At 43.1% G+C, this 54,500-nt stretch overlaps 3 protein-coding genes across 5 annotated transcripts; all 3 read right to left on the minus strand.

Annotated features, from left to right (window-relative positions):
• Window positions 1-11,939: 11,939 nt before the first annotated feature.
• uap1l1 (UDP-N-acetylglucosamine pyrophosphorylase 1, like 1) lies at window positions 11,940-18,804 on the minus strand. The gene is made up of 9 exons (XM_047371842.1): window positions 17,808-18,804; window positions 16,391-16,595; window positions 14,608-14,783; window positions 14,365-14,537; window positions 13,559-13,752; window positions 13,291-13,431; window positions 12,994-13,179; window positions 12,333-12,399; window positions 11,940-12,243 (listed from the first exon to the last, which is right to left on the minus strand). The coding sequence occupies exons 1-9, from the start codon at window positions 18,094-18,096 to the stop codon at window positions 12,157-12,159; spliced, it is 1,518 nt and encodes a 505-aa protein (XP_047227798.1). The 5' UTR covers window positions 18,097-18,804; the 3' UTR covers window positions 11,940-12,156.
• Window positions 18,805-19,433: 629 nt separating this feature from the next.
• On the minus strand, window positions 19,434-39,011 carry slc25a25b (solute carrier family 25 member 25b). Of its 3 annotated transcripts, none has more exons than XM_047371832.1 (11): window positions 37,149-39,011; window positions 31,098-31,224; window positions 30,842-30,929; window positions 29,359-29,394; window positions 28,989-29,100; window positions 28,691-28,849; window positions 28,463-28,615; window positions 28,277-28,384; window positions 25,973-26,140; window positions 25,739-25,889; window positions 19,434-23,186 (listed from the first exon to the last, which is right to left on the minus strand). In XM_047371832.1, exons 1-11 carry the CDS (start codon window positions 37,467-37,469, stop codon window positions 23,002-23,004), a joined length of 1,608 nt encoding a protein of 535 aa, XP_047227788.1. In that variant the 5' UTR covers window positions 37,470-39,011; the 3' UTR covers window positions 19,434-23,001. The 3 variants fall into 3 exon arrangements, with proteins under 3 accessions (XP_047227788.1, XP_047227790.1, XP_047227789.1); XM_047371834.1 differs by lacking the exon at window positions 37,149-39,011 and adding an exon at window positions 32,085-33,269; XM_047371833.1 differs by lacking the exon at window positions 29,359-29,394 and having other exon boundaries at window positions 37,149-39,007.
• A 99-nt stretch (window positions 39,012-39,110) lies between these two features.
• On the minus strand, window positions 39,111-51,330 carry LOC124872142 (SWI/SNF-related matrix-associated actin-dependent regulator of chromatin subfamily B member 1-like). Its single transcript, XM_047371859.1, has 9 exons — window positions 51,176-51,330; window positions 49,985-50,096; window positions 49,028-49,136; window positions 48,352-48,489; window positions 42,458-42,585; window positions 42,214-42,380; window positions 41,947-42,137; window positions 41,736-41,867; window positions 39,111-40,040 (listed from the first exon to the last, which is right to left on the minus strand). The coding sequence occupies exons 1-9, from the start codon at window positions 51,263-51,265 to the stop codon at window positions 40,001-40,003; spliced, it is 1,107 nt and encodes a 368-aa protein (XP_047227815.1). The 5' UTR covers window positions 51,266-51,330; the 3' UTR covers window positions 39,111-40,000.
• Between the last annotated feature and the right edge of the window lie 3,170 nt (window positions 51,331-54,500).

A 54,500-nucleotide genomic window follows, 5' to 3' on the forward strand; every position in this document is an offset into this window, starting at 1 on the left:
ATAATGGACTTGTGTCTGTTCTGGTTCTGTTAGATCTCAGTGCTGCATTTTATCCAGTCGACCATAATATTCTCTTAGAAAGGCTGGAATATGCTGTAGGGATCAGGGGAACAGCGCTAGGCTGGTTTAAATCTTATTTGTCTGACAGATTCTAGTTTGTTCATGTAAATGATAAATCATCTTTAAACTCCAGGGTTAATTGTGGAGTACCACAGGGTTCAGTACTTGAGCCAATTCTCTTTACTATATATATGCTTCCAATAGGTCAAATTATCAGGCAGCATAGAATAAATTTTCACTGTTACGCCGATGATAGTCAGCTTTACTTATCCATAAATCCTGATGAACCCAACCAGTTAGATAGACTACAAGCATGTCTTGAAGATATAAAAACTTGGATGACTTTATATTTTTTGCTTCTCAATTCAATTAAAAGATACTTTATTGATCCCCGAGGGGAAATGAGACAAGACAGAAGTTGTCGTCTTTGGAACGGAGTCTTTAAAAGAGAAACTGCTTAGTCAATCACTTAACCTGGATGGCATTAAATTGACCTCCGGTAATAAAGTAAAAAACCTTGGTGTTATTTTTGACCAGGACATGTCATTTAAATCCCATATTAAACAGGTTTCTAGGATTTCCTTCTTTCACCTCCAGAACATTGCCAAAATTAGAAATATCCTGTCCAGGAGTGACGCTGAAAAACTAATTCATGCATTTGTTACTTCAAGGCTGGACTATTGTAATTCTTTACTATCAGGATTTCCACAAAATGCGGTTAAAAGCCTTCAGCTGATTCAAAATGCTGCAGCAAGAGTTCTGATGAAAATTAAAAAGAGAGATCATATTTCTCCTATTTTAGCTTCCCTTCATTGGCTCCCTGTTAAATCCAGAATAGAATTTAAAATTATCCTCCTCACATATAAAGCCCTTAATGATCTAGCTCCATCATACATCAGAGATCTGATTGGTCCATATGTTCCTAACAGAGCACTTTGTTCTCAGACTGCAGGTTTACTGGTGGTTCCTAGAGTCTCTAGAAGTAGAATGGGAGGCAGATCCTTTAGTTATCAGGCTCCTCTCCTGTGGAACCAGCTCCCAGTTTTAGTCCGTGAGGCAGACACCCTGTCTACTTTTAAGGCTAGGCTTAAAACTTTCCTTTTTGATAAAGCTTATAGTTAGAGCCTTCCTCCCTGTTGGATGGAGTAAGGGGGACTTAGGTTTAGCCTAAACCGGCTCAGTTATGGTTGAGGTGCAAACACACCCTCCATTTCTGGTACCTGTATGACCCCTTCTCTTTTCCAATGATTATAATCAGTCTGACAGAGAGACGTATCCCAATCCTTGTGGTTTTTAGTATAACAATGACCATCAGTGGGACCCTTTGTGGGGTTCCTTGAGACGACATTGTTGTAAATAAGCGCCATTTGACTAAATAATCTGAACTGAAACTATCTCTGTAGTTATGCTGCTATAGGCTTAGGCTGCTGGAGGACATAATGACCACTTTCAACCTCTTCGCTACATTCTCACACTACTCTCCAATTTTGCATTATTTTCTGTTATTTCAGCTTTTAACTTTGTTCTCTCTTTTCTCTTCCTAGAAGCTACACCTGGCCTGACTCTGTGTCTACCTGTAACACCTTTCTGGAGAGGGGCATCGTCCGAGCTTCTGCTGGCAACAACTTAATGCTCACCTTCTACAGATGATCCACATAGCCCTGTCTTTCAGTATTTAACCCTTTCTCTCTCCTAGACATGGCTACTGACTGAGCTTCTACTGTAACTAACTCTATGTGCTCTCTTTCAGACTCTAACCTTGAAAACTGGCTCAGAGTTTATCTGTTCTTTCTTTCTAGATGAAACGACTAAAGGAGCTACATCCATTAACATTTACTTTTCCTTCCCATAGAAAGTACTCCTGGATCAGTGCTTCTTTGTTTCTCTTTGTGTCTCTGCTCTGTTCTCTCAAACCCCCAGTCGGTCGTGGCAGATGGCCGCTCACACTGAGCCTGGTTCTGGTTCTGCTGGAGGTTTCTTCCTGTTAAAAGGGAGTTTTTCCTCTCCACTGTCGCTACATGCATGCTCAGTATGAGGGATTGCTGCAAAGTCAACACCAGTGACTGTCCACTGTCTCTACATGCTCATCCAGGAGGAGTGAATGCTGCAAGTCACTGACTGGATGCAATCTGCTGGGTTTCCTTAGATAGAAAAACTTTTTATCCAATTTGAATAAATAACTGAATCTGACTGAACTGTTCAATGGTTACGATTAATTGGAATGTATTTACCTGACTTTTATGAAGTTTCTTGAGACAACATGTGTTGTGAATTGGCACTATATAAATAAACTGATTTGAAATAAATCTGGTGCCCCAATGTGGCCTTGGCAACTTCTGCTAACTGGCTGTCGATAAAATATCTCCTGGATGTTATATAAACACGACGCTCTTCCCCAGCACTCCCCTACCAGCTGTGTGCTGATAGGACTATGATTGATAAAACTTCCACCTCTCTTCTCAAGGACAATGGTGCTTCTATCAGTGTTGACAGTCTAATTCTTGCAAACACACTTATATATATTCACACCCTCAAAATTCCACCGTACCCTTGCTGAATCTTTACTTATGTGTGTGTTGCTTACACCTGCTGAGGTTTTTTGTACAATTTCAGGCTCTATTCTGCTAAAAATAGAGCCTGAAATATGATTTTTTCCCCCCTCCTATCTTACTTTATCTAAATGTGTGATTTCATTACTTTTCAGAGATTTTTAGATTTCTTAGAAGGATTGTATTACAACTATTTCATACCAGTGAAAGCCAAACATTATTAGTATTTGAAAGCTTGGACTTTCTTCTAGCACAGGATAAATTCCTTACCACAGAGGACTTAATGAGCTAATTACCTTTATTAGAAAGATTGGATTATAATCAGCTCTTACCAGTAAACTCCCAAGGATTATTAATGTCATTTGATTTGTTTTTCTGTGTTTGATTTTCTGTATCCTTGTAATGTTTTTCCTCATGTAAAGTGCTTTGAGTGCCTTGTTGCTGAAAAGCGCTTTATGAATAAACTTGACTTGTCTTGACTAAAGGGCAATGTACAATATAAACAAGTGAATCAAAGGTGGTTGCAAACCATGACCATAAAAGTGATGCGACATTAACATGCAATTTTATTTATGTTTGAAAACCAAGGATTATCTGGAAGAATCTGGAAATGAAGTTATGTTAGTCTTAGAACTACTGAGGTAATAATTGATACATTTAAGTAACCAATCACACTGCAACATCAGACAAAATATTATTTTAATAAAATAATGTTTTAAAGAATTATGTAGATGACTGACTCTCAATGGTGTTTAGTTAGCCAGCTTTGTCTAGTACAATAATATTTAAGAAAATATTTTGAATGAGGACCATCAACCTTTCTGGGTAAATGATCTTTAGTGGTGTTTAATTAGTTATCATGTTTAATAAAATAATATTTAGGGAAATATTATTTCTAGACTGTAAACGAACAACCTTTCTGGGTAAATGATCTTCAGCTGACTCATAAAGTGGGCAAATGTTCTTAGCCATTAGAGGTTGGAGCTAATAAAAGAAGTTACCAGAATTAATCACATACCTTTAAAACACCACTAATAAAAGGGTTGAAATTCATAAGCGTAGACGGCGCATTATGGCAGATCTTCTGTGTTTAAAATCACCCTTTAAATAAAGTCTTTGGAGCTCCATCTGTCCTCAACCATATGAAAAGAGTCACTGTGTTCCTGTAGGCAGACAAAGTTCAACAGTTCAATTTGGTTCAGAGGTTAGTGTTTGGACAGGTGCGAGGCAGGTTTGGGCAGAAACTACATTAATAAAATGTTAATTAAAAACAAAAGAAAAACATTCGTCTCCTATACCGCTTATTCCATAGTGGGTCACGTGGGTGCTGGTGCCTATCTCTAGCAGTCTATGGGCGAGAGGCGGGGTTCACCCTGGACAGATTACACTTCGATGTTGCACTGTGAAAAGGTGTTTGTCTTTTAACTGGTGGCTCGGGTTTTGGCTGACGCCAGTTACCAACCCCTGGTTCTGTTGCAACACTTGGGAACTGACTTTGTTCTTCTTCTTAGGCCTTTTCTCAGTTTGAATGTTCAACACTCTAACTTTGCTTTTTCCTTCTCTTTCTGAATGGACACGATTTCCACACAAGGTGAGCATCACAGAGAATCTCCTGCATGGAGAGATTCTCTGTTATGCAATGCATGGTCACGCCATACTGCAAGCTAACGTGGAGGTTGTGAAGAAACAGTGTGGTCTTCTTCAAGACCTGGAGCATAACATCCCTCAAAGTAAGAGTCAGAGATCAGTTTGGAAGGCTGCTCCTTCCACCCAATTGGACCACTTGCACATGCTGAGTCCGGCACTCGGTCATCTTGGTGGTTGTTCAATGCAGGGTCTGTGGAAGTAAGCTGAACACTTTGACTAAGTTTAGGAAGGAGAGACGCTGTAAGCACTGGATGCCTGTTGTCTGAGTCTGCCTCCTGCTGTGGCTGCTGCAGCTGCTGAGTGAAAATGCAAATCAGGTACCTGAGAGGTGGGGGTCTGTTCCCCCTTTTGGGATGAAGCTCTCTTGAGCTCATCTGCTTTCAGGTCCTTTAACTTTGCTTCAGCTTTCTCCATCCTCTCCTCAGCTTTTGAGAGCTCAAGCTTCACAGCATTCTCTCTTTGAAGGGTCATCTGATGATAAGTCTGTAACTGAAAATATCTTTGAGCTCCCAGTTGTGCTTTCTGCTGATACAAGGTAAGCTGACAAAGAACATCTAAAATCAAGGCATCTCTTAATGAAGTTAACCAACTCCTGAATCCTCTCATCACATGCGGCAAGGTCAAACTGATTTAATATGGAGATAAATGGATGAGATCAGCGACAACAACCTTTTGCAATTCTGTGTATGCAGAGTTCATAATGGATTGTGACTCCATCATTCTGGCAGACACCAAAAAACAAAGTTAAGAGATTACTAAAAGCAACAACAACAACAACAACACACATCAAGCAAATGTATGTCCAGCTATTTATGTATCTTTGACTATACAGGTCCTTCTCAAAATATTAGCATATTGTGATAAAGTTCATTATTTTCCATAATGTAATGATGAAAATGTAACATTCATATATTTTAGATTCATTGCACACTAACTGAAATATTTCAGGTCTTTTATTGTCTTAATACGGATGATTTTGGCATACAGCTCATGAAAACCCAAAATTCCTATCTCACAAAATTAGCATATCATTAAAAGGGTCTCTAAACGAGCTATGAACCTAATCATCTGAATCAACGAGTTAACTCTAAACACCTGCAAAAGATTCCTGAGGCCTTTAAAACTCCCAGCCTGGTTCATCACTCAAAACCCCAATCATGGGTAAGACTGCCGACCTGACTGCTGTCCAGAAGGCCACTATTGACACCCTCAAGCAAGAGGGTAAGACACAGAAAGACATTTCTGAACGAATAGGCTGTTCCCAGAGTGCTGTATCAAGGCACCTCAGTGGGAAGTCTGTGGGAAGGAAAAAGTGTGGCAGAAAACGCTGCACAACGAGAAGAGGTGACCGGACCCTGAGGAAGATTGTGGAGAAGGTCCGATTCCAGACCTTGGGGGACCAGCGGAAGCAGTGGACTGAGTCTGGAGTAGAAACATCCAGAGCCACCGTGCACAGGCGTGTGCAGGAAATGGGCTACAGGTGCCGCATTCCCCAGGTCAAGCCACTTTTGAACCAGAAACAGCGGCAGAAGCGCCTGACCTGGGCTACAGAGAAGCAGCACTGGACTGTTGCTCAGTGGTCCAAAGTACTTTTTTCAGATGAAAGCAAATTCTGCATGTCATTCAGAAATCAAGGTGCCAGAGTCTGGAGGAAGACTGGGGAGAAGGAAATGCCAAAATGCCAGAAGTCCAGTGTCAAGTACCCACAGTCAGTGATGGTCTGGGGTGCCGTGTCAGCTGCTGGTGTTGGTCCACTGTGTTTTATCAAGGGCAGGGTCAATGCAGCTAGCTATCAGGAGATTTTGGAGCACTTCATGCTTCCATCTGCTGAAAAGCTTTATGGAGATGAAGATTTCATTTTTCAGCACGACCTGGCACCTGCTCACAGTGCCAAAACCACTGGTAAATGGTTTACTGACCATGGTATCACTGTGCTCAATTGGCCTGCCAACTCTCCTGACCTGAACCCCATAGAGAATCTGTGGGATATTGTGAAGAGAACGTTGAGAGACTCAAGACCCAACACTCTGGATGAGCTAAAGGCCGCTATCGAAGCATCCTGGGCCTCCATAAGACCTCAGCAGTGTCACAGGCTGATTGCCTCCATGCCACGCCGCATTGAAGCAGTCATTTCTGCCAAAGGATTCCCGACCAAGTATTGAGTGCATAACTGTACATGATTATTTGAAGGTTGACGTTTTTTGTATTAAAAACACTTTTCTTTTATTGGTCGGATGAAATATGCTAATTTTGTGAGATAGGAATTTTGGGTTTTCATGAGCTGTATGCCAAAATCATCCGTATTAAGACAATAAAAGACCTGAAATATTTCAGTTAGTGTGCAATGAATCTAAAATATATGAATGTTAAATTTTCATCATTACATTATGGAAAATAATGAACTTTATCACAATATGCTAATATTTTGAGAAGGACCTGTACATGCATCAACATCTTAGGTCAGATACTAAAATTAAATGCAAAGTTAATTGAGTTTCAAATTGTGGTCTTACACAAAACACAACCTCTGGATACAGATGTGCAGCAAACTGTCTGGACATTGAGCTTAACTGTGAAGTTTAACCAAGTCTCAAGTTACTGCTTACACAGAAGAAACCAGACTGAGTCAGAACATCTCAAATTTTGCCTAAGTAGCTGTCAGGTTTAAACAACCTAAAATACTTATAACATCACAAAAAGAAGAGAAAGACAAAGAATTAGTTATTTCACTCGCAGCGAGGAGAACAGATAGTGATGTGCTTTCAGTTACAAATCTCCTACCGCTCTGAAAACCATCTGTCCAACCCTCTCTTTTTATTATCTTTAGGATGGTCCCTAGTTACAAAGAACGTTACTTTCTAAGGATGGGAAAAACAGCTGCATCGTAAACAGGTCATAAACACCATAATCTTTTAACAACACACTTCCACAGTCTCTCCATCATTTTAAGATCAGTGTCTCTTCTGTTCAGCACAATCAGCCTTCATCTTTTATGACCTCCTCAACTGGACTGCTTCCTTCTCAGCTCTATTTATGACCTTTGCCTGCAGACAAACTCATCACATCCTTTACTCACACAAACATCATGAAAGGTTATAAAATCAAATAGTCAAGTTAAAGAATAGGAGAAAATATAAGATAAATCTATATTCAATTATTCCAACATTTTCTCCCTGTTTATAGAAATATTTGCTCATATTCTCATATCACTTAACAGCCACTTCTTTTAGATTATTTTAACTGTAAGATTATTTTCATGAGTACAAAGACAATTATACTCAGAGGTACTTACTGACATTTAAATCACAGAATCATATAGAAATGGATCTGGGTACAGGTCAGAAAATTGGTCAGTCCAATCCTCATCATCTTCATCATCCTGATGTTTAAATAACAGATAGAGTTGTGTAACTCTATCTTCCATAGGAGAAATAGCTGTGGTGATGAGACGGTTAAGAAGAGAACGAAGGCAGGGAATACAACAGCATCCACACAATGTCAAAATTGCAGCAAACACTGCAAAGGAAATTATTACTGATGATACTAAAATGTTATAGTTCCCAAACACATCCAGCCAGGAGTCCCACATCGAGGCGTCTACTCCAGAATCCTCCTTCATTTTGCCATTTAAAGATCTCAAACCTTCTATGGCTTTAGTGAGGCTGTCATCAGCCAGCATCAGTGTTGTTAGGTATAAATGTGCAACATTTTTCTCCAAAAATAGCACAAACGTCTCCTTTTTCAGCTAACAACATGTCCAAAGCAATTCTATTCTGGAATGTCATCAGGGAAGTTGAAGCCAATCTGTTATGGACAGTTTCAAACCCGCTTTGTGTCCAATTTCCTAGTTTTTTCACATTGTTGTGAATATAGTGAATCCTGTCTACGTTTTTGTTCATCGTACGTATGAGGCAAAACAATGAGATATCTGCTATTTGTCTCTGCGATAATATTGGATGGGGAGAACTGAACCTATTTTTAAACAAAATTGCTACACCTCTAGCCAGACATCAGTGATCAAAGTCTTAACATAGGCTTCAGCCTCCTTAGCTGAAACAAACTCCTTCTCGATGTGGTTGTAGAAGATTTGAAGTCGTGCTGGATGAAAATGACCACAGCGTGCACAATCAATGCCCCAAAGCAGACGCCTGACCTCATTAAAAGCAACCCGAGTGCGAGCTATTTTGGTTGTGTGATCTGTTGGAATAATTGAATAAAGATTTGTCTTATAGTTTCTCCTATTTATTAACTTGACTATTTGATTATATAACTTTTCATAATGTATGTGTGAGAAAGGATGTGATGAGTTTGTCTGCAGGATAATAAATGGAGCTGAACTAGCAGAGAAGGAAGCAGTCCAGTTGAGGAGGTCATAAAGATGAAGGAGGTCATAAAGATGAAGGCACAACTGACCCTACAAGTTGTAGGAGACTGTGGGAAATGTGTTGTTAATGTATAAAGCTGTTTATGACCTGTTTACGATGCAGCTGTTGTTTTCCTCCATCCTTTAGAGAACAATGTTTTTGTAAACTAGGGACCCCCGAAAGATAATAAAAAGAGGAGGCGGACAGATGCTGTTCAGAGCGGTGCGAGATCTGTAACTGAGCAAATCTTGACCGTTTCTCCTCGCCAAGCGAGTAAAAGAAACTAATACTTTGTCTCTCTTTTCTTTTTGTGTTGTTATAAGTATTGTTAGGTTGGTTAAACCTGACATGATCGAGGGAAATCTGGATGGTCATATCCCTGACTTTGATCTGACGAAGCTCCCTGGTGCGGCACAGAATATCGTCGCAGTCGCTGTAATAATGAAATCTGCACACAATGGGTTGAGGGCGATCACCAGGCCTGGGTCTGGGTTGAAGGGTCCGATAAAATCTATCCAGGCTGAACACATCCTTCAGTAAAGAGGCCACAGAAGTGGTAGAAAAGGTGCTGACTCCCTCTGGTACTTCCAAAATCCTAAAGTTATTGCGTCAAGATCTGGATTCTAGATCTTCACACTTATCCTCTAATTTAGTGAGGTTGGTCGTGAGGACAGCGACAGTTGCCTTCAGAACCATGACATCACCAGAACGTACAGAATGAGTGCTTAATTTCCGCGACCATACCTTTTAGCTTTGGTCTAGTGGCATCAGTAGCAACTTTATCATTTTCCAACTGCATTTTCACAACCTTTAGGTTGAGCTTTTTAGTAGATGGGACCTCAGCCAAGGAATCTGGAAGTTCCTTCTTAAAAATATCAGCAATATCTCTCCTCAGCAAGGCTAGCAACTCGAGCTTGGGAAACTCCAGATTCAGACCTGTAAATGACGCTGCACTCTCCACCAGAGGGAGCGACTCACTCAGACCAGGCCGCAACTGTGTCTAAATGGTATGGTGAACCTTAGAGTTCTTTCCAGATATTATACACACTGGGAGGAGTTGATTAAAACAGCCTACAAAGTAAAATAGGAAACAAAAACTATGCACAGTGAAACAAAATAAGTGACCAAAAAAAGTAACATTGAGTGAGATCCGCAGGAGCTCCCAAACTCATGTCCTACTCCATTAAAGCTCAGCAGTGCCCCCATTGATTTGGTAGAATTGTGTCATTTTGTCAAAATTTGTTTTGGTTGGACACAGCATCGGTGCAGGAACTGATACTGACGTACAGACTACTCTTCCAATCTTCAGAATTTACTCAGTAAAGAAGTTAGTAAATTTATTGGAGGCCTTGTTAGCGTGGAGTTCAGATGCTACAAACACCTCAGGGTTTGTTAACCTGTCGACCGTAGCAAACAAAGCACAAGTATTATTAATGTTGTTGTTGATGATTTCAGAGAAGAAAGATAACCTTGCATTCTTCAGTTGTATCTCTTTATAGATGTCATAGCGAACATGGAGTCCAGTCTTTCGCCATCTCCGTTCAGCTTTTCGGCGCTCCTTTCTTTCACTTCTTACTGGTGCAGCATTTCTCCTCGGAGATTTCTTCTTACCAGAAACAACCTACACCTTAATGGGAGCATTGGAATCAAGGATGTCTGAACATTTGTAGTTATCTACCAGCTCATTTACTGAGTTACAGGATAAAGTGGAGATGGAAGTGTAAACTTAGTAAAAGGATTCAGTTGCATTATTCTTAAAAAGTGTTTCCTTATAACATCTCTTTGACTAATTGACAACAAAGTTGTTAGATAGGAAAACATGAGTTACAAAGACGTTGGAAATGTTCAGACTCCTAAGTGATGATTAAGACAGTTTTTTTGTGAAGTTTGCGCCCATATTAAATTTTTTTTCTCAGAAATACAAACTATTTTTAAATAATCATTATGTTAATACTCATGTTTCTCAAATGCGAGGTATAAATCTGGTCTTCCTTTGCTGCTGGTTGAATCCTGGCTGGATCTGTGAGATCTCTGCTTTCAGCAGACATGCTGGTTCTGTGAAGCTGTGTGATGAAAAGCTGAAACTGGGTAGTGACGCCATTTTGTGGAGAACTTTGTGGGGAACTTGGGGGGATGAAAGTAGAAAAAAGAAAGTTAAATTCTTGCCCCAGTACTTTGGGGTTAGGGCTTACGAGTTTAATAAACTTTCATAAATATTGTATGAATCAAATGTAGATTTTAATTTTGTTCTATTTTTTTCCCATTTGATTTTATCATTTTTTTAAATATTTGCAACGTAATGTTTGGAACCAAGACGTTCTGGTGTTTGGGTTCATGGTCTTGGTAAAACCAATTTCAGGGCGTTACCTCTTCCCTGATCCCTGGGTTGCAATAAATACATCAGACACAAAATAAACATCCCCATATCATAATGCCTGCACCACCGTGCTTCACAGTAGTGTGACTTGAATCTAACCTTTGGTCAGTCTGACAAACTGTGTGCAGCTTCTGGACCCCAGAAGAACAATCTTGCCCTAATCAGCATGTTTAATCAGTGTTTTTTGGCTGATTTTATAAAATATATCAGCAGATGTCGATGGGACTTTCTAGGGCTTTTTGATGACAGTCTGACTTCATAGGGACATCTACTTGTTGGAAGTTACCTGTGGATCTTCCTAAATGATTTTACAGCTGATCATTGGCTGACTCTTGGCTATTCTTCGATCCATTTGAATGGTAGCCCAGTTTTCCATTTTCTTCCACATCTTCCTGAATTTAGTTTACATCTTAAAACATTAGAGATCAGTTTAGCTGAGCAGCCTCATTTTCTGCTCTTATTTCTGTTTCCCTCCTTAATCAACTATTTAATCAAAGTCCACTGTTCTTCTGAACGATGTCTGGAACTCCCCATTTTACTCAGGCTTTCAGAGAGGAATACTCTATAACCAGGATGTAAGACATCTACTGCCTTCCTCCTTATAAATAAGAACCGGCATTTGTTGACAGGATGGCCGACCTCTCTGACTGAGCTACACACCAGCTACCAACTCTTAGTTATTCAGTTCCACATGCATACCATGGGTCTGCCGGTTTTCTGTTACTCTAATACTTCAGTTGTCATGAATGAATATTATTTCTATCAAAAACCCTAGGTGATCTAGTTGATGATGTTGGGTGGTTGTTCTGAACACGGCTGTGTTAAGGTAGCTTAAAGATTTTTTGTATTTTGTTGTCAACAATATAAAGAATACATTTTTATTTGTTAATTTCCCTTAATTCTGTGTTATCTTGTGGCTTTCTGTGCATGTTACATATAAAGAACAGTTTGAATAATCTTTATTTGTTGGTGTAAAAAACATTTTATGTCTGATAGCTGATCCCTGATTGGTTAACTCGTTTTATCACAATGAATCATCACATGTGGCAGCCTGATGTTCTCACAGTTCAACACCACACTGGTCTGACTCTTCATCTAACAGGCTTGTTATCTCCGTTGGGCTGATTGTCTTTCAGAACCTTCTCTGATCTGATGAGGTCTACTGAGCCTGCAGTTCCTTAGCCGCTGCTTCATCCAGAATAAAGGGAGTTTTTATGGTTTTCCCTTTCAGCAGCTGCTCCAGACCCTGAAAATATAACATGATTGATTGGATGAGCAGTTAGAAAATATTTATTCCTAATAATTATTCAGGTGTAATGGAATGCTGTTACTCACCTCTCCAAAGTACGACACCCGAGGAGAAATCTCACATTGTACAGGAAGACGGTTCTCTGTTGATGAGCTGTGGTGGAAAAATATTTACAAAAATTTACTAAAAATCTGTTGGACAAGAAACAATTACAGATTTTAAACATCGGTGGTTATTAAACCCAATGATCTGATCACAGTTCACCATCACGCGTCACTCTGACAGCTTCAAATGATAACTTTATGTGAACGTAAGGTCCATGGGCGGTTCTAGACAGGGGCCAACAGGGGCCAGTGGCCCTGTAGAACTGGTCCTGGCCCCTTTACTAAAAACATAATACTAAATCAGTTTCTTATGATGATACGTGCTGGGACAGAAAATGTAACTGATTGCTTCCTTGATCCAATCTTATTTTTTATAGTTAGAGTTGTGCTTTAACAATCAATTACAAATTAGGGTGTTGCAATTTTAGCTTCCGTCGTATTGAGATAGGATCACAGTTTTCATCTGCTAGATCAGGGGTCTGCAACCTGCAGTGAAGTGACTCTGTGGCTCACTTAATATATGAAACGATGAAATAGTGCCTTGTTTTTTTTTTTTTGTTTCATTCTTTTGTTCTGTGGCCCCTTGAAAAAACACTGGCCCCATCCACTAGAACCACCACTGGTAAGGTCAGCATCCTCTGACCTGGGTGGAATCTGGATGCTGTTTCCATGTTCGTCCAGCAGGGTGGCTCCAGCGGCTATCACCCAGTGACAGTGTTGAGCCAACAGAGAGTTTCTGGCTGTGGTTGGAGTGTCTGCAGCCGCTCCATCAGAGTTCTTTAGTGGAGAAAACTCTTCCTGCCTCAGGACCTCAAACGCAACAAAGTTCCTGCAGAAAGACCATCAGAGTTCAGCCGGAGAAACAGTGAGGTAATCCAGATTATCATCATGTATCATCCGTGTAAACACAAAGAAGAGGGTTGGTCAGGATAATCAATACCTGGAGAACGGGAACACGTCAAAAACAAACTTCTCCATCTTTATCCCATTGGGTTTGGTTGGTTTCACCTGGTTCCCACAAGAGTCCACAAACGGGACTTTCTTCAGAGCAACATGTTGCTTCAGCTGTTCCTTAAATTTCCTGAAAGGATAAATGAATTCCCAGGATCAAGAGGTCATCAGATGATCTGCTCATAATCTAGTCATGAACATCCATCCATCTAAAATTCTGCATCTGAGTGAAACTTTTCTCCTAACCAGTTTCTTACTCAGCCACATCGTGCAGGAAGCTCCTAGTGAAGAAGTGGTTGCAGATGTTTCCAGCGTTGTGGACCAGCTCTCCTGCAGGTCCTCGGAGTTGGGCTATCTCCGGTCTGATCTCGCTGTACTCCACCACCTGAGGGACCCCTCCCACCCTGCAAACCACGCCCACCGGCTCATCTGGATGGGCCTTCTCCACCACCTGATGGTGCAACATGAAGCAGTTAGGACTCTGTGGTTAAAATCAATGATGCTCGTTTTGAGTTGAGGTCTGGACAGGAAGTTAGAGTCTCACATTAGACATTTATCTAATGAAATATTATTGTATCATTATAATGAGCAGGAAGCTGATGGCAGGTTTCTGTTCTGGACATCAGAGAATCTGAGCTCTCAGGAAACATCTCTGAAAAATCCTCTGGCTCAGATTTTTAACATTTATTTGGTCGACTCTGAACTTTTAAAACCTTCTCAGGTGAATTCAACTGAGTTGGGTCAGAAATGAAAACTTTTGACTGTCTAACAGACTAATTCCCAGGAAAACAAAGTTGCTGTTAAGGTTAAGGAATGTTTTGGTTTTCACATTTAGAAGTCTGAGTTTATAAAAAAAATAATCTAATTAATTAGAGGTTTGAAATTAATGATCATGTTTGATTAAGTTTTTTAAGGTTTTCCAACTAGGAGAAATGTAACTTAATCTAAATCTTTCTAGACGACTGGTTCGGATTTTCTGAATATGAATTGGACCCATTTGTCTTGGAAGATTTATTTTTGATGAACTGGGCCAGAAACTATAAAACATCTAAATAATGAACACCTTGGCTCCACAGTCGGCTCCTTTTGTCACACAGAAACCAACAAAAACTGGATCGGCCATCTTCACCATGATGTTGTCCACACAGTAAACATGGACATACTCCACTCCTCTCTGCTTCATGTCCTCCAGCACGTTGTTGTCCACCAGCGCCTGGTACAGACCTCCATTACCATCTGAAACAGTGGATACCAGGGTCATGAAGTTTAATCATTTCTTCATATATGTGTCTGCATCCAAACCTACCTGGAGCCATGGCAATCTTCCCTTTTCTCTCAAGGATGACATTCCCATCAAAGGTGACAGCTGGAATCATCCTCTGCTCAAACAGGATGATGTTTGAGGGCTCCAGGCCAAAGTGAGAGTTCTCCTGAAAGAAGGTCTGGGTGGGCTTCAGAGTGAACTCGCTGGTCATGATGTACCTGGACAGGTGGTCACAGAGAGGATGAGGACACACCCTGTTAGACTCAAGGAGACATCCCACCTCCTCAAAGCTGCTGATCACAGGTTTCTGTTAAATCACTGATCAGCTGGGGATCCAAAGCTTTGATCACTTCACATCTCCAGAAGGTTTTATCCATTTCAAACCAAAGTTCTAGAAGACCAGATGGGACCAGATTAAATGAAATCCCAGAGAAAATCTTTGGAAAACTGAAGTCTGTCCTGGAAGAAAGATTTTGGGTTCTGAACTTAAGGTCTTCAGAAAACGTTCCTCCTTTTGGAGCAACAGTTGCTCCAACATCTTTAATTCTCTTAATATTCCTGTAGACCTGCGGGGGTGGGGTGGGGGACGCCGGCCTCGAGTGCTTGCCGCTGGCCGGGGACTTCTTGCCGGGTGAGTTTGTCCCGTCTTGGTGTGGGGGGTCGGGGGCTCCGTTGTGAGCTCGGTGTTCGACGGTGTCTGCCCTCTTGCGCCTGTGGGCGGGGGCTGGGACAGCATTGCGTGGAGCCCTTGCCTTGCTGTCGCGGCACGCTGTGTGGTGGGGGTGAGACGCGACGGGGGTGCTTGGACCGGGGCTGTGTGTGGAGCTTGCGCTGTGTGGGTGTTGCTTCGTCGGCCTTTTGGGGATGAAACTCTCCTGTGGGAGTGTGCACATGTGCTGTGGGGGGTGATTCATGGTGTTGGGGTTCGGGGGCATGTGTTATCTGGGGGGGGCACAGTGGGGGGATTCATATCGGGTTCATTGGGGGTGGAGTGCTCATGGGGTTGGAATCGGAACTCATTGGGGGTTGGGACTATTTTATTCTGTGGCGGCTCTGGTTGGTGGGCTTGTTTGGACCATGTAGGCCCCTCTTTTGGACATAGCCCCATCCACGGATAAGGATGGGGGTGGTTCGGGACTGGGGTCGGTCTGGCCTCTGCTTGGGGTGTGATATGTCACGGGGTCTCAGGTCTCTGGGTCCATGGCTGAATCTGCTCGGGCGTAGATGGCTGCCAGCGGGGCCTGTGAGCTCTTCGCTGCAGCTCCCTGGGGCTTCTTCACTGTGGATGCTGGGTGGTTCCACTGGGATTCTCCCCTGCTCTTCTCTCGGGGGGTTACGGTAGTCCCGGCAGTGGTTTTCCTGGGGTTCCTGTGCCCTGGGGGGCCTTTGGATGTCTGAGGCTTGGATCTCCTCCGTATCTGTCCTGGGTCCAGGAGGCAGGTCTGTGGCTCCTCACACTCACTATATTGAGCCACATTTACCTCTAAATACATCGTGCATTCATAATTATCGTGCACCTTTCGGATGTAACAAAGTTTGTGTTATGAGATGAATATGATATTTCACTAAAAAGGACTCAAATTCAACTCATTTAACTCTTAAATAATAGAAGAAAATAACATTTTATGATGCTAAAATAACACATTTCTAAAATGAAGAATTTAATATTTTTAAAAATATATCAACAGATGTTATTTTCTTGTGGTTGGGAAACAGATTTGTTTTTATTTCTAAGTGAAGGGTAGAAGTTATCAAGGCTAATTAAAAACTGTTTTCTCCTCTCTGTTCTGGATGATGAAAGCAGCTCAGTCTGCTATGATCTCACCAGGGAACGGTGCATTTAGAGCCGCATCTGCTCTCTGCAAGCTCCTGGATTTTTAGGATTTGCTCTGCTTGGATCTGATACAAAGTCTTTCCGCTCGGCAGCCCAACGTTATACATCCCTTTGGGATACTGAACTCCAAGTCGTGTTCCCTGACCTCCAGCCAGGAGCAGAACTGCAACACGATTCCTGGAGATCTGCAGGAATCCTGTTTGGAAAGAGAGGAAAAATGGAGACCAGAGAGGTGGAGTCAGTGGAGTTTGTAGATCAGTTTTATTTATGAATGTATCTTTATAATATAGACCTTGCAGCTGAAACTGTATTTCTTTTCATCTCTATAATCATTTACACTTAAAACTGTGCACTTATATTTATATTATATTGTAGATATGTTTGTACTGTTTAACTTGTACTGTATTGCACCGACTACGCCAAAACAAATTCCTTGTATGTCCAAAAACGTACTTGGCAATAAAGCTTTTCTGATTCTGATTCTGATTCTGATTTGTTCATATGTTTAATATTTCCATGTACTATTGTAAAGTCAATTGTGTATATATGTACATTTAAAAAATATATTCTTTATTTCCACGGTCATATATACAAATATAAATCCTTTATCTGTACAAACCTGGTAATAAAGCTGATTCTGATGTTCTTGTTGGTGGTTCTTTAAGCAGTTTAGTACCTCTGAGACATATGATCCAGAACTAAGTCCTTCTGTTTGGTTTCCAGAATATTTTTCATTAACTAACAAAAAAACAAACCTTCTCATTTGAAATCTTGTAAATGTGTAATATTTCTCTCTCAGCATCACAGTAACACATTGTGAGCTGAACAGGCTGGGAACTGAACCACATCCACCAGAATATTCTTGTTTTCATGTCAACAGAACTTTTCAAGGCTACACATAATGCCACCTCCAGCATCTGGAACAACACTGTTTCAGTTAGTAATTAAAGACCACAGGTGAGATTCCTCAAGGCTCTACTCCAGGCCCTCATTTATCCAACAGCTAAATGGCTCCCCCTAGCTTAGATTGTGCAGTACTACATTTCCAACTATGTGCTCACGTCACACTATTCCTAAACTTCTTACGTTTTTATTAGGAAACAAATCCAGACTGAAAATGACGGATCTCCTCAGAGAAATGATCCCGTTTTCTGAAGCTTTTATGTCGTGGATCCAGATATTAGATTCCAGTTAACGGATCTAGATCTAAACTAAAGGACTGAGAGGTGAAATGAAACAGCACAAACCTGGAGTTTCCTACATAAACACACATTCCTTAGAAAAATCAATAAAAGAAGCAGGGCTGATTTATTATATCGCGATAAAACATGGAGTTATGGATCCCAGATCGAAGTAACCTCGGTGATTCTGCAGGAATTCTGGACCAAGTTCTGGTTCTGATCTGTACCTTCATGTTCCCATCCTGCCAAATTCTCCGGGTCGCTCCTCGTCACGCTGCCCATGCTCTCCGGGGGAACCCGCTCCAGGTTCAGGTTCCGATCCAGGCTGCTGGACGTGGCGGCTTTAGCAGTCTCTGCGGCCGCCTGGCAGTGCTCCTTCAGCCGCTGCAGGTCCAGCTGACCCAGCTCCTGCAGGAACACCTCCTTCTCCTCCTCACTGAGCTCCGGCCAGAACCGCAGGACGTGGGCCTGACCCGAACCGTCCAAAGCGGTCCTGATCTGCTGCAGAGAAGGCATCTTACTTAGCGCTTTTGCTCCTGCAGCTCAGAGACTGAGAGGAAATGACGCCTGAAGGCTGAACAACTCGTGACTGGAGTCAGACATGATTCCAGAACCGGAACCAGAAACCTTCAGAGGAGAAGATGTGATGATTCAGCAGCTCATCAGCTGAGCTGACAACCAACAAAACTGCAGCAGAGACGATTTTAACCACATAAACTCATTCAACTGGTCTCTTTAACTCTAACGTTGCTTTCAGGTCATCTGCGTTCTTGGTTCTGGTTTCACTCAGTTTCCTGGACAGAACTCCATCTGGTCAGCCCAGTTTGATGGCCAACCAAGCACAGTACCACCATGGTAATTGAACCAGGTTTTGGTACCTATAGCAGTGTGGATCCTGCTGGTAAATGAAATCAGCATCTGCGTAAAGCTTGTCAGCAGAAGGAAGCAGGAAGTCCTCTAAAATGTTCTGGTAGATGGCTGAGGTAACTGTATACTTCAAGAAACCCAGTGGACCAGAACCAGCAGATGACATGGCACCCCAGATCATCATCAATTGTGGAGAGTTCACACTGGACTTCAAGCAATGTAGATTCTGGTTCTCTCTCAGACTCTGATGTCCAAATGAAATCCAAATGTTACTTTCAACTGAAAAGAGGACTTTGGACCACTGTCTATGACTGTCTTCTGGACATCTGTCCAGCCAGCTGTCTCCTCCATGGTTGTCTCCTACTGACCCAGACTGAGACCATCTAGAGCTTCAGGAAACCCTTGCAGGTGTTTGGAGTTAATTAAGGTGGGACACCATGATGTTCCAATGTTTCACTTTTTCACAATATTCTAAAGTTCTGAGTCTGTGAGCCAGAATCATCAATTACAGGAAATAAAAGCTAAACATATTTCACTCTATGTGTGACGGATCTATAGAATATATGAGCTTCACTTCCTGACACAAGCAACTGAAATATTAAACCTTTTCATGAGATTCTAGTGTTTTTAGATGAGATGTACCTGTATATGAGGGAGCTCCAGAAACAGGTCTCTGCTCTGTTCATGGTGGTGGAGGAAGCTGTTGGGAGTCAGAATTCTGGCCGGGTTCTAGAGGATTACTTGTTTCATGCTCATCATCTTTAACATCTCTGTTGACATAAAACCATAAGAACATTCAACCTGAGCAGGGATGGAATCTGTATTCCTCTGCGCTGGTCCAGTGGAGAATCTTCAGTCTTTAGGAACCATAATCCAGCAGAACCTGCAGGAAGCAGATCTCATCAGACCTGGACCAGGTCAAGATGGATCAGATCCTGCTCTGCTGTAGATGATCAGATAATAATGAGGACACAGTCAGCTTGGTGTAAGATGCAGCATTTCTTATTTAATATAAAACCAGCTGTTACTGACGTCAGCATCAAACATGAACATCTCCTGAACATGCTTCACTTTCACTTTCAAACCATTTCAGTTCTCCAGCAGCAGGAACATTGGGCCAATCAGGCAGCAGGGGGAGAGCAGTATCTGCAGAGGAACTGAGGAGACCAACATCTGAAGGTTTAAAGTCTCTGCAGACATGAGAAATCCCACTGGAAACATTCCTTCAGATCCTTCTTCCACTCTGAGCTTTTATTTTGAAGGACATTTCTGTGATAAACCAACATTTTCCTGTTCTTTAAAACTCCGAGATTCAAACTGTGACAGACGAACAGAACATGATGAGTGGGAATGTTGAACCCAGATCATCAGCTTTAAAAGAAAGAACAGTAACAGAAAAAACTGAACTGAAGGTTAAACATCATCGCTTCTTCTACCAAACAATAAATACTGAAATAAATAAATAAACCTGCAGTAAATAATCATCTGAGTCCGTTATAGTGTTCAGGAGTGGTCCAGGATCCTTCCAGGATCAGGAATCAGTCCAGGAGTGATCCAGGATCCTTCCAGGATCAGGAATCAGTCCAGGAGTGATCCAGGATCCTTCCAGGATCAGGAATCAGTCCAGGAGTGATCCAGGATCTTTCCAGGATCAGGAATCAGTCCAGGAGTGATCCAGGATCTTTCCAGGATCAGGAATCAGTCCAGGAGTGATCCAGGATCCTTCCAGGATCAGGAATCAGTTCAGGAGTGGTCCAGGATCCTTCCAGGATCAGGAATCAGTCCAGGAGTGATCCAGGATCTTTCCAGGATCAGGAATCAGTCCAGGAGTGATCCAGGATCCTTCCAGGATCAGGAATCAGTTCAGGAGTGGTCCAGGATCCTTCCAGGATCAGGAATCAGTCCAGGAGTGATCCAAGATCTTTCCAGGATCAGGAATCAGTTCAGGAGTGATCCAGGATCCTTCCAGGATCAGGAATCAGTCCAGGAGTGATCCAGGATCCTTCCAGGATCAGGAATCAGTCCAGGAGTGATCCAGGATCCTTCCAGGATCAGGAATCAGTCCAGGAGTGATCCAGGATCCTTCCAGGATCAGGAATCAGTTCAGGAGTGGTCCAGGATCCTTCCAGGATCAGGAATCAGTCCAGGAGTGATCCAAGATCTTTCCAGGATCAGGAATCAGTCCAGGAGTGATCCAGGATCCTTCCAAGATCAGGAATCAGTTCAGGAGTGATCCAGGATCCTTCCAGGATCAGGAATCAGTCCAGGAGTGATCCAGGATCCTTCCAAGATCAGGAATCAGTTCAGGAGTGATCCAGGATCCTTCCAGGATCAGGAATCAGTCCAGGAGTGATCCAGGATCCTTCCAGGATCAGGAATCAGTCCAGGAGTGATCCAGGATCCTTCCAGGATCAGGAATCAGTCCAGGAGTGATCCAGGATCCTTCCAGGATCAGGAATCAGTCCAGGAGTGATCCAGGATCCTTCCAGGATCAGGAATCAGTCCAGGAGTGATCCAGGATCCTTCCAGGATCAGGAATCAGTCCAGGAGTGATCCAGGATCCTTCCAGGATCAGGAATCAGTTCAGGAGTGGTCCAGGATCCTTCCAGGATCAGGAATCAGTCCAGGAGTGATCCAAGATCTTTCCAGGATCAGGAATCAGTCCAGGAGTGATCCAGGATCCTTCCAAGATCAGGAATCAGTTCAGGAGTGATCCAGGATCCTTCCAGGATCAGGAATCAGTCCAGGAGTGATCCAGGATCCTTCCAAGATCAGGAATCAGTTCAGGAGTGATCCAGGATCCTTCCAGGATCAGGAATCAGTCCAGGAGTGATCCAAGATCCTTCCAAGATCAGGAATCAGTTCAGGAGTGATCCAGGATCCTTCCAGGATCAGGAATCAGTCCAGGAGTGATCCAGGATCATTCCAAGATCAGGAATCAGTTCAGGAGTGATCCAGGATCCTTCCAGGATCAGGAATCAGTTCAGGAGTGGTCCAGGATCCTTCCAGGATCAGGAATCAGTTCAGGAGTGGTCCAGGATCTTTCCAGGATCAGGAATCAGTCCAGGAGTGATCCAGGATCATTCCAGGATCAGGAATCAGTCCAGGAGTGATCCAGGATCCTTCCAGGATCAGGAATCAGTCCAGGAGTGATCCAGGATCCTTCCAGGATCAGGAATCAGTCCAGGAGTGATCCCGGATCCTTCCAGGATCAGGAATCAGTTCAGGAGTGGTCCAGGATCCTTCCAGGATCAGGAATCAGTTCAGGAGTGGTCCAGGATCCTTCCAGGATCAGGAATCAGTTCAGGAGTGGTCCAGGATCTTTCCAGGATCAGGAATCAGTCCAGGAGTGATCCAGGATCCTTCCAGGATCAGGAATCAGTCCAGGAGTGATCCAGGATCCTTCCAGGATCAGGAATCAGTCCAGGAGTGATCCAGGATCCTTCCAGGAAATTCTGGCAGAGATCCTGATCTGATGAACTGTCTCAGCTGGAGCTCTTCTCCTAATCTCTAAGGCAGAGTCCAGCTACCCTCCAGAGCTGCATTTGTCCAGGATCTCATTCTTCTGGTCATGATCCACATGCCAAGACCATAGATGAGGGCTGGAATATAGATGGAGCAGTACATCCAGAGCTTCACCATCAGCATCACTGCAGATAAAGATCCATCCTGCCATCACTCCCTTTTCCCAGGTGGGAAACCATCTCCTCAGACCTGGAGGAGCTCAGATGATTGACCTAAACAACTAAAACTGGAATCAAACCTGTTTTTCTCCACATGGTCTGCAGGAGGCGCTAAAGGTCCCTGTTTGTAAAATGGCAAAATAACAAATTAAAACCGGCTGTAAGGAGCTGAAGAAGAGCTTCATCATCAGTAACATCTGCAGACATGATGAAGATCTCTAGCTGCTTGAACTTGGAGCTGCCACTGAAAATATTCCAACTGATCTCAGCTGGATCCGACTCGGGTCACTTTATGAAGAAGATCGAGGCTCTGGGTCAGGAAACCTGCAGCAGGTGGTTTATGTAGAAACTGGACTGGTTTTAGATCCGATATCTGATCAGATCAGGAGGACCTCCTGCTGATCTTCAGGAATGTCTTCCAGCCCCACGCTGACTGGGCTGCTGCAGCTTCTCCTCTGGCAGCCAGCAGGAGCGATGGAGATGTGTCCTCAGCTGGTCTCCGATCCAGTTTGGTTGCCTTGAGATCAGTTAGACCTTCAGGACAAGACCTGTTCCACCAGCAGAATCATGGAGCAGACGCTGCATGATTGTTCTGCTGCAGGTCGGTGGAGAAGCCTTCAGTAATCCACCCTCAGCGGAGCTCCAGTCACATCTTCACAGCCCAGATGATCTGATGACATGAAACCAGTGTCCCAGCAGCAGACTGGTTTCCATGACTCCCAGTAATGTAAACCTGTGTGTGAATTAAGACTCAGAGGCGATAAAGCACTAAAACTAAAAGCAACCAGCGGCTGGGAGCCCGGCGCCTCCTTCAGTCACTGATCGGTTCGGTCCAACATGAAGGAGGAAGCTGTCCGGTTCCTGCGCCTCTTCACCTGGACTGGACCCCCAGCGCGATCTTCAGGTACTCGTACACCACGTAGCTGATGCTGACGGACGGGATGACCTTCATGAAGTTAGGGGCGAGGCCTCGGTAGAGTCCCAGCGCTCCTTCGGTCCGGACGATGTGTCGGAAAAGGCCCGTCATGGTCATCTGAGGTCCGCTGTCCAGAGAAGCTGAAGATACAAAGAGAACAAGAGTGACTGAAGGATCAGGAACCCTGAACTGCATCTGGACCACTCAGAACAGGGGTGTCCAACGTGCGGCCCAGGGGCCATTTGTGGCCCTTAGAATAATATTCTGTGGCTCCCGACTACAGCTGAAGAACGGTCCAAATCTGACCCTCCAGCAAAAGCAGCTGGTGCAGAACTTTCTGTAGCTTTTAGGAAGAGAGGTTCTGAAATGGAAAATTGATTTTTCTTCTACTAGTCATGTTTTTGCTTCCAGTTTAATATCAAAGGAAGTCGGACCACAAACATGCAGCGGTTCTTTGCTCAACTACAAACTTGGGCCGGGCCCATGCATTAAACTGGACCCAATACAGCAGGGCTTTTAGAACAAAGTACTCGTTGCTGCTGGGAGCACCAACAAAATAAAAAAGACCTTTGACCCAAAACGTTGGGACACCTTTAGGACATGTTTCCTTTATGAGAGCGAACATCTGAGACAATTATTTTGGACCTAGAAGAATTTGCTCTTTTCTACGATGTTTCAATAAAACGTACTCGTACTTGTCGTCTTCCGCTTTATCCGGGACCGGGTCGCGGGGGCAGCAGACTCAACAGAGATGCCCAGACGTCCCTCTCCCCAGACACCTCCTCCAGTTCCTCCAGGGGGAGCCCAAGGCGTTCCCAGGCCAGCCGAGAGACATAGTCCCTCCAGCGTGTCCTAGGCCGACCCCTGGGCCTCCTCCCGGTGGGACGTGCCTGGAACACCTCCCGAGGAAGGTGTCCAGGAGGCATCCGGTATAGATGCCCGAGCCACCTCAACTGGCTCCTCTCGATGTGGAGGAGCAGCAGCTCTACTCCGAGCCCCTCCCAGATGGCCGAGCTCCTCACCCTATCTCTAAGGGAGAGCCCGGCCACCCTACGGAGGAAGCTCATTTCAGCCGCTTGTATCCGTGATCTCGTTCTTTCGGTCATGACCCAAAGTTCATGGCCATAGGTGAGGGTAGGAACGTAGACCGACCAGTAAATTGAGAGCTTTGCTTTTCGGCTCAGCTCTCTCTTCACCACAACGGACCGGCACAGCGCCCCCATTACTGTGGCAGCCGCACCGATCCGTCTGTCAATCTCCCGCTCTGTTCTTCCCTCACTGGTGAACAAGACCCCGAGATACTTAAACTCCTCCACTTGAGGCAGGAACTCCCCTCCAACCTGAAGAGGACAAGCCACCCTTTTCTGGTCAAGAACCATGGCCTCGGACTTGGAGGAGCTGAGGGGTTCAAGAACCCCTCATGAGGACTATTAAATCGAGGCACGTGATGTCGCCCGGTACGGAGGAGCCGGGGTCCCACCCTGGAGCCAGGCCTGGCGTCGGGACTCGTCAGGGAGCGCCTGGTGGCTGGGTTGCTCCTCGTGGGACCCGGCTGGGTCAAGCCCGAATGAGAGACGTGAGGCCATCTCCCAGTGGGCCCACCACCTGCAGGGGGAACCGTGAGGGACCGGTGCAAAGAGGATTGGGCGGCGGACTAAGATGGAGAGGGTGTGTTCCAACTACAGGGGGATCACACTCCTCAGCCTCCCTGGTAAGGCCTACGCCAGGGTATTGGAGAGGACAGTCCTGCTGATAGTTGAACCTCGGCTTCAGGAGGAACAGTGTGGTTTTCGTCACGGCCGTGGAACACTGGACCAGCTCTATACCCTCTACAGGGTACTCGAGGGTTCATGGGAGTTTGCCCATCTGGTCCACATGTGTTTTGTGGACCTGGAGAAGGCATTCGACTGTGTCCCTTGTGATGCCCTGTGGGGGGTGCTCCAGGAGTATGGAATCGGGGGCCCTTTACTAGGGGCCATCCGGTCTCTCTACGAGCGGAGCAGGAGTTTGGTCCGCATTGCCGGCACTAAGTCGGACCTGTTCCCGGTGCATGTTGGACTCCAGCAGGGCTGCCCTTTGTCACCGGTCCTGTTCATAGCTTTTATGGACAGGATTTCTAGACGCAGCCAAGGGCCGGAGGGGGTCTGGTTTGGGGACCAGAGGATTTCGTCTCTTCTTTTTGCAGATGACGTGGTCCTGCTGGCCCCCTCTAGCCAAGACCTACAGCATTCACTGGGGCGGTTTGCAGCCGAGTGTGAAGCGGCTGGGATGAAGATCAGCTCAATAAAACGTTTCATCTTTAATTCTTTAAAAGAAAAGAACCAACAATAAAATAATTTTACGTGTTTAAATCTATAGATGTTGCTGCTGTGTGCTCTGAACAGGCCGATTTGGGCCAACAGATGATCTGCCTCTGACAGAGGTCCGGTTTCTGTTCTGGTTGTTTTGGAGCTCAGTGCTGCTCTCAGCACAACTGACCATTATGTCCTTGTACAGAGATTTGGAGGTCCAAACAGGAATGGGTTTGTCCACTATTTTCACCAACATCCCAGTTTAGTCAGTGGGAAATGTTGCAGCTGCCCAGTAATCCCACTGAGCTCCATGTTTCCATGGATCATATCGCAGCCCAGAAACACAAGATTAAACCCACAGAGTAGAAATAAAACTTCATCCAACATGAGCAGAGTCGGACCTTGTGCCTGCATCCGGGTTCGGACCAGAGCCAGTGGGTAGCTCGCCAGTTGTCCGCAGGTGCTGGAGGTGGTCCCACAGGCCAGAAGCACAAAGACTCCAGGATCGGCGCTGTCTGTGGCGAAACGTTGCAGCCAGGAGTTCTTCAAGGTCTAACAAGAGAAACAGAGTGAGAGGAACTAGAAGAACCACCTGAGCAAAGCTTCCTAACTTCCCATCATCCCAGTCCACCCACCTCGTAGACGGCCAGATCGATGCCGGCGTACGGAATGATGCCCAGCATGTTGGGGATGTAACCTTTGTAGAAAGCTGTCATTCCCTCCTTCTGGATGATGTGTTTGGCACAGTCCACGATCCCAGAGTATTGACCCGTCTTCCTGAGGGCCAAGCGGGTCTTCAGAACCTAAGGGGACAGGAAGTGATGTCAGTAACCAGGTAAAGATGAGAGTGAAACATTGTCTGCAGGTACAGAGAACTCATTATTAACATCTTTTTCCTCATATTTCAGCCATTTTCTCCAGTCTTTCTGAAATTGTTCAGTCTAAATCTGCAGGTTGTTTTCCATGTCGTGTCTTTATTTTCCTCCAATCATCGTGTGTTGGTCCATTTGCTTTAAGACATTGTCTAGTAACTGCAGCAGGAGAATTTTGATTAAATGTGGATCCTTGTATATAGCCTGAATAATCACTAGGATCATAAACATCCAGACATTACATTGATCATGAATGTAGCTGTAATTCTCATAGTTTCAATGTGTCACCACCTGGTTTCAGATTCATCCTCCCATCCATTCACCTCTGTAGGCTATATAATACACACACACACTCACACACAGACACACTCACACACTCAGACACACACACTCCTCAAAAAAATAAAGTGAACCCTTAAACAACACAATATAACTCCAAGTAAATGAAACGTCTGTGAAATCAAACTGTCCACTTAGGAAGCAACACTGATTGACAATTAATTTCACATCTTGTTGTTCAAATGAAAAAGACAACAGGAGGAAATCTTTGGTGATTATCAAGACACTCAATAAAGGAGTGGTTCTGCAGGTGGGGACCACAGACCACTTCTCAGTACCGATGCTTTCTGGCTGATGTTTTGGTCACTTTTGAATGTTGGTGGTTCTTTCACACTCGTGGTAGCATGAGACGGACTCTACAACCCACACAAGTGGCTCAGGTGGTGCAGCTCATCCAGGATGGCACATCAATGCCAGCTGTGGCAAGAAGGTTTGCTGTGTCTGTCAGCGTAGTGTCCAGAACCTGGAGGCGCTACCAGGAGACAGGCCAGTACACCAGGAGACATGGAGGAGGCCGTAGGAGGGCAACAATCCAGCAGCAGGACCACTACCTCCACCTTTGTACAAGGAGGAACAGGAGGAGCACTGCCAGAGCCCTGCAAAATGACCTCCAGCAGGCCACAAATGTGCATGTGTCTGCACAAACGGTTAGAAACCGACTCCATGAGGATGGTATGAGGGCCCGATGTCCACAAATGGGGGTTGTGCTCACAGCCCAACACCGTGCAGGACGCTTGGCATTTACCAGAGAACATCAGGATTGGTAAATTCTCCACTGGCGCCCTGTGGTCTTCACAGATGAAAGCAGGTTCACACTGAGAACATGTGACAGACGTGACAGAGTCTGGAGACACTGTTGGAGAGAGATCTGCTGCCTGCAACATCCTTCAGCATGACCGGTTTGGTAGTGGGTCAGTAATGGTGTGAGGTGGCATTTCTTTCCATGTGCTCACCAGAGGTAACCTGACTGCCATTAGGTACCGAGATGAGATCCTCAGACCCCTTGTGAGACCATATGCTGGTGTGGTTGGTCCTGGGTTCCTCCTAATGCAGGACAATGCTAGACCTCATGTGGCTGGAGTGTGTCAGCAGTTCTTGCAAGATGAAGACATTGAAGCTATGGACTGGCCCGCCTGTTCTCCAGACCTGAATCTGATGGAGCACATCTGGAACATCATGTCTCGCTCCATCCACCAACGTCACGTTGCACCACAGACTGTCCAGGAGTTGGTGGATGCTTTAGTCCAGGTCTGGGAGGAGATCCCTCAGGAGACCATCCACCGTCTCTTCAGGAGCATCTCCAGGTGTTGTAGGGAGGTCATACAGGAACGTGGAGGTCACACACAATACTGAGCCTCATTTTGACTTGTTTTAAGGACATTACATCATTTAATTTTGTCTGTGACTCTAAATCCAGGCCTCCATTGGTTCATAAATTTAATTTCCATTGATGATTTTTGTCTGATTTTGTTGTCAGCACATTTAACTTTATACAGAACAAAGTATTTAATGAGAATATTTCATTCTTTCAGATCTAGGATGTTATTTGAGTGTTTCCTTTATTTTTTGGAGCAGTGTGTATATATATATATATATATATACACATACACACATGTATGTATGCCAGAACATGACCGTAACAGAACATTTCTGCATAAAAAGATCATTTTTGATCGGTCTGGTGTACTAGTCCAATGTTGTCTTTAGATAGCGCAGTAAGTTCCTCACCTCCATGGGGTAGATGCTGCTCTGAGCGATTGCTCCAGCCAGAGATCCGGACACGAATCTCTCCGTCATTCCCAGCGTCTCCTGGTTGCTTCCGATGAGTCGTTTAATCTGACAGACAGCAGATCAGATTTCACTCAGCAGGAACAAACTGGGACAGATTTCTGACACTCAGAGTTGGGTTCTGACCTGCTCGTAAGCCATGAACTTGATGGCAGACTCCGGAGCGATTTTGATCACGTTGATCCCGTTTCCTCTCCACAGCGACCTCACCCCGCCCTCTCGGATCATCTGAAGGAACCCACCGGCGATCCGCATGCTGTTGCTTTTAGAGGCGTGAACCTGAGTGGAGACAGGAGCTTTACATCCTGCTATTCATCTGGTCCAACGGTCATCCAGATGTGGGTCGTGTTTTACCTGCATCAGAACTTTAAGCCTGTCGAGCGGTGCCGTGCAGGTCCGGGACACGGCGCCGGCTCCTCCTCCAGCCACCAGGTGTCGCCACCACATGCCTGTTTTCTTCTCCTCAGCAGTGAACTCATCAGGGACGATTATACTCTCACCGACATCCAGGATCTGTGGAGGGAGCAGACCCGTTCAGACAACAAGAACCACGATCCAAAGGTAGAAACTGGACTGAAAGCTGAAGCTGGGAAGGTCTCCTGCAGGTCTAATGAAGCCCACCAGGTTAGAATGAGATGTGTGATTGTGTTACCGTGGAGTGTTTCCAGTACAGGATGATTTCAGGAATGTTGTCCGCCGGATGCAGCAGGTGATAATCTCTCCACTCATCCCAGTCTATGGTCATGGTGCCGTTTTTATCCATGCTGCAGGAGGAAGGAGAACACAGAGGATACGGTTGGTATAGGAAGGTTCCTGCTGACATGCTGGTTTGTTCCCAAAGCTTCCTCCTGCTGAAGCTGCAGCCTGATGGGAACACCATGCTGAAACTCAGACAGCAAAGCTTCAGCTCCCTGATTTATCTGATTGGTGCAAAAATAAGAAGCATAAGAAGCAGAGCAGCTTCTAACTAGAATAAGCAGCAGCAGGAGCTCAGCAGGCAGACCGATGAAGCTGTTACTTACTACAGGACCGGGGTCCAGATAAGCCCAGTCCTTATTCTGGGACAGCTCAAACAAACAGGACACAGATAGAGACAGACAGGCCCAGGGTCAGACAGACAGAACCACAGAGAGACATCACTGCATGGGAATAAACAGAGTGAAACTACAAAGGTCCAACTGCCCCATGATGCAACATGAAACACCTGAACCTCCTTCAAACATGGAGACCTGTCCATCCCTCCTAGTGGGACCTGTTGAAGGACCCAAGGCCTAACCAGGTGAGAGATGCAGAGCGGAGGTGTGAGCTGTAGGGGGCGGGGCCTGCAGCGATCCATTAAAACCCTCTGAGCTGCTGTCACCACTGGTTCTACACTGATGGTTGCACTGGGTCTCAGTCAGTCAGTCATTTTCTACCACTTATTCCATACTGGGTCGCGGGGGAGCTGGTGCCTATCTCCAGCAGTCTATGGGCGAGAGGCGGGGTCACCCTGGACAGATCACCAGTCCATCACAGGGCAACACACAAACAACCAAGCACACACTCATTCATACACCAAAGGGCAATTTAGAGACCAATTAACCTAACAGGCATGTCTTTGGACTGTGGGAGGAAGCCGGAGTACCTGGTGAGAACCCACGCATGCACGGGGAGAACATGCAAACTCCATGCAGAAAGACCCCCGGCTGGGAGTCGAACCCAGGACCTTCTTGCTGCAAGGCAACAGTGCTACCTACTGCCGCCTATTAATTGATGTTGAAGCATAAAAATAATTTTATTTAATAAACGTTTCTCTTTAACAACACATTTTGTTGCGGTAATGAGATAAAAAATGTAAACACAATAAAATAAATCAGAGTTGTTGAATATATATGATTATTTTAATAATCTTTCATTAAAATGTTGATTCTTCCTCTGTTTAAGCAGAACAAATAATTAAACATTAAATTCATTATTTAGTGTTGCAGCACAAATTATTTTATGTGACAGTTACTGGGCGCGGCCAGCACCGCGGTCGATGATCTGATTGGTCTACAGTGAAGCTGCTGCATAGGTTAACCAATCAGATGTTTGGCTCACTTTAAAGCAGCCATAGTTATAATTTAAACGACTGCATGATGGACCGTAGCAGGAACTATTAAATGTGATCTGAATTCATGTTTTTGACATTTATTAAATATTTATTTGTTGGTCTGGGACATTTCTGACTCTTTGATACTCGTCTCCATTCTGTCGAACCCTCCAGGATTTCTGTTTTGGACCAGTTGGTTTTGCTCCTTCTGGCACTTCAGTGGCAACACATGAAACACTCCATGATGGTGCATTTAAGGACCCTCAGTAAATTCCATGGTCCATACTAAATTGAAAATCGAACACTAATTTGTGATTCCCAGAAGTCTTCAGTGCAGTCTGACAATAAGCTTTTATTCCAACATGTATAAAAATACATACACATAGATGGACTTCAGAACCTGTTCTGACTCCTAATGATCAGGTTCTCCTCACCTTCTGAGAATCTCCTCAGCCTGTTCCTCAGAGATATTGATTCCCAGGTCGCGCAGGGACTGCATGATCTCCTGCGAGTCGATCCAGCCTGAAACACATTGAAGAGTCAAAGGTCAGCGCACTTTTCTGATCACTGCTTCAGAAGAGGTTTCACCGACCCAAACTACAGCTGGCTGCTCCCAAACTGTGGAAAACAGAAAACTCTGCTTCATATTTTTATTTTGGATCAGAGTGAGAATCTCATCGTGCTCCTCACCGTCGTTCTTCTTGTCCAGACTCTTGAAGACGAGTCGCAGTTTCTTCTCATGATCTCTGAGGTAATGAACAAACTCTTTAAAGTCCAGCTGTCCATCCAGGTCTTTGTCTCCTGCTTTGACTATTTTCTGAAACGGACACAGAGACAGGAAGGAAAACTGAGGAAAAACATGTGGGACAGACTGGAGTTTTCAGAAGCTTCACGGATAAACTCCGTGACACTAATAACGTCTTTAAGTGACCGAACAAACTCCAGGACCAAGTTTCCAACAGAAAGAACAATTAATATTGAATAAAATCTGTAATAAACCGATTTCCAATACTCCAGGTTTTTCCATACTTTTCCAGAATGCTCAGGACTCCTGAATAAAGTGCTTTGAGATGATTTTGTTGTAATTTGAGGCAGTTTAAATTAAGAGAATGGAAAACTGAACTGCAGTTAGTTTTCCAGAACTTCCAGTCAGAACGGGTCATATCTTTAACCTCAGCTTTGACCCACTGAATCAGAAGCTTTAATCTCAGGATAATCGGAATGAATGATCCTGATGAAGTTGCAGTTTTCCAGGTGAATCTCAGTTGGTTCTGATCCATCTGCTCTGATAGCAGCAGCATCAGGATCAGATCAGCCCAATCAGGCATGATCTGCAGGTGAAGCTGCTCAGTCAGCTCAACGCTCTGTGAAACGGACCCACATCCCCGTGCAGAAGTGATGATGCAGCCCTCATTTCTGTCTGTTTTCCAGCTTCTATTCTGCTCCACTGTTTTACTTCTCTGATGGGCTTATTCCTGCCCTGCTGTGGTCCTCTACCAGGACCGGGCTGTAACTGAGTGGAAAAGCTACCAAACTCCAACGAAAACATCTGAAAACTTTAGAGCCTGGATCCCAGGAGGGAAAACAGGAAGAAACGAGGACTGTACCAGGACACCCTTCCACCCGATCAGAGTCGGCCTGCAGTGGCGCTCCCATCGTCCTCAGGAGTTACTGTACCTGCTGTAAGTCTGGAGGCGCCGCTGTCAGAATTAAGATCCTGGTCTTCTTGGGAGAAGAATCATTTGGAACATTTTCCTCACTGCTGGAATGGTGGGACGTTTTTCTCTGGAGAACGACCTGCAGCATCTCACAGTTCCCAGTGTCCCCAGTCTGTTGGTTCTCGGCAGACTGATTTTTAGCAGGCTTACTGTGAGCCCTGTCGAAGACTGTTCGGCTGAGGAAGGTCAGGAAGTCCTGGAGCATCCTCAAAGCAGTTCCTAGTCCAACAGAAGGAAGGCTGAAGACCAGCTGAAGTTCAGTTTGCCTCAAGTGTCCAGATCAGATCCTCCTGCAGCATCTTTTTCCATTTACAATCCTAAACCTGACAGAATTCCTACTGCAGGCGTCATCAGGAGAAAAGAGACAAAATGTTCCCAGCTGCAACAGAACTCCTTAGTCTCTGCGTTTGTCGTCCCAGAAGCTGCGTTCAGGAATATCTGATCCTGAGGGACGAAGTGATTCAGCATCAGCTGCAAACTGACAGCTTTCAGCAGCAGCCGGTGAAACACAGCACAGTCATCCTCCAGAAAGCTGCATCCTCACTGCAGCCCGGCCCGGCCAATCAGCTCGGCCCACACTGCAGAGTCCCTCTAGGAATCAGCCAATGATGGCTGGGATCACAGCATGGAAATGATCTCATGCCTTTAACGGTGCGTCAGAGGAACAGCAGGGGGAGGGTTGAACTGCAGGGTTTCCCCTCCATCACACCTCCTCTCTGCATGGATCCTCCTGCTGGACCGGGCCGGATTCAGTCCAAGAGAACTGTCAGCATCCCGAAATCTGAACCTCCAAACACTGAAGCTCAGAGAGATTTCAGAGCTGAACAGAGATCCTCCTGCAGGGAGTGAATCAGATGCATGTCTGCAGGAACCATCAGCTCCACAGCAGAGACATGGTTGACACCTTCAGCTCATCTACACCATTCCATTGTAGCTCAGGCAGCATGTTGGTCATGCTGTGGGACCGGGAAGCTGGTCAGAGGTGATGTGAAGATGGATGAAGCTAAATCCAGGACCATCCTGGAAGAAAACCTGAAAGATGCTGCAGAAGACCTGAGACTGGGGTGGAGGTCCAGCTTCTAGCAGGAGAACCACCCTGGACATCCTGCCTGAGATACAATGGATGGTACAGGCCAAAGCAGATTTATGTGTTAGAATGGCCTAGTTAAAGTCCAGACCTACATCCAACTATGAATCTGTGACAAGACTTGATGCTCACAGATGTTCTCTATCCAATCTGACTAAGCTTTATAAGCAGAACCTTCAGTCTGCTGATGTTCAACGTTGGTGGAGATAAACCCCGACGACCTTCAGCTGGACCTGCTGCCAGAGGTGGTTCTACAAAGTTCTGACTCAGGAGGGCTGGATATAAATGCAGGACACCCTTTCTTTGTCTCCACTCTGTGTTTATTTAGATCAAAGATGCTGAAGCAACTAAAGGTTGAGGAGAAAGACTATTTCAAATCACGACGTCTCGTTTTTCTACGTTTCCAAAGATCATGCAGCACTAATTCAACATGAAAGTACTTCTCAGCTCCAGTAATATCTGGGCTGTCATGAAACATGTATCCAGAACCAAACGTTCCTATCATCGCAGGGAAGGTTTTACACCAACAGTTACACCATAAAGCTGTTGGAGCGTCCACGTGTGGCTTGTTTACTAAACAAGACATTCTGGACTAAAGCTGGAACACATGAACCCTCAAGTCTGAGGAGATCAGCTGGATGTGGGTTTCAGGATCTCCTCCATCATTCCAGTCCTCCTCAAACATCCATCAGATTTCTCTCAGATGCAGTAACACGGCTGAGCTCTGACCTGCTGCTGGTCACAGCGACCCGGCTCTGCACGAACCAGAATGTTCTGACAACTTCTGAACCGGTTTGAACAAGTTTTAAACAGGACCTTCAGGTTCCCTGTCAGCCAGTAGATTCTTTCATGACCTGCAGGAGAATATTGACCAACAGTCAGTCACAAGACCTGCTGTCAGTGCAGCAACAGTTCAGCGAGTCACTGTGAGACATCCCGCGGGGGGGGGGGGGGGGAATCTGCAGAAATCCCCACACAGGAACCAGAACCAGGCTGTCAGCAGTTCTCCCTGATAGGCTGGAAATACAACTCCTTCAGAACACCAACACACAGTCTGAGTCCGACTAGGAGCAGAATCAGTGACAATAACCCAGAGGGACTCTGCATTTGTTCAGAGATGTCGAACCTCTCCGCCAGTATGTCTGTCTGGTTCTAAAGGACTTTGTTTTCAAAGCTACGTGTTCAGAACCAGAATTTAAAAACTGGCTCCACCATGAAGACGAGCTGGGCTAAAAACAAATGCAGGTGTATCCCAACCTACCAAGGACAAGACTTGTGGAACGATGTCCTTTGGACAGACGTTTGACGATAATGCACAGCATCAAACTCAGCATATCAGCACAAACACCTCAAACTGTCAAGCACGGTGGTGGAGGGTGATGGTTTGGGCTTGTTCTGCAGCCACAGGACCCGGGATACCTGTCCAACAGCTGAAGTTTGGATCAGACTGGGCCATCAACAGAACCATGATCCCAAACACAGCAGCTAATCTACAACACAACCACTGAAAAAGAAAAAGGATCCTGTAATGCTGCTGCTATGGCCTAATTAAAGTCCAGATTCCAACCTGATTAAAATGCTGTGATTGGACCTTCAGAACGGTTACATTTGTCCAAAATTACACATTACCCACACTCACACACTGCAGTAGCGGCCTCTCATTTCTATAAAACTAAAACTCTGTGGAAGATACAAAATCCTGTGAGTCATTGTATTTTCATCTTGATCTAGAAATATAGAAACTTTAAAACTTTCTAACTTTACTGAGTTAAATGTGTTTGACCAGCCTGTTTACATGTTTACACAGTAATCCACACACCACTAAGCTTAGCTGATTTTATTAATGTTTTTAAATGTAAGCGCTGTCAAAGTTAACAGACCGTATGAACTGTGGAAGAGTTTAAACTTGATGTGAAGGCATAACCCCGCCCCAGACAAATTTTTAAAAATGCCACCAAAGTGGGCGGTGCCAAGAGACACTGAGAGGCGTGGGGATGAGTGGACGGGGTTAAGGGTGTGGCCAGGAAGACGAGGGAAGGCGGCAGGTAGCTTAATTTAACGTTGAAACACAGAAAGTGAGCACCTATATAGTTTTGTCACCTATAGCTCTTTTAAGGTGGAGGACTTTTGACCCCCCTCTTCACCAGACGCTGTGTGGAGCCTAGTGGGCCTGAACCTTATCAGTTCGATCCACAGGCTTAAGGCGCTGACTCAGCGAGGCCTGAAGCGGGCACTGCCAAGGCCGTGGAGGAACAGTTCCAACTCCTGACTCGCTGCGCGGGCATGTGACTTATATACCCGAATGAGGCCCTGTGGCGTAAACATGGACCAAGCTGCACCAATAGGAAAATTCACCTGCAGACACAACTGTTCAACCCAAAGAAGGCAGCACTAAGACGGTGTTAGGACAAAAATTGGAGAATTAAACAAGTTTACATAAAATTTTTAAAATAGCACAATAACCTAAAGATAGCACCAAGGCCCAATTTTATACAGTTTATCTTCAAAAAAAATTGATTTGAGGTTTAGTTCCTCTTTAAACTTGGAAATGACTGAAACAGAACAACCAATAGGAATTGTTTAGCATCTCCAAGATCCTCCTAAAATTCAGGCTCAAACCAACAAGTCCCGCCTTCCTACAAGGCCAGTTTCTGGGGTGAATTTCTCCTCTGGCAATCTGAAGGTGCTTTTCCACCAACAGAACCTTTTACAGGAACCAGGGTCCAATCAGATTACTCCGACACCTAAGTAAAACCCACTATCCTTAGAATAAACACTAATTAAATGAAGTAAATGAAGCATGGATTCCATCTCTGTAATCAAAGTCATGTTTATGGATTTAAGCTATGAATGTTGGAATGTTTTTACAACCATTATGTTCTCACAGATCCTCACGATTAGTTATTTAACTGATTTAAAGTTGGAAAGACACAGAACCACTACAGGCGGCTGTAGTTAATGGGCCTTTCGGAAAAGTCTTTCAGGTCTTCTTTATTAAAAATATGTGTATCATTAAAAACTCCCACTGACTTGGAAGTGTTTTTATTTCAGTTTCAGGGTGTAAACGCTGTGAAAACTCAGGTTCTGATTAAGATCACCAGGTTGTAATCTCCACAAGAGCTCTTTTCTCCTATCCTTTAGCTGCAAAGCCGAGGAAACATGGAAGCCTGTTGTTACAACTGAATCTCTGCATGAGGCTGGGAGTGACTCCACATACGTTATAGAGTGTAATTGATATAATAGAATCATTCATAGCTTTATTGTTGTGGACACTGGACCTCATTTTCTCTGCACACACTCAGAATCAGTTTAGTTCAATTAAAATCTGTTCTAGCTCCATATAATATGAGCAGAACAGTGACTTTATTTGGCTTTTAAACCATAACCGCTATGAAACCCTCTGACATTAATGCTAGATGTTGGTCTCTGTTCCAACAGGAGGAAAAGCCTCTCAGCATCAATATTTACATGAACAGTACAGTTTTGGACCTCAGATTGAAAACACACACCTCTGAGGCCCCGGGGACATGATAGGCTTCAGGAAATTAGGAGGAAACCTTCTGGGTCCCATCGTCAAAATACGCCTTGAATCCGGACTGGTTTCTGCAGTGGAGAATGGTCCCAGAAACCTTCCAGGGTTCCTGTTAAAGGTTCCGGTAGAGAAAAGAATCTGGGGGCGTGGCTGAGGAACAATACGTAACTACGCCATCGGTTCGGTAATATTACACATTTAAAGTCCGGTACTAAAACTAAAATGTTCTGAATCAATCTGGCGTTGCTTTCAAGCAGCTGTTTGATTGAACCGAACAGAACCTGCTGAGCAGGTCCAATACGACCCGCACATCCACTGTAACCTGACCTCCGATCCACTTACAGTACAACTCTTTCTGCTTCAAACAGCACCCTCTGACCCAGAACACGAACCCGTCCTCTTACCCTTAGCTCGTGTTCGGTTCGGTGGACTCCCAGCTTCTTCAGACCGATGGTCAGGTCGTTCACGCAGATCCCTCCGTCCCCGTTCACATCCAGGATCTGGAACAGAACCTTCAGCCGGTGCTCCTGCTCCGGACCTCCGCACATGTCACATGGATGATCCAGGATCTCCGAACCGGGCCGAGAGTCCTGGGAAGCGAGCTGCGGGCTGGCCGAGGGATGTGGCCCACACCCTCCACCCGGGTCCACGCCAGCGTGGGTTTCCGCGGACCGACACTGGCAGAACACACCAGCGAGCAAACGGGTTCCCTGCTGCTGAATCATGAGAGTCCGACAGAACCGGACCGAACCGCTGCAGGAGGAGGAAGATCGGGTTAATGGACGGACGGGACGAACTAGCACCACGTCACATGTCCCCCATCTGCTAAAACAATCGAAGATTAGCTTCTAGAATATTAACCAGAACCGTTCCTCTGATCCGGATCGGCTCCTCAGAAACACCTAGCAGAACCTGTTCGGTTCTGGTCCGATTCTCAGAATTCCTCCTCAGTGGACTGAATCCGATAAAAACGGTCCGTTTGTGGGATTATAATCCGGGCTGTCAGCGCCTCCAGCGGCCGATAAAACACGTTAAAGCGGGTTTAAACAAAGCAGAGGTTCTACCGACAGAAAAATTAACCGAAAATCATCGGAAACTGGTCCAAATTCTGCGGGTTTTTAATGAAAACGGATTTATTTACCGCTAATTGACTGTCTGCTTACTCCGCCAAACCGGCTTCTGTTAGTCTCGCTGTTTATCGCGAGATTACAGCTGAAAGCCATTGGTGGGGGGAATTCCGGCTCCAGACTGGGATCCGATTCATTTGGCTCGGCCTAGCGATTCTTCCGGCTAACAAATAGTTCTTCTTCTAATGTCCTGGCTTTTATATTTCAACCCTGTTTGATAAATATATCAAAACACACACGTGAGAACTTATAAAATATAAAACTGTTCAAAAATACAACATTTACATCAGGTACTGTGGACATGTTACATCTCCACTTTCATGTGTCCACACAAGGCCAGTTACAGAAGCTTCAAATCAACTGCAATGCTCCTGAAATTAAATATTCTAATTAGGAAAGTCAAGCATCCATGATGTCAAAATAAAAAATGTAGCCAACATAAAACACCATGACTGTTACAGAATAAAACGGATTATTTGGACTTCAGATGAATCAGAAAACTGTCCAACCTGTTTCTGAACATCTTTCAACATATAAACACCTTATGAGTTTCTAATGCTAACAGACTGTCATTAAACCTCTAATTTTGAACAAATCCCACTGTTTTTTTTTAACTTGCAACTGGAACACAGTAAAGCTGGTTAGTTTTCACTCCCTGAATCAAGTTTTAGACTTTTAGAAGAATGGAATACACCGGTACTGATTTGGACTTCAGTACTGGTTTAAACTGTTTGGTTTCACAATGGATTAAAATCTTTAAAGCGTTTAGGCAGAATTAATAATGTGTAACTTGGTTTATAATAGATTAGGAGCAGAAAAAAAAAAAGAGTTGGCAAATGGACTCGTTCCTGAGCAGCACATCACTGCTGGGCACAAAAATAAAACGGTTCAAGACAAGAACACACTTCCTGAAGGAACCAGGATCAGTGAACATTTAGTCTGTGAATTCACTGAGAAAATGTGGACTAAAGCTTTCAGTCAAACTCACTGACCTCAGGCAGGGTGGTCCACTGATGAAGGAACCAGCAAGCGTTCAGATAAATGAGGAGCAACATCCCTGCAGTCTGCTAATGTAATGTTTGGCTTTTAAGGACATTTATCACAGCTGATTTCTCTTTATAAAGCAATTCTGGACAAACCTGCTTTAATCCGAGGTTCATCCTTCAGGAAAGTCATCTTCTGTCGCTGCCTGGTTTGTTATTTAGCTACAAAAATAAAGGATGAATTCATCAGGAAATGTTTGTTTCATCTTTGTAAGAGATTTTTATTGTTTTTATATAAAAACAGTCACTATAAAGGTCAAACAAACTACAAAAGAAGTGACAAAATGAAAGTGATTCTCCAGGAAATGTGGCACATGAACATTATCTTCTCATTATGAAAGCATCTGCTGTTCCTCTCAGACCAATCAGCAGCTGCAGCACCATGAAAACAGAACCTCCTGCTCCAGAAACCAAACACAAGTCTGAATGCACCCTGACACCGTAAGGGTTCAGAACCAAATTAAATGCAGCCACAAGAACCAGGCTCATGAACAGCTCCTGCAACACGTTAAGCATGAACATTCAGGGTTTTTGCTGATCTGACATGAGATGCTGAGAGGTGAGAGCAGCTGGGAACTTTTTCAACACCAGTTCAGCTTGCTTGCACATAAACATCTAGTCCAGGGTCACAAAATACAGGATTTAGATCATCTGAATGTGCTGCAGGCTCCAACAGCGAGTAGGTGAAGTGTCCAGCATCCTGGCAGCGAAGCAGCTTAATGATGAACCTGAAGTTACCTGCTGATGTTCTGATCCAGACTCAGAGGTTAAACAGTTCTTACAGCTGGACCAGATTCGGCAGAGGACCTGAAGGATCCGGAGAAGAGCTGATGTCAGTGGCCATAAAGTCTTCTTCTAAACTGAAAAGTGGTGCCTGCAGAGAGCTGCACTGAGGATGGTGTGTATGGAAGAGAAATGGTTCTGAACAAACACTAAATGAGCTGCTACATGACTGACAAGCTGCAGAGGAACATCTGGATGTGTCTGCAGTCTTCAGCCAGTGAGGCTCATCCAGGCTCTCTGTTGACGCTGTAGAGTTGATCCATGGTAGAAAACACAGCCTGCTTCACCTGAAGCAGTTCCTTCCTACCAGGAGGGGGCAGTGTTGGCCAGTCGTCTCATTCGCCTGCAAACAAACAGGTTAGTTGACTTTATGGACCCTCAAAAACGGCTGAAAACGATGAAAAATCTGACATTTTTATGGATGGGCACAGTTTGTATTCACGAGACAAGCTGCTGCAAAAAATGAGCCTAAAGATCACAGAAGGTTGTCTGTTCTGTGGACACATCACCGGGTGAATCAGGAGCCTTTCTTCTCTGGCAGATAAATTCAGATTATCTGAAACTTTTCACCTTTTCAGCCACAAACATTACTGGATTTTATGTGACAGTCCAACAAAAAGCAGTAGGGAACTGTTACGTGGAAGAAAAACATTTGTGGTTTTCAACATTTATTACAAATAAAAATCCATAAAACATGACATGCGTTTGTCCTCAGCTACCCTGGGTCAGAACTTTGTAGAACCACCTTCCAGTATTCTGATGAAATGTTGTAACCATCCATTTAGGCTCCTCTGAATGTTTTCATTATCTGCATTTTTACCGTTTGTAACTTTCTTCTTGTTGTTTTCAAACAGTTTTCTCAGTGAGACAACCTGCATAAACCCTCGTCGTCGTCGTCTCCCATTTTATCCGAAACCGGGTCGCGGGGGCAGCAGACTCAGCAGAGACGCCCAGACGTCCCTCTCTCCAGACACCTCCTCCAGCTCCTCCAGGGGGAGCCCAAGGCGTTCCCAGGCCAGCCGAGAGACATAGTCCCTCCAGCGTGTCCTGGGCCGTCCCCTGGGCCTCCTCCCGGTGGGACGTGCCTGGAACACCTCCCGAGGAAGGCGTCCAGGAGGCATCCGGTATAGATGCCCGAGCCACCTCAACTGGCTCCTCTCGATGTGGAGGAGCAGCAGCTCTACTCCGAGCTCCTCACCCTATCTCTAAGGGAGTGCCCGGCCACCCTACGGAGGAAGCTCATTTCAGCCGCTTGTATCCAGGATCTCGTTCTTTCGGTCATGACCCAAAGTTCATGGCCATAGGTGAAGGTAGGAACGTAGACCGACCGGTAAATTGAGAACTTCGCTTTTCGGCTCAGCTCTCTCTTCACCACAACGGACCGGCACAGTGGCACAGACCTGCATAAATAATTTTCCATAAAATAGTAAATGGGAATGCTTTTCTTCACCAGGAACATGGAAGCTGTTACGAGGTGATGGGAAGATTGATGGAGTTAAATCCAGAACAATCCTGGAAGAAAACCTGTTAGAGCTGCAGAAGACCTGAGGCTGAGGTGGAGGTTCGCTGAGAACCCGTGTGGTAAAATTTACAGATACTGATGTTCACAGATGTTCTCCATCCAGTCTGCCTGAGCTTGAGATGTTTAACAAAGAAGAACGTAGAAATCTCTCCAATCAGCTGGAAACATACCACAACAGGTGCTTCTACAAAGTTCTGACTCAGGAGAGCTAAATATAAATATACTTGGGCTCAGCTTTGTGCTGGTCGGTCACACAAACCACCAGAACACAGCGAAGCTTGAGTTTGGATCCGGACAAAATGTGGAAATCGTAAAGGGTGTGAATACTTTTGCTTGACAGCATAGAGTTAAAACAATCTTGTGAATTTGGTCTCCTACTGGAAGACTCTCAGAAAACCTGCAGAACATCTGATCCAGGACTTCTTCTAAAAGATTAGAAGAAGTCCTGGATCAAAACTAATCAGCTGGAGCAGTTTCAGAGGAATAAACAAGTATATTCAGATCTGAAGGTCTGACCTGGTGTTTCTGTCTTGGTCTCGAATCTTCTTTTCCATCTCTGCATCTGTGAGGGTCTCCAGCAGGGGGCACCACTGGTCAGCATCTCCCGTGTTTCTGATGGCAATCTCCACAGTGGGGAGGGGGTTCTCACTGAGCAAAGAACACAGAACAGTCCAACTTAGCAGACAGAATCCAGTCAGCCTGTAGAAGCAGCGTTAGGAGGAGTTACCTGAAGGCGTAGGTCCTCTGGTGCCAGCTCAGCTGACCTCGGATGCTGTAAGCGATCGTAGTGACGAACTCTCCTCCCAGACCGAGCTCGGAGCACAGCTTCAGGGCGAATGACTCCGGGGAGTTCTCCTTCTCTGACATGTCCCACTCAAACTGGTCCACCAGAGAGATGTTCCCCACATGGATATTCAGCTGGACATTAGAGAAACAGACAGTATGATCTACAGGGTTCTGATGCTGCGTGCAGATCCGATGCTGCAGGACCCACCTTGATGATGACTCTCTGGTCCGCCTGTTCCTCCAGGATGCTGTCGGTGGGATAAGACTCGATCTGCTGCCGGATGGCTGAAGCCACGGCCGGGACGAACGTCAGAGGGTTAAGGTCCAGGTCGTCACACAGAATCTCTGCAAACATCTCAGGAGTCATCAGCTTCTCTGAGGAACAAGCAGGGAACATCAGAGGAGATCAAACAAGCAGAAGCGGATTCGGGTGCTGGAAACGTTTTATTTACCATTCATGTTCCAGGTGAAGGCGTCTCTCAGTTTCTGTCCATCGATCTCCATGTCCAGACGGATCGGAACCAGGGATTCCACCTGAGCGGCGTTTTCATGGATCACTGCAGGGTCGTGATCATCAAAGCTGAGACACACGAACCCAGTTTGATTATTTTCAGGGAACATTAAAATTCTTCTGGTCCAGCTGAGACACAAACTAACCTCTGACCCGGAAATATACGGCATCAGAAAGCTGAAGTAAACTGGTGTCACACAGAACCAGAACCTTCTGAGATCACATCTGCATCAGTGAATTTATGGTTCAGATGTTCTACACAGACTTGCTCCTTTCAGTCGTTCCTCTGAAGACAGTTTGCAGAAAGCATCAATATTATAATATTTCAGTTTTAACTCATTTTTATGAGTAGTTATTAATTTAGTTATATATATAATGTGCAGTATCACAATATAATACTACTCTATATAATGTGCAGTATCACAATATAATACTACTCTATATAATGTGCAGTATCACAATATAATACTACTCTATATAATGTGCAGTATCACAATATAATACTACACTATATAATGTGCAGTATCACAATATAATACTACTCTATATAATGTGCAGTATCACAATATAATACTACTCTATATAATGTGCAGTATCACAATATAATACTACTCTATATAATGTGCAGTATCACAATATAATACTACTCTATATAATGTGCAGTATCACAGTATAATACTACTCTATATAATGTGCAGTATCACAATATAATACTACTCTATATAATGTGCAGTATCACAATATAATACTACTCTATATAATGTGCAGTATCACAATATAATACTACTCTATATAATGTGCAGTATCACAATATAATACTACACTATATAATGTGCAGTATCACAATATAATACTACTCTATATAATGTGCAGTATCACAATATAATACTACACTATATAATGTGCAGTATCACAGTATAATACTACTCTATATAATGTGCAGTATCACAATATAATACTACACTATATGATGTGCAGTATCACAATATAATACTACACTATATAATGTGCAGTATCACAATATAATACTACACTATATAATGTGCAGTATCACAGTATAATACTACTCTATATAATGTGCAGTATCACAATATAATACTACACTATATAATGTGCAGTATCACAGTATAATACTACTCTATATAATGTGCAGTATCACAATATAATACTACTCTATATAATGTGCAGTATCACAATATAATACTACTCTATATAATGTGCAGTATCACAATATAATACTACTCTATATAATGTGCAGTATCACAATATAATACTACACTATATAATGTGCAGTATCACAGTATAATACTACTCTATATAATGTGCAGTATCACAATATAATACTACTCTATATAATGTGCAGTATCACAATATAATACTACTCTATATAATGTGCAGTATCACAATATAATACTACTCTATATGATGTGCAGTATCACAATATAATACTACTCTATATAATGTGCAGTATCACAGTATAATACTACTCTATATAATGTGCAGTATCACAATATAATACTACTCTATATAATGTGCAGTATCACAATATAATACTACTCTATATAATGTGCAGTATCACAATATAATACTACTCTATATAATGTGCAGTATCACAATATAATACTACTCTATATAATGTGCAGTATCACAATATAATACTACTCTATATAATGTGCAGTATCACAGTATAATACTACTCTATATAATGTGCAGTATCACAGTATAATACTACTCTATATAATGTGCAGTATCACAGTATAATACTACTCTATATAATGTGCAGTATCACAGTATAATACTACACTATATAATGTGCAGTATCACAATATAATACTACTCTATATAATGTGCAGTATCACAGTATAATACTACTCTATATAATGTGCAGTATCACAGTATAATACTACTCTATATAATGTGCAGTATCACAGTATAATACTACACTATATAATGTGCAGTATCACAATATAATACTACTCTATATAATGTGCAGTATCACAATATAATACTACACTATATAATGTGCAGTATCATAATATAATACTACACTATATAATGTGCAGTATCACAATATAATACTACTCTATATAATGTGCAGTATCACAATATAATACTACACTATATAATGTGCAGTATCACAATATAATACTACTCTATATAATGTGCAGTATCACAATATAATACTACACTATATAATGTGCAGTATCACAATATAATACTACTCTATATAATGTGCAGTATCACAATATAATACTACTCTATATAATGTGCAGTATCACAATATAATACTACTCTATATAATGTGCAGTATCACAATATAATACTACACTATATAATGTGCAGTATCACAATATAATACTACTCTATATAATGTGCAGTATCACAATATAATACTACACTATATAATGTGCAGTATCACAATATAATACTACTCTATATAATGTGCAGTATCACAATATAATACTACACTATATAATGTGCAGTATCACAATATAATACTACACTATATAATGTGCAGTATCACAGTATAATACTACACTATATAATGTGCAGTATCACAATATAATACTACTCTATATAATGTGCAGTATCACAATATAATACTACACTATATAATGTGCAGTATCACAGTATAATACTACTCTATATAATGTGCAGTATCACAGTATAATACTACTCTATATAATGTGCAGTATCACAATATAATACTACACTATATAATGTGCAGTATCACAATATAATACTACTCTATATAATGTGCAGTATCACAATATAATACTACACTATATAATGTGCAGTATCACAGTATAATACTACTCTATATAATGTGCAGTATCACAGTATAATACTACTCTATATAATGTGCAGTATCACAGTATAATACTACTCTATATAATGTGCAGTATCACAGTATAATACTACACTATATAATGTGCAGTATCACAATATAATACTACTCTATATAATGTGCAGTATCACAGTATAATACTACTCTATATAATGTGCAGTATCACAATATAATACTACTCTATATAATGTGCAGGATCACAATATAATACTACACTATATGATGTGCAGTATTACAATATAATACTACTCTATATAATGTGCAGTATCACAATATAATACTACTCTATATAATGTGCAGTATCACAATATAATACTACACTATATAATGTGCAGTATCACAATATAATACTACTCTATATAATGTGCAGTATCACAATATAATACTACACTATATAATGTGCAGTATCACAATATAATACTACTCTATATAATGTGCAGTATCACAATATAATACTACACTATATAATGTGCAGTATCACAATATAATACTACACTATATAATGTGCAGTATCACAATATAATACTACTCTATATAATGTGCAGTATCACAATATAATACTACACTATATAATGTGCAGTATCACAATATAATACTACTCTATATGATGTGCAGTATCACAATATAATACTACTCTATATAATGTGCAGTATCACAATATAATACTACTCTATATAATGTGCAGTATCACAATATAATACTACTCTATATAATGTGCAGTATCACAATATAATACTACTCTATATAATGTGCAGTATCACAATATAATACTACACTATATAATGTGCAGTATCACAATATAATACTACTCTATATAATGTGCAGTATCACAATATAATACTACACTATATAATGTGCAGTATCACAATATAATACTACTCTATATAATGTGCAGTATCACAATATAATACTACACTATATAATGTGCAGTATCACAATATAATACTACACTATATAATGTGCAGTATCACAGTATAATACTACACTATATAATGTGCAGTATCACAATATAATACTACTCTATATAATGTGCAGTATCACAATATAATACTACACTATATAATGTGCAGTATCACAGTATAATACTACTCTATATAATGTGCAGTATCACAGTATAATACTACTCTATATAATGTGCAGTATCACAATATAATACTACACTATATAATGTGCAGTATCACAATATAATACTACTCTATATAATGTGCAGTATCACAATATAATACTACACTATATAATGTGCAGTATCACAGTATAATACTACTCTATATAATGTGCAGTATCACAGTATAATACTACTCTATATAATGTGCAGTATCACAGTATAATACTACTCTATATAATGTGCAGTATCACAGTATAATACTACACTATATAATGTGCAGTATCACAATATAATACTACTCTATATAATGTGCAGTATCACAGTATAATACTACTCTATATAATGTGCAGTATCACAATATAATACTACTCTATATAATGTGCAGGATCACAATATAATACTACACTATATGATGTGCAGTATTACAATATAATACTACTCTATATAATGTGCAGTATCACAATATAATACTACTCTATATAATGTGCAGTATCACAATATAATACTACACTATATAATGTGCAGTATCACAATATAATACTACTCTATATAATGTGCAGTATCACAATATAATACTACACTATATAATGTGCAGTATCACAATATAATACTACTCTATATAATGTGCAGTATCACAATATAATACTACACTATATAATGTGCAGTATCACAATATAATACTACACTATATAATGTGCAGTATCACAATATAATACTACACTATATAATGTGCAGTATCACAATATAATACTACTCTATATAATGTGCAGTATCACAATATAATACTACTCTATATAATGTGCAGTATCACAATATTACAGCTGATGTAAACTGCTCATGTGGAGGAATCCATTTCACATCAGTTCACAAGGCGTATAAATAAATTGATAAACATGAAAAGAATTGTATTATATCTATAATTTCAGTTTGTTTTAGTCCGTTTAATAAACGCACCACACAGTTCCAGTTAGTTATAGTTTCTCCTTTTAATTACAGTTTTTATTTACATCAGTTTTTGTGTTCGTTTTAGTGAACTATAACAATCCTGCAAAGGATGAAACTAATCTGACTGCTGTAAAAGTACCAGTCAGGAGCAGGAATCTCCCAAAACCAGAAGGTCTGAAGGACCTAACTAGAACTTCTACGCCACACAATGCCTACACTGAAACATGGTGGTGGCAGCATCATCCTGTGGGGTTATTCTTTATCAGACGGAACATGTGAAGGTGGATGAAATCAAGAGTGGTTCCAGTCAGTTCTGGTCCAAATCCTTCGGGTCTAGTAATCTGAGCATCCATTGAGGTCCACCAAGAAGGACTTCAGAGGAAAATTAGATTCTTAGAATCAGAGTCCAGAACCAAATCTGACAGAAAATCAGATTTTGGAGATGCTGTGGACAACTGATGTTCCCACATTCTGGGAGGAACGAAGTCAACATGTGGCCTGATGGACCAAACAAGACCGAATGCTTCAACTGGATCCAACCAAAGGTTCTTTTAAAAAGGTGTGGACTTCTGCAACCAGATGACTGAACGTTTGTAATTTCCAGTTGAACTGTGAACACGAGGTTCTGAGATGTTCTGCTGTAGAGACAGTCTTCCTGCCGTTTCACTTAAATCTGGTTTTATTCGTTGGATTTAAAAAGTTATCCCTCCCATTAAAGCTACCAGTACAATGTGATCCAGAAGAGAAGTTCTGCAGAATTTCGCCCTTTTTAAAGGACAAACATACAATTCTGTTCAATTTTTCTTTATTTCTGGAGTTTTATTTGCTGATTAAAATAAAGTTTGTGGTGTTTCTTATTAATCTTTAAAGATTTTTAAAATAAAATACCTGATAAGATAAGAACATCGTTATAACAGGAAGGAGAAAGGATTCCCACCACAGAGGGAACGTCCTCTTCTTATCCCGGCCGATTCTGTTTCTGTTGATGGAGGTGGACGAAGGAACGGCGTCCAGATGATGGGAGCTGTTGGGTAAGGTGGGAACCCACTGGCTGCTGCGCTTTGCCTTCTGCTCCCTTCAATAAAACAAACATGATGAGGATCGATCTGCTTCCTGTTAGGAAATGAATCCGTTTTTAGGAAAAATACAGTAAATCTAGTTCATTGCAGCTCGATGATGCAGGAAAACTGCTGAACAGCATCAAACCTTTAATATTGGACCACACAGGAAGATTCTGGGCTTTATGTGAACACCAAATTATTCTCTTTATGTCCCGATGAGTGAAAACTTTCCTGATGTCAACAACTTCTCTGAGCCAAATAAATAATTAACCGCCAACTCAAACATGATCATTAGAACTAAGAATTAAGCTACAACTTTATTTTGCAGCTTTTTTAGCCCATTTCTCTGTTTACTGTGAGCTTGAGGTGTTTCTGTGAAGAACCTTTTGGTTTTTACCTGTAAAAATTGTTATTTTAATAATTCTCATTAAACACACTGAGTGACTCTGTATGGAGCATCTGGATCATTATAAAACAGCCTGTGGTCACCGGCAACAAACACCATCACAGCTACATCCAACAGCGACCCAGTGGGAAACCCGACCCAGTTACCTGAGGTAAGCTGGAGGCTCCGTGCTGATGGACACCGCCTTGTACTTCTCATCATTCCCATCAAAGATCTCCTCACACTCTGAAGCTTTTAGCAGCGTCACACTGGTGGCTGTTGGCAGGAAAAACCACAGGTTGTTTAGCAGCTTTAAAACTAGCTCTGGATCATTTACAGCTACTGAAATGTTTCGGTCTCATTTCCTCGAGGAAAGCAGAGTTCAGGCTGAAACTGAAGTTTCTGATTGTTATTATTGCTGAAAACCTGCAGCTCAGATGATTCTTCTTCATGCAGCAAATCTCTTCTCTTCTTATACGTCTCAGAAGCACAAGAGCGACAGGAAATAAGTAAAAACTAACTGCAGCGTCAATCTAAGTTAAATCTCCAAACTGCTGCGGATCAATTAACTGATTCCTTTATGGAAACAATATGACTTATCATTTACAATCAAATGAGAGCGCGGCTCAGCTAGTAAACAACAACACTCCAATGATTGTTTCAGTCAGAAACCCAAACATGTACATTTTATCCTGATTATGACCAGAATTAACCACGTTAAACTCTCACAGTATTTTGGTATCACCTCCCCACAGATGGTTCATTACCTTCATCCTCCATGTTCACATCCACACACTTCCATTATCATCTAACACTTTGATAAGTTTAAGAACAATAATCTGAAAAGACGCCTGTTTTAGGCTGGAACCTTCATGTGTTCAGCACACCTTAGTGTGTTTCAGAAAAGGACAACCGCTACACCTCTGATCCACCTAGAAAGGTTGTTTGCTGGTTCCAGGATGCTCTTTTGACCTATGTAAGCAGACACTGTCGTAGGACATCGCTGCCTGGACTGTTGTGTTCTGATCCATGAAGTTCATTTGTTTCTCAATTTATCTCTGAGCTGACTTCTAGAAACCACAAAGGTTTAAACTCTTAAAACTTCTGGTGAAGGAAAGCATCACCGTGTGATGAAGCCATGATCTTCTTCCTCTCCTCCACTGAGGCCAACCTCCTCCATAATGAGGGATATCTTTTATAGAGGGAACCTCTGAACATCCGCAGGTAGTTTCCAACCTGGACAGAAAGAAAAACACAAAAAATGTTCAAGATCTGAATAAATCGGAGCACACCAAGCACCAAATACACGACTGAAACTAGAGAAGATCCGTGGAACCATGACTGGAAACAAATAAACCCTCCATGTTTAGAGAAACTAGAACTTAGTTAGACTCCAATATTTTAGTTTAAAGGAAAACATCCAGAATGAATAAATGAAGCATTAAACTGGGAAACGGCTCACTGATCACATCTGGACTCGTTTTCCACATTCACTGGGATTTTCTTTATTCCAAATCATTTTCCCAACCGGTCAACAGAAACTGTTTTGTATCTGGTTTAATGTTCAGCTAAAAAAATCAATCAGCCTTTATTTATAGAGCACAGGTCCATAAATTAAAAGAAAGCAAAAAAAAAAAAAAATATATATATATATATAGAAACACCTAGATTTAAACAGAGAGAAAGAAAAGATCAGCTAAAAATAGTCACATAAAATAATAATTCAAAACAGCCTGATATTTCTGCTCTACTGGAATTAAAAGCCAAATTGAAAAGAAATGTTTAAATGGATTTAAATGGAAATAAGTGAGTTAGTCTGCTGTTGTACAGGGTCCGCAAAACGTGTTTTTACAGCTTATTTCATCCAGAAGACAGAAATCTGATGATTGGTTCCATTTCACACATGAAACCTTCCCATTTATTAAAATACTGTAAAATTAGCGATGTTGACCATAATGTGTGCCGAGTCTCTTATAAACTATTTAGAGTTAAATCCAGCTTCCAAACAGCTGCTCAAAACTAAGAATTAAACTCCGTTAAATGTCCGTCCATATAAAGAGCTGCAGCGGTAAAAACGGAAATTCGTTTGGTTTCTATACGTCCTCTGAAGCTGTTCGGTTGGACCTAATGAAGTTCGGCACTTCGTTTTATTTCTAATATAATTATTTTTGGGCAGGCTCACACTGAATCCAGAACAAATGTCTTTGTTTACAGCTGCGTTAGCATGCTAACGCTAGCTAGCAGCGGGAAGGAGACCTCAGACTGGTTTTACTGGGAAATAAACGTTTAGTTCCAGTGACTCCAGACGGACATACCTCTGATCCCACCATGTAAAAGTCTCCATCTTCTTCCAGCTGGAATTTAACTGGTTTTTGGCCAAACGTCTTGCTCAGAGCTAGCTGCATCTTTGCTACACCGAAGCTAACAAGCTAAGCCTGCTTTAGACGCGTTTAAAACCTCTGGGAAAAGTGGGAAATTACACTTTTCTCATTTAAGACAAAATAAGTCACAGGGATGCTGTTTAACTTTTTTTAAACTCATAAAATAATATGAGAAATCTCTACTTGTATATGCGCATGTCTGTTATAAAAAGTTAAATACAGTTTGATAATTTAGCAGGAAACAAGCATGAAACTGAACATGCCTAATGCTTGATGGTCATGTCTTTTCATACAGTTTGAACCTGTTTCTTCAATGCAAATACAATATGGATGATTGGATTCCTCCAGTCCTACATTTTAGAGAATATTTTATCCAAGTTGTTTAATAATTATTAATTATTTACTCAGTTTTTCTGATGTTACTGACATGGATGGAGTTAAAGGAACCCGTTTCTCATTCTAGATGTTACAACTCGAGAGTAAATCTGGGTACAACAACCTTTTGAAGCATCCTGCAGGTTGGTTTGTGGTAGGTATGCACTCGTTTGAGTGGCCCAGATTGCTGGATGATTTTCCACCTTGAGCCACTGTGGAACATAATTAGAAACAAAGAAAAAGAGTAACACTGAACACAGAGCTGGCCCTTCCCAATATGGCGCCCCATCCATCAGTGATTTACATACGCTTACAAAAGAAACCAAATAACACTGTTTTTACCACTGTCTTTAATTCATAATATAACACGTCACCAAATTTATATGCTTAACAAATAAAAAACACAAGTGTATAGAAAACTTTGTACAAAAAGGCCATGTTATCGACCTCTAGTGGTGCCTTTTATTACTGCATCCACTAGAGTGATAAACTATTCCTACTCAACCTCCTCTCCTGCTAAACCTGGACTTTCCTAGGCTTTCTGAAGTAATATTTACATTTGAATCTGTTAGGTTTTCCATTTTAAGAGTTAATAGTGATGACTTGTATTAATATAATTATATTTAAGGTGATTTGTTTTCTCATGAAGGTGTCAGAGTGGGACTGAGGACATTATTGGGCGGTGGAAGAAGTCCTTCGAGGATCTCCTCAATCCTGCCATCACGCATTCCCTGGTGGAAACAGAGGCTGGGGACTCGGGTTTGGACTCTTTCATCACCCAGGCTGAAGTCACCGAGGTGGTTAAAAAGCTCCGCGGTGGCAGGGCTTCGGGGGTGGATGAGATCCGCCCTGAGTACCTCAAGTCTGTGGATGTTGTAGGGCTGTCATGGTTGACACGTCTCTTCAACATTGTGTGGCGGTCGGGGACAGTGCCTCTGGACTGGCAGACTGGGGTGGTGGTCCCCCTTTATAAGAAGGGGGACTGGAGGGTGTGTTCCAACTACAGGGGGATCACACTCCTCAGCCTCCCTGGTAAGGCCTACGCCAGGGTATTGGAGAGGAGAGTCCGACCGATAGTCGAACCTCGGCTTCAGGAGGAACAGTGTGGTTTTCGTCACGGCCGTGGAACACTGGACCAGCTCTATACCCTCTACAGGGTACTCGAGGGTTCATGGGAGTTTGCCCAACCGGTTCACATGTGTTTTGTGGACCTGGAGAAAGCATTCGACTGTGTCCCTCGTGATGCCCTGTGGGGGGAGCTCCAGGAGTATGGAATCGGGGGCCCTTTATTAGGGGCCATCCGGTCTCTCAACAAGTGGAGCAGGAGTTTGGTTCACATTGCCGGCACTAAGTCGGACCTGTTCCCGGTGCATGTTGGACTCCAGCAGGGCTGCCCTTTGTCACCGGTCCTGTTCATAGCTTTTATGGACAGGATTTCTAGACGCAGCTAAGGGCCGGAGGGGGTCTGGTTTGGGGACCAGTGGATTTCGTCTCTTCTTTTTGCAGATGACGTGGTCCTGCTGGCCCCCTCTAGCCAAGACCTACAGCATGCGCTGGGGCTGTTCGCAGCCGAGTGTGAAGCTGCTGGGATGAAGATCAGCTCCTCCAAGTCAGAGGCCATGGTACTCGACCGGAAAAGGGTGGCTTGTCCTCTTCAGGTTGGAGGGGAGTTCCTGCCTCAAGTGGAGGAGTTTAAGTATCTCGGGGTCTTGTTCACGAGTGAGGGAACAATGGAGCGGGAGATCGACAGACGGATCGGTGCGGCTGCCACAGTAATGGGGGCGCTGTGCCGGTCCGTTGTGGTGAAGAGAGAGCTGAGCCGAAAAGCAAAGCTCTCAATTTACTGGTCGGTCTACGTTCCTACCCTCACCTATGGCCATGAACTTTGGGTCATGACCGAAAGAACGAGATCCCGGATACAAGCGGCTGAAATGAGCTTCCTCCGTAGGGTGGCCGGGCACTCCCTTAGAGATAGGGTGAGGAGCTCGGCCATCTGGGAGGGGCTCGGAGTAGAGCTGCTGCTCCTCCACATCGAGAGGAGCCAGTTGAGGTGGCTCGGGCATCTATACCGGATGCCTCCTGGACGCCTTCCTCGGGAGGTGTTCCAGGCACGTCCCACCGGGAGGAGGCCCAGGGGACGGCCCAGGACACGCTGGAGGGACTATGTCTCTCGGCTGGCCTGGGAACGCCTTGGGCTCCCCCTAGAGGAGCTGGAGGAGGTGTCTGGGGAGAGGGACGTCTGGGCGTCTCTGCTGAGTCTGCTGCCCCCGTGACTCAGTCCCGGATGACGTGGAAGACGACGAGTACGAGTAATTTATTTCCAGAATTTGTGGCGGCCCCTGGAGGCCCTTAGCATTTGCCTGTATTGTCTAATGGGCTCGCTGGCTCTGGCTGAACATGCTGTAGGCTTAAAGAAAAAAATAAATCAAAACTTTGCAGAAACGTCACATTTAAAACTTGATAAAAATATCATGTGGTTGAACTGTACAATGCAAGAAAAAATGAATCCTAACCAAATGTCTACAGGTTGAGGCAGCTTGATTCTGACTGTTTCCCATTAAGTCAGCACACAGCTGGTTAATTCTCAGCAGCCTCCCAGGAAAGGAGTCGTCATGAGGGCCTGGTCAGCCAATCAGATGCTGGCTGACTCTAGGAAACGTGGCCACACTGTGCTAGTTAGCCAACCCCATTCTTTAAAATTTTAAACAGAATAAAATAAGTATATGTAGATTAAACTATCTTCTGGCTGGAGCTGATTTACATTAAATGTTTCCAACATAGAATCATTTTAAATAAAAACACATGCTTAGATTTAAGAATTTAACACATAAATTAATAATAAAAGTTAACTGATTATTTTATAGATTCTCTGACATGCATTTAC

This window comes from Girardinichthys multiradiatus, chromosome 8, assembly GCF_021462225.1.
Source record: "Girardinichthys multiradiatus isolate DD_20200921_A chromosome 8, DD_fGirMul_XY1, whole genome shotgun sequence".
NCBI lineage: Eukaryota > Metazoa > Chordata > Actinopteri > Cyprinodontiformes > Goodeidae > Girardinichthys > Girardinichthys multiradiatus.

What these genes read in the sequence shown, in the direction of transcription:
- uap1l1 (XM_047371842.1), bottom strand. Translation starts at nt 18,096, where the DNA reads ATGCCTTCTCTGCAGCAGATCAGGACCGCTTTGGACGGTTCGGGTCAG. An exon ending in TCTAAATGCACCGTTCCCTG is followed by an intron (nt 14,784 to 16,390) that starts GTGAGATCATAG and finishes CCACCTGTCCAG; the next exon opens with GTACATCATGACCAGCGAGT. An exon ending in GGGTGTCGTACTTTGGAGAG is followed by an intron (nt 12,244 to 12,332) that starts GTGAGTAACAGC and finishes TTATATTTTCAG; the next exon opens with GGTCTGGAGCAGCTGCTGAA.
- LOC124872142 (XM_047371859.1), bottom strand. Translation starts at nt 51,265, where the DNA reads ATGCAGCTAGCTCTGAGCAAGACGTTTGGCCAAAAACCAGTTAAATTC. An exon ending in GATCATGGCTTCATCACACG is followed by an intron (nt 49,137 to 49,984) that starts GTGATGCTTTCC and finishes TCCTGCCAACAG; the next exon opens with CCACCAGTGTGACGCTGCTA. An exon ending in AAGAGGACGTTCCCTCTGTG is followed by an intron (nt 42,586 to 48,351) that starts GTGGGAATCCTT and finishes CGTGTGTCTCAG; the next exon opens with CTTTGATGATCACGACCCTG.
- slc25a25b (XM_047371832.1), bottom strand. Translation starts at nt 37,469, where the DNA reads ATGATTCAGCAGCAGGGAACCCGTTTGCTCGCTGGTGTGTTCTGCCAG. An exon ending in ATCTGGACCCCGGTCCTGTA is followed by an intron (nt 29,101 to 29,358) that starts GTAAGTAACAGC and finishes TTCCTCCTGCAG; the next exon opens with CATGGATAAAAACGGCACCA. An exon ending in GCAGCATCTACCCCATGGAG is followed by an intron (nt 26,141 to 28,276) that starts GTGAGGAACTTA and finishes CTGTCCCCTTAG; the next exon opens with GTTCTGAAGACCCGCTTGGC.